The sequence below is a fragment of the Amphiura filiformis genome, chromosome 4 (genome assembly GCF_039555335.1).
Source record: "Amphiura filiformis chromosome 4, Afil_fr2py, whole genome shotgun sequence".
NCBI classification, from domain to species: Eukaryota; Metazoa; Echinodermata; class Ophiuroidea; order Amphilepidida; family Amphiuridae; genus Amphiura; species Amphiura filiformis.
The window spans coordinates 42,445,843-42,517,931 of NC_092631.1; the positions used below are offsets into that span (position 1 = coordinate 42,445,843).

The 72,089-nt window shown below is 34.2% G+C and overlaps 2 long non-coding RNA genes across 2 annotated transcripts; one reads left to right on the forward strand and one right to left on the reverse strand.

Annotated features, from left to right (window-relative positions):
- Window positions 1-21,673: 21,673 nt before the first annotated feature.
- Window positions 21,674-25,016, forward strand: LOC140150905 (uncharacterized). The gene is made up of 3 exons (XR_011858865.1): window positions 21,674-21,913; window positions 22,744-22,869; window positions 24,145-25,016. It is a non-coding gene; the product is annotated as an uncharacterized lncRNA (long non-coding RNA).
- A 5,345-nt stretch (window positions 25,017-30,361) lies between these two features.
- On the reverse strand, window positions 30,362-44,507 carry LOC140150910 (uncharacterized). The gene is made up of 4 exons (XR_011858867.1): window positions 44,375-44,507; window positions 41,638-41,859; window positions 37,779-37,868; window positions 30,362-32,976 (listed from the first exon to the last, which is right to left on the reverse strand). It is a non-coding gene; the product is annotated as an uncharacterized lncRNA (long non-coding RNA).
- Between the last annotated feature and the right edge of the window lie 27,582 nt (window positions 44,508-72,089).

The window sequence follows — 72,089 nt, forward strand, 5'->3', positions numbered from 1 at the left end:
CAAAGTTTGAATTTCTTATTTATGGTTTTGACAATCGACCCAATCGTACTATCAGTATAAATATTTTGTGATAAAGCATTTAATTGCAAATTTAAAATGGAGACTGCTCATTTTATTATACTACAGCACGACAAAATGGAAAAAAAACGGGGTAACTCGGCAAGTCTATTACTACTACATTAATATTGCATAGTAGTATTTAGTGCGGAACGATACATGATGTATAAAGCTATTTATCATACAAATGACTGCATCATCCTCAACTTACACCAAATAATTTTGTTTTATTAACAAAATAACAATTGATTCCACCACCCGTATTTTAAGGCAATGCCAATGTTCTCTATACGCAAAAGAAAAAGAATCGTAGCTTAAAAATACTAATACTATATCACCACATGAATTGCATGTATTGGCCAATCACCGCATACCAACCGGGTATATTTTGTTGCAAATTAATGACTTGTATACAAATCTGAAATCTCAAACAGTAGGCCTACTTGTCAGCAAAATGAGTGCGATCTTCGGAGATAATTTTATTTTGATCATACGAGACATCTTATTTTTAATGAATTATCACTTGTGTGTAGAAGACGTGTCCTGCTGCTATATGTTGCACATGATCTCACATAATATATCTATATTATTATATAATTATAATAACAAATAGTCAGGAGCTTCTTTTCTGGACACTAGGATAGCCCATTTTCTACTAAATTCAAATCGAGATGTAAGCGTTCATTCAATTTCGCGCGAAAAGGAATGACACTTATACTAAACTGAACGATCAAAGTTTGAAATTGGACGGGAAGACATATATTACAGGCTTACTATTACTCAGAAACTCTAAATGGATTTTCAAGAGCATACAACATTACCTGTATTATTTTTTTAATCAATTTCTTTTTGATAACATCTTTCTCGTGATAAACTGGTGGTAAATTTGTTGTTGTTAATGAGTTATGCACGTTTTACAAAAGTGTTGTTGTTTCAGTCCTCTTTACAACATAACTCAACATAACCACAAGACCTGCAAAAGTATATCTGTGATATTTTAATTCTTTTACACGGTCGCTGTGAAATGATCATGCAATTTTGCCAAAGCTCACTACCATTCGCAAGATGATGTGAACTACCAAATTGCAATAGTTTAAAATAATTGCTAAACTTTACATGCTTTGATTATGGTCACAAGAGGGCGGACGCATTACAGAAACATTTTCAGTGAGCAACAATATGTTTGCGGTGTTCTGGTATGATTGACACAGGATTCGTCATGAGTGAAATGTGGAACGAGAGTGAACTTAATCCGTGTTCACCACTCTCATTATATGAATAGAACTTTTTATGAGTGGAGGTAGAGAAGTTTCAGGGGTGAGCTAGTGATGTTCACCACCTTTTATTTTGGGATTAATTTCATGAGTCCACCCCTGATATATCACGAGCTCACCCCTGAAAATGACAATAGAATCTAGTGAAACCATGAACTGGCCGTAAAATTGGTCGTAAAAAGGGTGAAATTAATGAGTTTCACCCCCGTTTTACCACCATTTTCCTTAGCAACAGTCGTGAAAGTGGTGAATGTTTCCGAAATTTGTCTGATATTTTTTTGCCTGGGTGATATGGTATATTATAATGGTATTAAAACCTGGATTCAAGTATTCTATATATAATATGTCTTTTTATATTATACATATAATATATAATATGTCTTTTTATATTATTAATATAATGTGTTTTTGCCCTGTGTCTTGGTGTCATTGGTGACAAAACCTGGATTCAAGTATTCTATATATAATATGTCTTTTTATATTATAAATATAATGTGTTTTTGCTCTGTGTCTTGGTGTCATTGGTGACAAAACCTGGATTCAAGTATTCTATATATAATATGTCTTTTTATATTATAAATATAATATGTTTTTGCCCTGTGTCTTGGTGTCATTGGTGACAAAACCTGGATTCAAGTATTCTTTATATAATATGTCTTTTTATATTATAAATATAATGTGTTTTTGCTCTGTGTCTTGGTGTCATTGGTGACAAAACCTGGATTCAAGTATTCTATATATAATATGTCTTTTTATATTATAAATATAATGTGTTTTTGCCCTGTGTCTTGGTGTCATTGGTGACAAAACCTGGATTCAAGTATTCTATATATAATATGTATTTTTATATTATAAATATAATGTGTTTTTGCCCTGTGTCTTGGTGTCATTGGTGACAAAACCTGGATTCAAGTATTCTATATATAATATGTCTTTTTATTAGATACTGCACGATTTAGGGACCAAAAAAAAATCGGACCTGTTTTTAAAAATATCACGCACATTTCCTCACTTTTTTAAAGTAGGGAAAAGAAACATTATTAGTGGACAGATTTGGGGTTAAACAAGCATCATCAAGAAAGGCAGACAGAAAATCCAAGATGTCAAGACATCAAAGAAATCAAACAAAGTTAAGACATCTCGAGAAAAAGACGAAAACGTCAATTTCAATTCTTTCCGACGCGACACTCCCGCTACGTAAGGTACCAAAAGTGGAAGGCTAAGAAGCTGAAGAAAGACCTCCTGAGATAATAAGGGTACACAATTTTTCAATACAATACATAAGAAATTCTGAATTCATCAAAGTGATGAAAACGATCCTAACAAATTTCCTAACTTTTCAATGGAATACAAAAGAAATAGACAATTCAATAGAATACATAAGAAATCCTGAATTTAGCAAAGTGATGAAAACGATCCTCACAAATTTCCTAACTTTTCAATAGAATACAAAAGAAATAGACAATTCAATAGAATACATAAGAAATCCTGAATTTGGCAAAGTGATGAAAACGATCCTCACAAATTTCCTAATTTTTCAATAGAATACAAAAGAAATAGACAATTCAATAGAATACATAAGAAATACTGAATTTTGCAAAGTGATGAAACCGATCGTCACAAATTTCCTAACTTTTCAATGGAATACAAAAGAAATAGACAATTCAATAGAATACATAAGAAATACTGAATTTAGCAAAGTGATGAAAACGATCCTCACAAATTTCCTAACTTTTCAATAGAATACAAAAGAAATAGACAATTCAATAGAATACAAAAGAAATAGACAATTCAATAGAATACAAAAGAAATAGACAATTCAATAGAATACAAAAGAAATAGACAATTCAATAGAATACATAAGAAATTCTGAATTTATCAAAGTGATGAAAACGATCCTCACAAATTTCCTAACTTTTCAATAGAATACAAAAGATATAGACAATTCAATAGAATACAAAAGAAATAGACAATTCAATAGAATACAAAAGAAATAGACAATTCAATAGAATACATAAGAAATAGACAATTCAATAGAATACAAAAGAAATAGACAATTCAATAGAATACAAAAGAAATAGACAATTCAATAGAATACATAAGAAATTCTGAATTTATCAAAGTGATGAAAACGATCCTCACAAATTTCCTAACTTTTCAATAGAATACAAAAGATATAGACAATTCAATAGAATACAAAAGAAATAGACAATTCAATAGAATACAAAAGAAATAGACAATTCAATAGAATACAAAAGAAATAGACAATTCAATAGAATACATAAGAAATAGACAATTCAATAGAATACATAAGAAATAGACAATTCAATAGAATACAAAAGAAATAGATAATTCAATGGAATACATAAGAAATTCTGAATTTATCAAAGTGATGAAAACGATCCTCACAAATTTCCTAACTTTTCAATAGAATACAAAAGAAATAGACAATTCAATAGAATACATAAGAAATTCTGAATTTATCAAAGTGATGAAAACGATCCTCACAAATTTCCTAACTTTTCAATAGAATACAAAAGAAATAGACAATTCAATAGAATACAAAAGAAATAGATAATTCAATGGAATACAAAAGAAATAGACAATTCAATAGAATACAAAAGAAATAGACAATTCAATAGAATACATAAGAAATCCTGAATTTAGCAAAGTGATGAAAACGATCCTCACAAATTTCCTAACTTTTCAATAGAATACAAAAGAAATAGACAATTCAATAGAATACATAAGAAATCCTGAATTTGGCAAAGTGATGAAAACGATCCTCACAAATTTCCTAATTTTTCAATAGAATACAAAAGAAATAGACAATTCAATAGAATACATAAGAAATAGACAATTCAATAGAATACATAAGAAATAGACAATTCAATAAAATACATAAGAAATTCTGAATTTAGCAAAGTGATGAAAACGATCCTCACAAATTTCCTAATTTTTCAATAGAATACAAAAGAAATAGACAATTCAATAGAATACATAAGAAATACTGAATTTTGCAAAGTGATGAAACCGATCCTCACAAATTTCCTAACTTTTCAATGGAATACAAAAGAAATAGACAATTCAATAGAATACATAAGAAATACTGAATTTAGCAAAGTGATGAAAACGATCCTCACAAATTTCCTAACTCATAGAATACAAAAGAAATAGACAATCCAATAGAATACAAAAGAAATAGACAATTCAATAGAATACAAAAGAAATAGACAATTCAATAGAATACATAAGAAATCCTGAATTTAGCAAAGTGATGAAAACGATCCTCACAAATTTCCTAACTTTTCAATAGAATACAAAAGATATAGACAATTCAATAGAATACATAAGAAATCTTGAATTTAGCAAAGTGATGAAAACGATCCTCACAAATTTCCTAACTTTTCAATAGAATACAAAAGAAATAGACAATTCAATAGAATACATAAGAAATCCTGAATTTGGCAAAGTGATGAAAACGATCCTCACAAATTTCCTAATTTTTCAATAGAATACAAAAGAAATAGACAATTCAATAGAATACATAAGAAATACTGAATTTTGCAAAGTGATGAAACCGATCCTCACAAATTTCCTAACTTTTCAATGGAATACAAAAGAAATAGACAATTCAATAGACTACATAAGAAATCCTGAATTTAGCAAAGTGATGAAAACGATCCTCACAAATTTCCTAACTTTTCAATAGAATACAAAAGAAATAGACAATTCAATAGAATACATAAGAAATACTGAATTTTGCAAAAGTGATGAAACCGATCATCACAAATTTCCTAACTTTTCAATGGAATACAAAAGAAATAGACAATTCAATAGAATACATAAGAAATCCTGAATTTAGCAAAGTGATGAAAACGATCCTCACAAATTTCCTAACTTTTCAATAGAATACAAAAGATATAGACAATTCAATAGAATACAAAAGAAATAGACAATTCAATAGAATACAAAAGAAATAGACAATTCAATAGAATACATAAGAAATAGACAATTCAATAGAATACAAAAGAAATAGACAATTCAATAGAATACAAAAGAAATAGACAATTCAATAGAATACATAAGAAATTCTGAATTTATCAAAGTGATGAAAACGATCCTCACAAATTTCCTAACTTTTCAATAGAATACAAAAGATATAGACAATTCAATAGAATACAAAAGAAATAGACAATTCAATAGAATACAAAAGAAATAGACAATTCAATAGAATACAAAAGAAATAGACAATTCAATAGAATACATAAGAAATAGACAATTCAATAGAATACATAAGAAATAGACAATTCAATAGAATACAAAAGAAATAGATAATTCAATGGAATACATAAGAAATTCTGAATTTATCAAAGTGATGAAAACGATCCTCACAAATTTCCTAACTTTTCAATAGAATACAAAAGAAATAGACAATTCAATAGAATACATAAGAAATTCTGAATTTATCAAAGTGATGAAAACGATCCTCACAAATTTCCTAACTTTTCAATAGAATACAAAAGAAATAGACAATTCAATAGAATACAAAAGAAATAGATAATTCAATGGAATACAAAAGAAATAGACAATTCAATAGAATACAAAAGAAATAGACAATTCAATAGAATACATAAGAAATCCTGAATTTAGCAAAGTGATGAAAACGATCCTCACAAATTTCCTAACTTTTCAATAGAATACAAAAGAAATAGACAATTCAATAGAATACATAAGAAATCCTGAATTTAGCAAAGTGATGAAAACGATCCTCACAAATTTCCTAATTTTTCAATAGAATACAAAAGAAATAGACAATTCAATAGAATACATAAGAAATAGACAATTCAATAGAATACATAAGAAATAGACAATTCAATAAAATACATAAGAAATTCTGAATTTAGCAAAGTGATGAAAACGATCCTCACAAATTTCCTAACTTTTCAATAGAATACAAAAGAAATAGACAATTCAATAGAATACATAAGAAATCCTGAATTTGGCAAAGTGATGAAAACGATCCTCACAAATTTCCTAATTTTTCAATAGAATACAAAAGAAATAGACAATTCAATAGAATACATAAGAAATACTGAATTTTGCAAAGTGATGAAACCGATCCTCACAAATTTCCTAACTTTTCAATGGAATACAAAAGAAATAGACAATTCAATAGAATACATAAGAAATACTGAATTTAGCAAAGTGATGAAAACGATCCTCACAAATTTCCTAACTCATAGAATACAAAAGAAATAGACAATTCAATAGAATACAAAAGAAATAGACAATTCAATAGAATACAAAAGAAATAGACAATTCAATAGAATACATAAGAAATCCTGAATTTAGCAAAGTGATGAAAACGATCCTCACAAATTTCCTAACTTTTCAATAGAATACAAAAGATATAGACAATTCAATAGAATACATAAGAAATCTTGAATTTAGCAAAGTGATGAAAACGATCCTCACAAATTTCCTAACTTTTCAATAGAATACAAAAGAAATAGACAATTCAATAGAATACATAAGAAATCCTGAATTTGGCAAAGTGATGAAAACGATCCTCACAAATTTCCTAATTTTTCAATAGAATACAAAAGAAATAGACAATTCAATAGAATACATAAGAAATACTGAATTTTGCAAAGTGATGAAACCGATCCTCACAAATTTCCTAACTTTTCAATGGAATACAAAAGAAATAGACAATTCAATAGACTACATAAGAAATCCTGAATTTAGCAAAGTGATGAAAACGATCCTCACAAATTTCCTAACTTTTCAATAGAATACAAAAGAAATAGACAATTCAATAGAATACATAAGAAATACTGAATTTTGCAAAGTGATGAAACCGATCATCACAAATTTCCTAACTTTTCAATGGAATACAAAAGAAATAGACAATTCAATAGAATACATAAGAAATCCTGAATTTAGCAAAGTGATGAAAACGATCCTCACAAATTTCCTAACTTTTCAATAGAATACAAAAGAAATAGACAATTCAATAGAATACAAAAGAAATAGACAATTCAATAGAATACAAAAGAAATAGACAATTCAATAGAATACAAAAGAAATAGACAATTCAATAGAATACATAAGAAATCTTGAATTTAGCAAAGTGATGAAAACGATCCTCACAAATTTCCTAACTTTTCAATAGAATACAAAAGAAATAGACAATTCAATAGAATACATAAGAAATCCTGAATTTAGCAAAGTGATGAAAACGATCCTCACAAATTTCCTAACTTTTCAATAGAATACAAAAGAAATAGACAATTCAATAGAATACATAAGAAATCCTGAATTTAGCAAAGTGATGAAAACGATCCTCACAAATTTCCTAATTTTTCAATAGAATACAAAAGAAATAGACAATTCAATAGAATACATAAGAAATACTGAATTTTGCAAAGTGATGAAACCGATCCTCACAAATTTCCTAACTTTTCAATGGAATACAAAAGAAATAGACAATTCAATAGAATACATAAGAAATCCTGAATTTAGCAAAGTGATGAAAACGATCCTGACAAATTTCCTAACTTTTCAATAGAATACAAAAGAAATAGACAATTCAATAGAATACAAAAGAAATAGACAATTCAATAGAATACAAAAGAAATCCTGAATTTAGCAAAGTGATGAAAACGATCCTCACAAATTTCCTAATTTTTCAATAGAATACAAAAGAAATAGACAATTCAATAGAATACATAAGAAATACTGAATTTTGCAAAGTGATGAAACCGATCCTCACAAATTTCCTAACTTTTCAATGGAATACAAAAGAAATAGACAATTCAATAGAATACATAAGAAATTCTGAATTTAGCAAAGTGATGAAAACGATCCTCACAAATGTCCTAACTTTTCAATAGAATACAAAAGAAATAGACAATTCAATAGAATACATAAGAAATCCTGAATTTAGCAAAGTGATGAAAACGATCCTCACAAATTTCCTAACTTTTCAATAGAATACAAAAGAAATAGACAATTCAATAGAATACATAAGAAATCCTGAATTTAGCAAAGTGATGAAAACGATCCTCACAAATTTCCTAATTTTTCAATAGAATACAAAAGAAATAGACAATTCAATAGAATACATAAGAAATACTGAATTTTGCAAAGTGATGAAACCGATCCTCACAAATTTCCTAACTTTTCAATGGAATACAAAAGAAATAGACAATTCAATAGAATACAAAAGAAATAGACAATTCAATAGAATACAAAAGAAATAGACAATTCAATAGAATACATAAGAAATCCTGAATTTAGCAAAGTGATGAAAACGATCCTCACAAATTTCCTAATTTTTCAATAGAATACAAAAGAAATAGACAATTCAATAGAATACATAAGAAATACTGAATTTTGCAAAGTGATGAAACCGATCCTCACAAATTTCCTAACTTTTCAATGGAATACAAAAGAAATAGACAATTCAATAGAATACATAAGAAATCCTGAATTTAGCAAAGTGATGAAAACGATCCTCACAAATTTCCTAACTTTTCAATAGAATACAAAAGAAATAGACAATTCAATAGAATACAAAAGAAATAGACAATTCAATAGAATACAAAAGAAATAGACAATTCAATAGAATACATAAGAAATCCAGAATTTAGCAAAGTGATGAAAACGATCCTCACAAATTTCCTAACTTTTCAATAGAATACAAAAGAAATAGACAATTCAATAGAATACAAAAGAAATAGACAATTCAATAGAATACATAAGAAATAGACAATTCAATAGAATACATAAGAAATTCTTAATTTAGCAAAGTGATGAAAACGATCCTCACAAATTTCCTAACTTTTCAATAGAATACAAAAGAAATAGACAATTCAATAGAATACAAAAGAAATAGATAATTCAATGGAATACAAAAGAAATAGACAATTCAATAGAATACAAAAGAAATAGACAATTCAATAGAATACATAAGAAATAGACAATTCAATAGAATACATAAGAAATTCTGAATTTATCAAAGTGATGAAAACGATCCTCACAAATTTCCTAACTTTTCAATAGAATACAAAAGATATAGACATTTCAATAGAATACATAAGAAATCTTGAATTTAGCAAAGTGACTAAAACGATCCTCACAAATTTCCTAACTTTTCAATAGAATACAAAAGAAATAGACAATTCAATAGAATTCATAAGAAATAGACAATTCAATAGAATACATAAGAAATTCTTAATTTAGCAAAGTGATGAAAACGATCCACACAAATTTCCTAACTTTTCAATAGAATACAAAAGAAATAGACAATTCAATAGAATACAAAAGAAATAGACAATTCAATAGAATACAAAAGAAATAGACAATTCAATAGAATACAAAAGAAATAGACAATTCAATAGAATACATAAGAAATAGACAATTCAATATAATACATAAGAAATTCTGAATTTATCAAAGTGATGAAAACGATCCTCACAAATTTCCTAACTTTTCAATAGAATACAAAAGATATAGACAATTCAATAGAATACATAAGAAATCTTTGAATTTAGCAAAGTGATGAAAACGAGAAAACGATCCTCACAAATTTCCTAACTTTTCAATGGAATACAAAAGAAATAGACAATTCAATAGAATACATAAGAAATACTGAATTTGGCAAAGTGATGAAAACGATCCTCACAAATTTCCTAATTTTTCAATAGAATACAAAAGAAATAGACAATTCAATAGAATACATAAGAAATACAGAATTTTGCAAAGTGATGAAACCGATCCTCACAAATTTCCTAACTTTTCAATGGAATACAAAAGAAATAGACAATTCAATAGAATACATAAGAAATACTGAATTTAGCAAAGTGATGAAAACGATCCTCACAAATTTCCTAACTTTTCAATAGAATACAAAAGAAATAGACAATTCAATAAAATACAAAAGAAATAGACAATTCAATAGAATACAAAAGAAATAGACAATTCAATAGAATACATAAGAAATTCTGAATTTATCAAAGTGATGAAAACGATCCTCACAAATTTCCTAACTTTTCAATAGAATACAAAAGATATAGACAATTCAATAGAATACATAAGAAATCTTGAATTTAGCAAAGTGATGAAAACGATCCTCACAAATTTCCTAACTTTTCAATAGAATACAAAAGAAATAGACAATTCAATAGACTACATAAGAAATCCTGAATTTAGCAAAGTGATGAAAACGATCCTCACAAATTTCCTAACTTTTCAATAGAATACAAAAGAAATAGACAATTCAATAGAATACATAAGAAATACTGAATTTTGCAAAGTGATGAAACCGATCATCACAAATTTCCTAACTTTTCAATGGAATACAAAAGAAATAGACAATTCAATAGAATACATAAGAAATCCTGAATTTAGCAAAGTGATGAAAACGATCCTCACAAATTTCCTAACTTTTCAATAGAATACAAAAGAAATAGACAATTCAATAGAATACAAAAGAAATAGACAATTCAATAGAATACATAAGAAATCCAGAATTTAGCAAAGTGATGAAAACGATCCTCACAAATTTCCTAACTTTTCAATAGAATACAAAAGAAATAGACAATTCAATAGAATACAAAAGAAATAGACAATTCAATAGAATACATAAGAAATAGACAATTCAATAAAATACATAAGAAATTCTGAATTTAGCAAAGTGATGAAAACGATCCTCACAAATTTCCTAACTTTTCCATAGAATACAAAAGAAATAGACAATTCAATAGAATACATAAGAAATCCTGAATTTGGCAAAGTGATGAAAACGATCCACACAAATTTCCTAATTTTTCAATAGAATACAAAAGAAATAGACAATTCAATAGAATACAAAAGAAATAGACAATTCAATAGAATACAAAAGAAATAGACAATTCAATAGAATACATAAGAAATCCTGAATTTAGCAAAGTGATGAAAACGATCCTCACAAATTTCCTAATTTTTCAATAGAATACAAAAGAAATAGACAATTCAATAGAATACATAAGAAATACTGAATTTTGCAAAGTGATGAAACCGATCCTCACAAATTTCCTAACTTTTCAATGGAATACAAAAGAAATAGACAATTCAATAGAATACATAAGTAATCCTGAATTTAGCAAAGTGATGAAAACGATCCTCACAAATTTCCTAACTTTTCAATAGAATACAAAAGAAATAGACAATTCAATAGAATAGAAAAGAAATAGACAATTCAATAGAATACAAAAGAAATAGACAATTCAATAGAATACAAAAGAAATAGACAATTCAATAGAATACATAAGAAATAGACAATTCAATAGAATACATAAGAAATTCTGAATTTATCAAAGTGATGAAAACGATCCTCACAAATTTCCTAACTTTTCAATAGAATACAAAAGATATAGACATTTCAATAGAATACATAAGAAATCTTGAATTTAGCAAAGTGATGAAAACGATCCTCACAAATTTCCTAACTTTTCAATAGAATACAAAAGAAATAGACAATTCAATAGAATTCATAAGAAATAGACAATTCAATAGAATACATAAGAAATTCTTAATTTAGCAAAGTGATGAAAACGATCCTCACAAATTTCCTAACTTTTCAATAGAATACAAAAGAAATAGACAATTCAATAGAATACATAAGAAATCTTTGAATTTAGCAAAGTGATGAAAACGATCCTCACAAATTTCCTAACTTTTCAATAGAATACAAAAGAAATAGATAATTCAATAGAATACAAAAGAAATAGACAATTCAATAGCATACAAAAGAAATAGACAATTCAATAGAATACATAAGAAATAGACAATTCAATAGAATACATAAGAAATTCTGAATTTATCAAAGTGATGAAAACGATCCTCACAAATTTCCTAACTTTTCAATAGAATACAAAAGATATAGACAATTCAATAGAATACATAAGAAATCTGAATTTAGCAAAGTGATGAAAACGATCCTCACAAATTTCCTAACTTTTCAATAGAATACAAAAGAAATAGACAATTCAATAGAATACATAAGAAATCCTAAATTTAGCAAAGTGATGAAAACGATCCTCACAAATTTCCTAACTTTTCAATAGAATACAAAAGAAATAGACAATTCAATAGAATACATAAGAAATCCTGAATTTAGCAAAGTGATGAAAACGATCCTCACAAATTTCCTAATTTTCAATAGAATACAAAAGAAATAGACAATTCAATAGAATACATAAGAAATACTGAATTTTGCAAAGTGATGAAACCGACCTCACAAATTTCCTAACTTTTCAATGGAATACAAAAGAAATAGACAATTCAATAGAATACATAAGAAATCCTGAATTTAGCAAAGTGATGAAAACGATCCTCACAAATTTCCTAACTTTTCAATAGAATACAAAAGAAATAGACAATTCAATAGAATACAAAAGAAATAGACAATTCAATATAATACAAAAGAAATAGACAATTCAATAGAATACATAAGAAATCCTGAATTTAGCAAAGTGATGAAAACGATCCTCACTAATTTCCTAATTTTTCAATAGAATACAAAAGAAATAGACAATTCAATAGAATACATAAGAAATACTGAATTTTGCAAAGTGATGAAACCGATCCTCACAAGTTTCCTAACTTTTCAATGGAATACAAAAGAAATAGACAATTCAATAGAATACATAAGAAATCCTGAATTTAGCAAAGTGATGAAAACGATCCTCACAAATTTCCTAACTTTTCAATAGAATACAAAAGAAATAGACAATTCAATAGAATACAAAAGAAATAGACAATTCAATAGAATACATAAGAAATCCTGAATTTAGCAAAGTGATGAAAACGATCCTCACAACTTTCCTAACTTTTCAATAGAATACAAAAGAAATAGTCAATTCAATGGAATACATAAGAAATTCTGAATTTAGCAAAGTGATGAAAACGATCCTCACAAATTTCTCTCCCCTTCACAAGGGGGAGAGTAAAATTCAACGCGCCCAACGAGGCCGTGAAGCGGCCGAGAGGGTGCGCGGAGCGCGCCCAGCGAGGCCCCGAAGAGCTCCGAAGCGTGGCTTCGCCACTTCACAGCACTACTTTCAGCGGGTACTGGTCACGGCACTGGGTCCAGGGCTATGATGGACAAGCAAACAATCTTTGTCAAATGAGCTATATTTTTTCTCTTTGCAGTACATTTAATAGACACACATCGGATCTCTTTCTTTGTTTCTGTATTCGTTTCTTTCTGAATGTCATTGCAATGACAAATTGCAAATTGTTTATTTTTATTCCATGTTGTCATGATTGTGAGTACCAAAATAGGCCTACGCGTGACCTGACATTTGGCGCAAAGCTTAGAGTTGTCTTTACTGTCATGTTGTATGTTTTCCAAAAGATCAAACAAAAACAAAGAATCAAATCGACTTGGACCTGACCAACAAGTATCACGATCTAATTAACTTTATAATAACATTTATGATGCATGGCCATTGGTATATGGCTTAGGCATAGATATTAGGTTCATATGCAGTCTAGGTCAAACCAGAGTCTCACACATCAGGGTCTATGCTTCATGTCCACCCGGGATTGGATCATTATGTGCGCCCCTAAAGAACCCCCTGTGTGGTTTTTTTTTTTTTTCTGTTTACCCCACCGTAGACCTCATACTAGTGCCCGCCCCCCCACACCATCATATTTTACTTGTTCTCCTCCGTTGCTCACTATAAATAAGTCTAGGCCTACATGAGGTCCATGCAGTCTATTATGTCATATTTTTCAATCCCCGGTCCAATAATTCCTTGTCATTCCTCCCAAAAATGCAAATTTTTGCACCCATACAATCCCCTTCTGCCCGGGGTAGGGGGCACTTCAATATGAAATGGATATAGGTGCAGGGCTGGTATTTCGCAGTAAGGGGCATTATAGGTCACGTCTATTCTGTCCCGTAATAAACTTTTTAGGCTGCGTCTTAAATGCAGCGCCTCAAGCGGTGACCTGTTTTTAATTTAAAATCGTAGCGGCTCTGTCATTGGTTATTATCAAACAAAGCTATCGCCTCAATTCTCGCTATTCGCAATAAGGGCGCCGCCAGCGGTTTGCGATGATCGTGATGTATCATGGGATGTAATCGTGATGTATCATGGGAAAAGGTCGACATCCAAGTCCGCGCAATACGAATAGTACCATGCTATTACATAGGAACACGTGACAATATTTTTTTAGTTTGTTAAAATAAAGGTGTTACACGCGAATCGATACTCCATAATACTTAATAATGTGATTTGAAATGTGCACAATTAATTTTTTCTCTATCGATTTGCGTGTAATACCGTTATATTGACAAACTAAACAAGTATTCCTGAAAAAAATTGGTGTCAGTTCCAATTTACAATGTAACTATTATTTTAATGTAATGTTAAAGAGAAGTTTTGCACTGCAGCATTGACAAGAACATTTAGTGGTAGTTCATTTTATCATTAAATAGGCCTAATTATACACTTACATAGGCGTGCGTGTTTTGGCGCAATGTCAGCCTTCTATTCTTCAATTTTTTTTCACAGGAGGAAGATGGCGAATTTCATCATTCGATATCAGCAAAGTATCAGGCCCTTGCAACTCCTATACCAGCGCAATACAAAAAGATTTTTGTTTAATTAATAACACTGGACATGCTGGATGTTTTTATAAAAATATTGTATGTGATGAAGAAGGGGGCTGGTGGTTTATTTGTGTAAAGGTCAAAATAGGATTCGGATAGGGTCAGGACTCTGTTTTGTCATCTTCCTTCTGTGGGTCTTTGAACCTGCTCATTGTCTGGTGTTTTTTTTTTTTTTTTTAATTTTGATTTTGAAATGGAGCCTACATCTTTGGTTCGAGTTGTATTTTTTCCTGAATGTATTTTAATGCTTTCTCTCCCCCACCAGCTCCAAGTAATGATAAAATACAAAAAACTGAAAAAGAAAGAAAAAAAAAAGAAAAGATGTGGACACCGTCGGTTCCCCCCGTGTATTATCCGCCGGTGCCATCATCACGTGACTGTAGGAAAATGCTGCTGCCACCAGATATAGGCTAAGTAAAACAGCGTATTACTATCAAGACTTTATGTCGATATTATCAAGACACCCATAGTGGGTAGGAGAACATGAAAACTAATATGAGATACTGTATTAGGATCACATATTAAGTATCATGTGAGAGTATACTCTTGTACTCCAGAAGACAGGATCACATATTAAAGAAAAAGCGCCCTCTGTTGTTATTAATCGGTTTTAATGCGTATTTACAACGTTGTGAATAAATATTTGACACCATAGAATATAAAAACTAGTAATTTGATAAGTTAAAATAAGATTTTTAACGGAATAAATCTAAATAATATGATTATGCAGTTTATTCCGTTAAATATTTACCCCATAATTTCCCTCATTCTTCAGACCCTGCCCTCTATCGGGTGCTAATTTAAAGTTTAAGCTTGATTGCTATTGTTTCTTTGAAAGCCTGCGGCGCAACCTTGAACAATATTGTCCTTGAGATAATATGATTATGCAGTTTATTCCGTTAAATATTTACCCCATAATTTCCCTCATTCTTCAGACCCTGCCCTCTATCGGGTGCTAATTTAAAGTTTAAGCTTGATTGCTATTGTTTCTTTGTAAGCCTGCGGCGCAACCTTGAACAATATTGTCCTTGAGATAACGATATCCAGAAGTAAAAAAAAGAGGGTTAAGTGCACAACGTACAACAAAGTGACTATATCTCATTAACCGATGATCCTACAGATATGCGACCACTGACTTTTTTTCCCTTATGACCAGAGAAAAAATTTGACATATGGCACGACTCTCTAGGATATTTGGTTTAAAAAAAAAAAAAAGTGAATATATCTTATTTTAAACCAATGATCCTACAGATATGCGACCACTGACTTTTTTGTTCCTTATGACCAAGGGAAAAGTTTGACATATCTCACGACTCTATATAGGAAACATCATCATCATCATACATCATCATTTTATTTTCATTCAAATCAACATACAAAATATAAAAGACACAACATTTGAATGAGGAGATGCTCAAAAGGCCCAAAGGCCTGAAGCGAGCACCCCTTACACTGCCTTAAGTTACAACATACAATTACACAAAGTTAACAAATAAAAGAAAAAGAAAGAGGAGAAGAACATGCAAAGAAAGACTCCAATATAAATATTTATAACATTTCAAATAGATATTCCACAGTCCACACAAGAAATTGATAGTTGGAGTGGAGATGGGGGGGGTGAGGTCATTAAATAATCCCTAAATATTAGATGTAATTTTTATTAGACTTTTCTTTATTTGTAACTTAAAGTGGTTTACTGATTTTGCCATCTCTATATATTTATCGGTAATATTCCATTTCCTAGGACCGGAAGCCCGTGTTGTGAGGGCCACAAACTGCGGCTACGTACAGATACGCGAACGCTGACTTTTTTTTCTTTCTTTATGACCAGAGGAAAAGTTCGACATCGCACGACTCTTTAGGATATTTGGTTTAAAAGATAGATGGTTATTGCACAAAGTACAACGAATTGGTTTGTGACCGAATGCAAGACATCAATTCATCTAAATATACAGATTTGGTGTAAAAACAACGGTTATGGAGAAAATCACGAAATAGTTAAATTTGGCCAACTTTTTTGTACATCAATATACAGGGTTCGAATTGGCATGTGGGCGATTTGGTTTGGGGCTGAATTGACGAATAGTATCGATATCGATATTGATATTTTTACAGAGCACGTGATATTTCGATATGATGATTCGAATTGTCACGTGATCGTCAAACCTGTACTAAAGGTGTCAGTTCTGCAGGAACTGACACAAAAATATTGTCACATGTTCCTATGTAATAGCATGGTAATATTCGTATTGCGCGGACTTGGATGTCGACCTTTTCCCATGATACATCACGATTACATCGCAAACCGCTGGCGGCGCCCTTATTGCGAATAGCGAGAATTCTATACAAACCACGATTAGGGGCACACTTAGAAACTTGCTTGACAAAACTTCGAAATTCTTTTGATATGGTAATCTACAGAAGATTTTATCTGATAACACATAGGCCTACATGATTCTACTATACTATGTTAATTATAAGACGGATTCAATTATTATTTCTTCTTCACGAAAGAAAAGGAAAACTATCTGAATTAAAATTCTGACGGGGTTCGAACCCACAACCTCCGGTTTCACAGTCGAGCGCTTACACTACTGTGCTAGCAGTTCTGTCAGGAATGAATTTGTTCATTAGCTCTTATTGCATGTATTGATTACGAAATTAAGCGCATACACTTGAAATGCTATTACCGCACTTGTCTCTTTATAGCCTACTGAATCTCCAATCAATAATGAACCGTTGCCTCTGACTATGCGGTTCATATGCAAATGCTTATCAGTAAAAAAAATGGCAGAAGTGGCAAATGCATTATACTCACGGGGGGAAGGGCACTAATAACACAAATGACCATACGGGTATGCTCCCCCGGAAAGACCCCCCTTTTTGGATTTCGCAGCTCCGAAAGACCCCCTATATTTGACCAAAATAGAACTCCGAAAGACCCTTGATTTTGATAAATTTAGCTCTAAAAGACCCCAAAATTGTTCATTCCTCATATTTCTGGGATTTTCAAGCAAAAAGCCAAGAAAGACCCTTGATTTTGACTGTTCGCAGCTCCAAAAGTCCCCATATTTTACTTGTTCGCAGCTCCAAAAGACCCCCTTTTACTGGTACGCCCGCATCTCCCAAAGAACCACCACCTAAAAATTCCGGGGGAACATACCCACCAAATATTGTTGATTTGCCTAGGCTACTGCTGACATTTTATCAATATAGGCCTACTATTGACTTGGTGATAGTAATACTAGTAAATTCAGTACTTATAATATATCAACAACAAAATAATAGTCAATCTTTCTAATAACAGATGATATTAATATATAAAGAGTTTTGTTGCAAAAGCCCTTTATACATCTAATTTTTGACTTTTTGAAAAAACAGCTTTTTCGAAAATTGTTCATTTATTACTAGTTCGATTTGATTCATTTTGGTTTTGAATAAAGTGTTGATAAATAGAAACTAAAAGAATAGGTTTGGTACAATTTTCAAGCCTTCCTATTTATTTTATTATTTCGTTTATATCGTGCCTTTTGTGGATGTAAGGGCTTTTGCAACAAAATAAATTTACCCCTTTTCTAGAAACCATCTTTGCAATCAAATTCGAACCCATATTTTGCACTACTTTATGTAACTTGACTAACGTTTTCAAGAGAAAAAATGAAATATCTCATTTACTTTGATTAAATTCGGCAAAATGTCATTTTTTTAGTATTTCCGAAGCTAAAACTTTTGTTAATCAAAACGATTTTTTTCAAACATAGTGACCCAAAGACAGTTTCTTTTTGGTTTTAATAGGTAAAGATTATCATGGCTAGGCCTATACATTAAAATATTTTGACATGCCAAAAATATTCCCCTTTATAGGCCTACCATTTGAATTTAGGCCTATCCTGACATGTTTCTACATCACATTCGCAATATCGAAACGGTGCAAATACCTATACCTGTGCCAATATTGGCTCCCCCCTTGTCCCGCCAAAAAAGCTTCCCCCTATAATTCAACACCCTGGGATAAGTATTGCATCACATCACCCCCTCCCCTGCACCTCATCCTGGTGCGGCACTCTTTTGGTGACAGATCGAATGGAACAATAGGGTGTCTTCGGGTGACAGAGCATGTGCTCGTAAAAAATATAGGGTCTGTGGGTGACAGCGACGCTGAAAAGGGGGGTCTTAACAGCCCTACATACTAGTACGCGTCACCTCCAAAGTGGGAGTGTCCCCCCCCCCCAATCAGTCTGACTAAACTTCTTTGATTGATGCAACGACCGGCCGTGACCCAAGTTATGTAATCGCTTCGATGTCGAATAAACAAAATGCAACACTGTATTGTATATGTATAAACCTATATACGCACCATTAGATATCAAGGTGGGGGAGGGGCTTGGTAGTTTTTTGGAAAAGAAATTGTCACGCCATCTGATAAAAAAAATTGCTTCACCTCAGAGCCCCCCCAAAAAAACCCAAAACAAACCAAACAAAACATTGCACCACCTCGGACCTGAAAAAAAAATTGGTGGCAAGGGTGCTCCAGTTTTCATCAGGTATATTAATTTTATTTTAGCTTCAAACTGGCAAGTATTTTGTTCGCATTTGTTTGTGAAAGGTTATTCTGTGAGTGAATACACTTGATTCACTCCACTTCAAAGATTTTCCCCAGAGTCCACCCCAAAGTCAAAAAGAAATCTATGCCACGTGATGATGGGAGCCATATGTGGGTCAGTGGATGGATCAGAGTATGGTTTTGGTGAGATATCCTCACATGAACCTATATTTTGAAGAAAATAATCACAAGACATGGATCTCCTTTGAAAACATTCATGAAAAAAACATGCTAAAACTCACCATTTGAACCAGAAGCGTACCGGTACTAACCAGTGGGGGCAGAGTGCTCCCTGAAAAGAGTGCCCGCATAACAAAAATGAAAGAAATCGGAAGGCATAGGAAAAGAAAGGGCAAGGAGCCTGTTTCCCACCAAAATTACCCCGATCATGCACCAAAATGAATGTAAAATACCAAATTTTTGCGCGCGCGCCCGCATTGTCTCAATAAAAACATTTTGGCCCGGTTTTTGGAGGCTCGAAAACTTAACAGTTTATATGTAGGCCCTACAGTCTCGCTAAAAAAACCCCAGTGTATGTACATATCGCATTAATAATACCGGTTCAAATTGATGATTATTTTTGTATTTTCCCCCAAAACCTTTATTTTTCCCCTCTGATCACGAAAGCTGACTACGCTCCTGATATGAACTCATTTTAACATTTCGTGCTACGCGAAATTTAGGTGCTACAAAATGTAAACTGTTTGCTTCATCGAGGCACTAAAAATTGCTTCACCGAGGTAGGCCTACTAAAAATTGTCACGACTCAGCCCCCCCACCTTGATATCAAATGGTGCGTCCCTATATTGTACCATACCTGCCATGTATGCATGCATGCAGGGACCGTCTTTAAAATAAATTATATCAAGTTGGCAAGTTACTATTTTTGGTGAATATTTTGTATTGAACCATGATCTTTCTGACATAAACATTTAGAGAACACCTCAAGGAAATATGAAATGTCCCATATATATCTTTACTTTAAAGTCGAAGCTGCAAGATAGCCTGAATAAAATTTAAATTTGCCGGCCAAAAATGTGATATTTTTGAACTTTTTCTTGACCACTTTCATGGAAACAAAACTTACAAGAAACCTCGGTAAAACTGACGATTTACAAGGAATTTCAAGTCTCAAAAGAAAATCTATCCGTGTTATCTTGCACACAAAATAGTTCTTGTCTCAAAAATCCAAAAGAAGAATGCGTTTTATCTGTACTTTTTAGAATAAAGCTTCGGGACTTTAGGTCTCGAATTTCGTACCACGACAAAAGAAGTACAGTACATACATCTGACACAAAGCATACATCCTTTTGGCCTGATATGGAAACGTAATTAGAAGGTAGCTATTGTATTCTAACAATAAGATCGGGGTCAAATAGCTTACAAAAGGCTCCTCCGATTTATAGTGATCTACAATCAATCGGCAAGCTGCGAGTTATTGATTCTTAATCAATCACGTATTGCACTCCCCCACGGTCACAGAAGGGTTTAGCCCAGGTTGAAATCTCATCTCCTCCCAGTCGTCATAAGCGAATTATAAGTATGAATTGAAACCCTCTAGAAGTTACCAAAGTATACCGCACATGGCGCTATTTATAAACCTGAAAGATTTCTGGCACAGGTCGAATGCGAAAAGGACGGATACAACCCAGGAGCACCAGGTGATGTTAGAGTTTAAAAATATGATTTTTTGCTATTTTTAGTTGATAGTATTTTTTGGATACCTTATTACCTCTAGAATGTCCCCTGAAAGGGAGACCATTAAAAAAATACACACAGCTCATGTTACAGGGGGGGGTCAAATTAGGGTTTGTACAGTAAAGTATATGGAAATCAAAGCTGTTTTTGATTTTGACTGCATTTATTTATTATGCAGTTTACTATGACAAATTTGGTTTTAAAAGAAAGATATTCATGTAAATTAATTTTTTCAAAAATAAAAACTTAAAATTTGTGCATGGTTTTCATGTAATTAATCACATAAAATTGATTAGTCGAACACTGCCCTCGTAGGCTCATTGCTGCCAATGAGCTATACGCAGCCTGTCATCATGACATGCTGCATATAGCTATTATCACACGGTGGTGGGCAAATTTGCCAAATTATATGGCACTGGTTAAATTGCATGATTTGAATGTTCTAGTTGGAGTAGATCTGCCGTTGATAGACACGTCAAGCATGATAACATGATTATTACAACCTGACGGTGTGGTGTTTGTGACTGCTTGTATCAACTGTCATGACTAAGCTTAGGCTTGTTCCAGTGCCAGTGGTTCTGTCTTCTGAGACTGAAGGTATATGAATTCTTGGTAAGTTGCATTTTATCTATGAAGTTTTGACTTTCACTTTAGAAAGCATATCATGGTACATGAATGTAAATTCCACTTTACTATGAGCATATACCTGTACGGTACCGTACATGATATTTTAATGGTACCGGTAATATAAATAATTTATGTGATATTGATATTTATTGTCATGATTGTTATTATCATGTATCAAATGACTGGTTTGATCAGTTGAGTTACTGGTACCATTCATGCATTAATACGTAATCAATTTTGCTTCAAGACAAGTTGCACAGGCAAATATTCAAGCTGACCAGTGTTAAATATTAAATTCGGGATTAAATTATTCTTTATCACTTAGGCCCTATCAGTCAATGTGTTTACGTTAGCGTCGGTCGACTCAGCAGGATCCATAAGTTTGGACGTAATGCTAAGTGTAAAAGGCCTGTATAAAAATCTGCAAAAAAAGTGCAATATTGTCACAGAGATCTGCAGGAATATCTAGGTCTATGTCCCAAGTCTATTCTAGACTCTCTATTGTCTTTTTTCCCAATTGATGTATTTTATTGGGAATTTCGACTTGTATACATGACATGTGAAATGTGGTCATTTATGGGCATTTCCACGGTAACACGTGTTACACTTTAGCGCATCCACGTTTACTTTCCATCCTCTGGTTGTAATATAGTAAAATTTAATAATACAACAATGGTGCGAAAGCCGTAACCAACCAAAACAAAATCATAGCAACCGCATTGACCCTCTTTATTTCTGGCGGCAAAAAAGTTTATTGCTGAACAATAAACTCAATAAACGTTATTTAAACTTAAACACAATTTTGAAAATTTCAGACGTATATCACCAAGATTATCAAAAGCCGCTGCAAGGTCAAGGGAGTGAAAATATCACCAAGTTTATCAAAAGCCGCTGCAAAGTCAAGGAGTCGCCATGCAGAAATATAGATTTGCAAGATAAGCGTAAGCAATTGTACTTTTTTTTGCCAGTTCACATGAATTTCTAACAAGTTTTCTATTCCCTGTTTCTAACTTTATACTTTAATACAGAGATGTGATTTTCAGAAATTTTCCTGATTTCATGAAATTTTATTAAAAATTTATTGTTTTCAGGAAATTTTGCCCTGCACGATAGAAATTAGAATGAGACAGCTCATTTTTTCAGGAAATTTCAAAGCATATCAGGAAATTTTGACCATGTACTGTATCACATCTCTGTATTTATTTTATTTTACAATTTTACAATAATTAATCCAAGTCATGATAAAAAATGATATGTTGATAAAAATGATATTCATAAATTATGACCACATTTGCATGAATTGCCAATATCAGTTGCGTTTGTCTGCAACTCAACCCAATTCATCACATTTTCAAGTTTAATTAAGGAAAAAAATAAACTTTATTGAGACACTGCATGATATTAATTATTTTCATATTTTGTTACAATTAATCTGATTATAAATAATAAACTGATAACCATTAATGTGTTACAATTAACATGATTATAACCTTATTTCCATTGATTTGTTACAATTAACATGATTATAACCTTATGACCATTCATTTGTTACAATTAACATGATTCTATTTATAACCATTCATTTGTTTTGAGTCCTTCCTATCATTTTGTAGTTCTACACACTAAAAAGTATATAGATTGATGGATATCGTGCACTAGAGTTTATCACCAGATGTCTGCCGATGCTCCTATTTCACAACAACTTTGCGTGGTAATATCTGTACGCAGCACGCGCGTAGCATAGCAAAACACTGGCATCAGCAGACATCCAGGGATAAAGTCTGAACATATCAAAAGTTGATTTTTTGACAAATTCATTGTTTATGTTGTAGCAATTATTTTGAAGTTGAAGTACTTTTGCTCCTATAGGGCCTAAACCACTTTAGTTTCCTCAGTGGGAATTCACAGGGGTGATTTTCCCACAGAAACATTTAAAAGTACTTTTGCTCCTATAGGGCCTAAACCACTTCAGTTTCCTCAGTGGGAATTCACACTAATATTATTATATTATTTGATTTGTAAATTATAAGATGTTTGTAGCAAAGACAAACCTATAATATTTCAGGTCATTTCATCATGGCAGTTGGCAATGGTAGGCTAATGTCTTGCATGATACAGTTGTGCACACATTGTTTTTTCACTTGTCCATTTCACTGCCAAGATTAAATGAAATGGAGTATAACATGAGTAAAACTATATTGTTTGTGTCTTTTCAGATCAATGAAATGGCTCTACGAATGAATGCATTGATGAACAGATTATATCGACTACTACTAGCAAGTGTCATTTTGGAAATAATAATTTAAAAGTAATTCAAGATTAAGAACTTGCAGAATGTATGTTACATTAAGGGAAAGGGGATAATAGATAAGGTGACAGGTGACATCATGCGCACACATCATGGCAATTTCCACTGTTCTTTGCCCAGCATTATGCGTATGCATCATACTTTGATCAAGGTCCATTCCATATCTAGTACAAAAATGTAGGCATACAAGAAAGCCATTTTAAACATCAATATTATTCCAATTGCCCTGGTTGATATACACTGACTGATGTCACCTCATCTATACATTTATGACCATTAATTGTTATTGGGCTGTTAAAATGTAGTAAAGCTAGTCTTAGAGATACTGTCCAATAGTTCTTACAAAACAATGGGACAGCATTGATTTAGTATATTTAGTAAGACCACACTAAGGCATTTAATTTTTCCAACTTGTCAAAGCGATATATGTAGTATACCATTTGATATGTTAAATACAAAATTATACATTGCTAAGGAGCAACTTAAAATGTGTGTTGAACAGCACTTTCACTTTTCAGTAAAGTTATTATGGTTCAACATAATTAAGCCATACTTTAAATAAGATTCTTAAACACTTGAGAACGTTCCTGCAATCTTATTGGTTCTTACCTGTGTGATATGACACGATATCACACGGGTCAGCGCGTGTGCATTGACGCGATACGCGTACTCGCTATTTGAACCAATCGGAGGCGCATAACAACAACGGGACTGATCGATTTTAAGCCCTAGGTAATTCCTTGCAAAATGTAGGATTTAATTTCATTAATATTTGTAATAGGGGCCTACTTGTAATGATATTTTATTTGAATTGAAGTGTTTAAGAATGAGAATAAAAGTATTGTTTTTAACCGCTGGAGTGCATCTATCGTCTCATATAACACGGGCGACATCATTATTTTTGGCGTAAAACAACTCGGCTTCGCCTCGTTGTTTTACTTAAAATAATGATGTCGCCCGTGTTATATGAGACGATAGATGCACTCAGGGCTAAAAACAATACCCTTATTCTCTAATTCACACCTGTGGCTGAGATCAATCCTGTGGTAAGCAGACTCAAAGCAGATACAAAATAATTAATAAAAAACATGTTGACAATGCATATCGTGTAAGATTGCCAAGTAGAATGATAATGCAAGATTTTTCAATATATGTCAATCAAGTCGCAAAGACTCTCAATGTAATACACAGTGGCTGCCTGTGCTTGTGGCTCAAAGTGAAGCAGGTGCATATGGTGGGATCATTTTAGACTGAAAATAAGGGTAATGTGCAAGTCTGGGGTGCCCTGCAGTTTCACTCACCCTGAGCCTATAGGAGTTACGCCATTGTAATACGCTCATGTACAAATAACGCATCCATTGACACATATTTTATGCTATATATGGTGTTTTTGAAAAAAAAAAAAAAACGATTTGTTTAAACAAGATATAATTGTGATATTTGAATTTCTTGTGTGATTTCCTTTCATTTGATACCCATATTGACATACTTTCGATGAAATTCAGATTTGACCCCCCCTGGGGGGGGGGTCCGTGTGAATATTTTGGGGGGTCTCCCGGTCGGTGCTTAAAATACTTGCCATGGACCATCCAAATTGATGGTGCAACTAAAAATAGCATTAAGAATTCAAAAAAAGTACTCTGTGCTCCCTGGTCTAGATAGAGTATAGGGCGTCCATACGTCCATACACCATAGGTTCTCGAATGTAAAGATTCAGGCTAATTAAAACTCGATATTGGTTGGTTATGTATATCATATTATACTTGAGATGCAGGTGTTTTAATCAGTCCATTTTAAAGGCAGTATATACAATAAAATACTGTGCGTGGTTGTATTTAGTAGGTAATTGGTATATGAATGTTTTGCAATCAGTTTGCTGCCAAGGTAAAACGTAGTTTCTACCTTTAATTAGCAAAGTATATGTTGCTTTTTGCCTTGGAGACCAGACTAGACAATTAGTTGCGTGCCGATTTATGCATGACCCTGAGATTGAACTTAAACCTACTCTGAGACAATCGCGTGACGTTATTGACATGAATAGAAATAATTACGGTGACTTTTTCGACTCTAGTGCGTCTTATTAATAGGCAAAACATTCCTGAAGTTTATCCTTCCGTTGGCTTGCAAACAATGTCTTTTGAATCTGTAAAGCCCATCGAGCGTAAAAAATTGGAAAAACTAAGAATCACATGTCTGGCGATGCCGACATAATTATTCCAGGCAATCTAGCTGTTTTTCAGTCTCTCTACTTCAAACTAATTGCAATACGTACATTTTTATGATGTCCATAGAACACAATACTAAAAGTCTTCAAATATTCCAGCAGGGGAAAGGGGTATACTTTGCATAAAACCAAAATGAGAACCCGGGCTTCTGACTTGGTAATATGGCAGCTAGCAGTAACTACCCATTTCGCAAAATTGCCGTGCAAAATTGTTGATTTTCTGATGGATAATCAGGCTGCTGCACGTATTCCTATGTTTAGAGCTCAAAGGACATTCGAAAGGTCGCATTAGACCCAATGGGCTGTACAATTTTCTCTACAAGCAGATTTTTGTGTAGGGTGCCATATTTCCCCAAGGTGTCATATTACCCCAAGTGACCCTATACATTATATGTATATAATTAATGCTCCCAATACCATTGCTACATAGGATTTAGTACACCATTACATCTTCTTTCTTAAAAAGGACATTCAGAGATCTGTTAAATTCAAACTACATTATCCCCACACATGTCTAGAATATTTACATATCATAATTTATATAAAATATTTAGATATAAACTGTTTATGTACACATTATTTGGCCAACTATTAACAAATGAATACCCAAATATACTCCAGAGTCCAGAATGACTTGGATGTTGCAGATTACAGTAAAAATGTTAAATTATGCCATACAAAATTATACAGCGTGTCATTAAAAAGTAACAAAACATATAATTTCTATGTATCATCCCATGAAGCAATTCCTTATTAGGCCTAATTATTTTTAAAAGGAATGGATATTAGCCGTGTTTATACACTTCACCATACTTTTATAGGGTGTAACATAAAATTCCATGATTTGATATTTTAACAATTGTAAGTGATCTTTAACTTCAGACATACGTCGTACCTTGTTCCTTACAAAATGTTTCATACAGTGTAATTCCAGTGTACTTGGTAATGCTTAAGCATGTCAATAACTAGGCATGATAATTGAAATGTGTACAATTTGCCCAATATACATAGGCCTATTAGAATTTGGAAGTTCAAAAAATAAAAATATATATTTAGAAAAGATTAGGGCCTATTTTGTGATACATTATACTGTTTATACAAGTGATTCTATATTCCTAGAGTCAGCAGGTTTCCAAAAATGTATACCCTTACTATTCTAGGGTGATTGGCTCACAAGATGACAAAAATGTGTATGCAATGAAATTGCGCAACTTTACACTTCAAATTACTGAGTCTTGCATAACGACAAATGGTCATGTGACGTGCATTTTCCCAGGTCTCGGAGGTTTGTAATTTCGCTGCCAACTAGGCATCAACTAGGCTGGTTATCCCGAACCTGTCACAAACCTATCCACATGTAGATGGTAGCATCCACCAATTATCTGTGCAGCTCCCCAAATTCCATTGGGTGAAGGAAGTTTTTGATAACCAAACAACTAATAACTGATTTTTGAAAGCAGGAGGAAACCGGAGATCCCGGAGAAAACCTGCGAGAGCGAGCATGGACCAAGTGCACATGAGTCCTTGAGCCGTGCCGGGTCTTTAACCCAGGACCTCGGTGGTGCAAGGCGAGGTAACAACTGCTGCTCTCCCTAGGGGTTTTGTTATAATAAAATCAATTTAATAATATCTAACTGCAACATTTTCCCTTTAAAATGAGACCAAATATTATTTTTTCAATTAAGGTTTGCTAACAAAAATTAACAAAATTACAAATGATATAGTGAAAAAGTGTGATTCTGCATAGACTTTATACAGTCCCTCCCCTAATCCTCCCCCTAATCCTCAACCACCCTTGGCACATTTCATTTAAAATGTCATGAAAAAATAATGAAAGATGATTTGAAAACAGCACTTTACATGAGTAATAAAGAATAAATTAGCTTAAATTTAAGGCCTTAATGCGCCTTCTGGGTGAAGAAATACTCAGGAGACAATGTTTTGTAATTCATACTGCACGTCAAAATGTAACAAAACCACCTTTTTTGATACCCCAGTATATTGCGCAGGACCATATGCCCTGTGCATGGTCAGGTTGTAGACTGTACATGTATAATAGCATCCATTTCTTAGAAAAGATCTTTGGAATGAATTTCTGTCTCTAAATTAAAAATAAAATATGTTTCTTTCTTGTATGTTTTCTCTTTCAGCGTCTTTTCTTTCAATTTTATTCTACATTATTTAACAAAACATTGGTTTGTCTATTTTGGCCTGTATTTTAGATGTATAGGCCATATTAACCAGTTTTGAACTGATTTTCTTTACTTTTTTTTTTTTTTTTTTCTTTTCATCATACATCGGGCTAATTGTCCGTTTGAATGGCAGAATGGACAGGAAACCCATGTTTGTTTGTTTCTTCCTTCATTCTTAGGGCTATAAACATTATCCCTCATGCATGTTCCCCACTAGTTCCACTTCTACTAGCAAACACCACATCTACACTGTAAATTCAAACGTTTAGGTTTTAAACACGTATATTTAAATACCTCCAGATAAGTAGTTTTTAAACACAAATGTGTTTATTTCCTACAGGGTGTGTTTACAACCTACTCTGCGTAATGGATAAACACATTTAGTGTTGCTATATTAAATGTTTAATGTTGTATTAAACATAATGTTTCATATAATATACACTGTACTCAGACACAAATAAACACTAAACTAAATATTCTGTTTAAGTGGTCAACACTTTGTTTATTGAAATAAACACAAACTGAATTTATTAATTAAACACATGCAAGTGTTTATCAGGCTGTAACACTTTTTAAACACAGCAAGGCATTTACTTAACGTTACCAATTCTAAACACAATGTTTAAATCACAATTGAAATTCAACACATGTACAAAGTTTTTTTTTTTTAAAGATTCATCAGGAATACAATATTCAGATTACAAAGTTTTTCATCGTATAATTCCAAGAAAAAAACTCACTTTTTTCCATACAGTTTCGGCAATCCACTCTGTTGCCTTTCTCAATGGTGTCTGCCAATAGATCCTTTGTTGGATGGTATGACGTCCATGTAACATGTAGCCTACAAAGTATATACAATGCAGCGTGCACGACATCGACACAAGCCATGTGGCGCTTAAAAAAAAAAAATAATAATACAAAAATCCGAAAACGAGCTTGATTCAGTGACAGCCCGATCAGGGAAATGTAACTTCAGTCATGGTGGCAAGTTCATTTTTGTTTATTATTTTCCATTCATCATTAACTATAATTTTTACATACATGTAACTGTTTAATGCTAAAAATGTTTGTAAAAACAAGAAACATCCTAGGCCATAAAACTCATGAACTTCAGGGGCGATCCCCGCCGGGGCTGGATGCTGTGACGCTACGCTCGCTAGGATAGTGAAGCTTGAGTAATTCTATTTTCTAAAAGGGGAGCTTCAGATACTTAACTTACTTAACCCCTACTCTAAACACTTTAATAACTAAATGTTTTGCTATTTCAGTGTTAAACTTCATTGAAAAAAATGTTTAGGACTTAAACACTTATTTAAACACATTTTTTCTATATGACTTATTTTAAACATTAAAATACATAAACATGTTTAGCAATTTTCCACAATGTTTACCTTCTAAACATGTTACAAGGTGATAAATGAATGTGTTTATTTTGCTAAACAGTTTTTTATAATGTTTTTGCCAGTCTAACTCTCAGCACAGAAATACATGTACTATAATTGTGAGTTGCCAAAACTTCTTAATTATTCATGCAAGCTACAATAAATGTATACATTTGTTACTGTAAATGGAGAAGTCAGCCAAAATTACTAGGGTGGGGTGGTGGGGGGGGGGGGGGGGGTGGATAAAACATCTATTTTGAGATTATCAAAAAAATCAACCTTTTATTGTTTATAAATTAAAGGCTCAATTACATGTATACATATAGTTTTCAGAACCACTGGAAACTCAACATTTGTTTTTGGTACACTTTTTGAAATTAAGAAACTTTGAAGAAAAATATATCCGCGGGGGTTGTATTGGATGCCCTGCTTTTGAAGGCCGAGACTTGGCCGGAGATTTCCTTAAGATTCATGCCCCGCCCACTGGGGGCTTGCCGAGGAGTGGGAACATTTTAATTAAAGCTCCGGCCATCCCCAGGTACCAAGGGGCCGGGGCTGCATTTGACTGGTGCATTTTAAATAATACCTATAGAATACTTGACCCGAGATCATATCATCACTAGACTTGTAAAATTCCATCACATTTGAAATTGAGACCTGATTTTCTGGGGCACCCTGTTCTTACCACAAAAAAGTGAAAATTCATAAAAATGGAAAAATCATCACTAAATTATTACTTCCTCTAAATTGAAAGGGTCAATGCAATAACGTGGTAACCCTCACCCCTCCACATGTTACCGGTTTTATGTAAATTTAATGAAAACGTTCTATATTGGAAATACATAATTTGAAAGTGGACTGTTAGTAGGGTATGATTAAGGAAATAATGTGTGGGTTAGCACTGTACTGCAGCAAGTTTTTACAATACAGTTGTGTATTGAATTTGCTTGCAAAGAAAGATTGTTTCCAACAGAGTGTGATGTGCCTAAGATATAATGGCTTGCCAAAAAGACCCATCGTTTCCAGCATTGGGTCAGTTAGGTACAACTCTTTGAGATTCTTGGCTGACATTCTTAGTTCGGTTGTTGGAAAAACACCTCGCCACATTAAATACACTACTTTAGCAATTTGTGGATGTTTTCATCTTTCTACTTCCAAGTTCTTAAAGGGTTATGAGATCATCTAGAAACCCTGAACTGCTGAAGCTGAATTGACATTTTCGGCAAATCCCATAAGCCTTTGCCAGTAGACCTGAGGTGTCGTCAATTGACGTCACGCCGATGCGCACATCGTTACTGCATCCTTCACGGTTTTGAAATGTGCATGACTTCGCGATGTTCACTAAACGATGTGTGCATCGGCGTGACATCAAATGACAATATCTCCGGTCTACTCGCAAAGGCTTACGGGATTTACTGAATAGGTTGATATACAAAAATATTGGATATTGACACACCTCATTCATCAATTTTGTATCTAATCAGGTATAATTCTAGTTGATCTAATCAACCTTCAAAAATGTCTGGGCAATACACCACTAGTATTACCCACATTCACACAAAAATGGTTGGTTTGGTACTGACATGAGTAGATTCCAAATAGCACAACATTCAGGTTGTTCATGTATACATCGACCAAATAAGATACATGCATTCTTGAAACCAATAACATCTCAGACGATGGTTAACATGTTATTGCACTAATTACAATTTACAGCTTTACATACAAATATGCCATTTATCTTCCAATGCAACATATGTTACACAACTGACAGATCTTAAGAGTTCCAAAAGGGTTCCACATGTAATTACAACATCATACCCCGATCATACCCAGATTAAGCCTCAAAATAAACAGATCTGGACCCGAAGCCACACATTTGGAAAAAGCCGCCCCTGGTCCTGATGAGATTACCTAGTGAATCAGGTGCCATTTTTAAAGAGCTAAGAGTCATTTAAATTTAAATTACACATTAAATAAAAAACCTGCTTTAACTGCCAGGCTCTATTCAAAAAAAATTGCAGAGCCTGGTTCATATGATTTTGGTGTGGACCAGGAGCCAAAATGTTATTACCATTGGGTAAATGGCTCCTGGGTGCCTGGTTATTTTGAAGCTTGAGTCCCCGATCATACCCCAAAAGTTCTTATTGAAATGCCTGACATGAAATTACGAAACCATTTCAAAAACTGTTCTGTAATTACAAACTTCAGAAGGGAACATTTTCATAGGAGGGTTGAAAATTAATTGGTAATTGTCACTAAATTCAGCTATTGGTGGGATGAATGTTAGACAGTCAGGTACATGTGGGGACGCAATCGCCCCATTAAAAAAGTTGACATTGTTCAATTTGTTCTTCTATAGCCCAGTGCAATTTTTGCCTGCAATACTGTGAAATACCACATGGTTTGTATGCAATTGACTAATAAAAATTGAAAATTGTATCTTGATTTAGGACTATAAATGAGAACCCATTTATTTTTGTTGATGGATTTATCATCACATCCCATTTTTTTTTTTTTTTATTATACCCCTAAATCATCAGTGATGTTTACTTAGTTGACACGAAGCATGCAAAATGTGTATACATTTGTGTATTTTACACTATTTCAGGCAAAAATGCACAAGGCTATTCAAGTTCAATGTTGATTTTTTTCAGAGGGTTATCACTCCCCTGTCCCCAGCAGTATGCTACAGGTGGCAGATACTTGGTAGACCCCTTGCCTACATGTACATACGGCTCAGGTGTAAGAAGTGTTTGGGGGAGCGAGTAAATGTGTGGGTACTCAAAAACAAGGCAATCAGTTGGAGAAAGGCACCTGCAGAGCTAGCCACACACTGTATGTTCACACCATCTCCTACAATGTAGTTTGTTTCCTTGAATATTACAAGATGAGGCGGCTTGTTTTTCACTCTTCAGTGCAGTGTTGATATCTGAAACATCCTGTCATAAAAACACAAAAGGAATCATTTTTAATTCATGTAGCCTAAACATTTTGCAAAACCAGGTTACAGGATTTTTTATATCTTGCAACACATATTTTAAAAGGGCATTTCGTGATCCACAGCCTCATCCGACCACTTTTCTCAAAAAAAGTTGCAATTTTTATACCACTGGAAACCTCTGGCTACATATTGTTTATGTAGCAAACAAAAATTTCTTGCAGATTAATTCGTTTAGCAAAAATATTGTCAATACCAGAACGAAATTACAACAGTGGCCTATGGAGCAGTGTAATACACATTATCATGCATAACTCGCAAACGCAAAATTGGAATCAACTGAAATTTTGGAAATAAGCTTTTTTCATGGATATCTACTGAAAATGTAATAAAAAGAGGATGCTAGGATAACAAAATCCTCCTTTAAATACACCGAGTTTTAAGTCTTAAAAGACTTTAGAGCAAAATATATTAACTTGTATAGTGAGAGGATAGAGGGATAAGGGAGAGGAGAGCAGAGGACACCTGATTCACAGCTTGGTCCATGTCCAAGAGGTCAAAAATCTCCAAGTCTCTTTCTGATTTGACATGTGCAGAGATAGTTTTTGTTTTGTTTGTTTTTTTCTTCTTTTGCCTGGGTTATCATTGAGTGGATATTTCAAGGTATCCTCTGTTCTGCCATGAGACCCAGAGGTCACATTGAAATAGTAACACTTTAGTGGAGAATTTTATAGTAACATTTAGTAAAGAAATATTGCATAGCAAATAACTAAAAAAACCTTAATATATGGCATTAATTTGAAGGATTTTACCCATTTTATAATATTGTTTAAAACAAATTCTTGGACAAGCTGTGTACAGCATCCTGCCTGATTGTCGGAAGTTCAGGGTGCTCTATGTGGATTCAGCTTGAATGATGCAACACATACATGCACATTTATTGTGCTTATTTTACAGTATCACACAAAATTGCATTTAACTGTACATGCACTGTTTGAGATTTTTTGTTTCAATAGTACAAGAAAATACACACAATACAAAAGTTCAGTTGAAAAAATTAATAGGGAATTCAAGGCTTATTATATTCAGCGAAACGAAACGAAACGAAACGAAACGAAACGAAACGAAACGAAACGAAACGAAACGAAACGAAACGAAACGAAATGAAGTTCTCACGGCTATTGGACATTATGCAGATTGTCACAGCTCATCTTGTGATACCAGTTGTTCCTCACGGGTGCGCATTGTTGATTAAGAAACACATTTCTCACGGCTATTTCTGAATGAATTATGAATTGATTTTGATTGCAAATTATGCAGATAGTCACAGCGGATGTTTTGATACTCATTTCAAAGTTGTCATTCATTCCTAGCAGGTGCAGTGCTCCCGTTTCGTTGATTATCACTTTTGGCAAAAAGTGATAATCAACGAAACGGGCTCACTGCACCTGCTAGGAATTGATTTTGATTGCAAATTATGCAGATAGTCACAGCGGATGTTTTGATACCCATTTCAAAGTTGTCATTCATTCCTAGCAGGTGCAGTGAGCCCGTTTCGTTGATTATCACTTTTTGCCAAAAGTGATAAGCAACGAAACAAAGTTCTCACGGCTACTTCTGAATGAATTATGAATTGATTTTGATTGCAAATTATGCAGATAGTCACAGCGGATGTTTTGATACTCATTTCAAAGTTGTCATTCATTCCTAGCAGGTGCAGTGAGCCCGTTTCGTTGATTATCACTTTTGCCAAAAGTGATAATCAACGAAACAATTCTCACAACTACTTCTGAATGAATTATGAATTGATTTTGATTGCAAATTATGCAGATAGTCACAGCGGATGTTTTGATACTCATTTCAAAGTTGTCATTCATTCCTAGCAGGTGCAGTGAGCCCGTTTCGTTGATTATCACTTTTTGCCAAAAGTGATAATCAACGAAACAATTCTCACGGCTACTTCTGAATGAATTATGAATTGATTTTGATTGCAAATTATGCAGATAGTCACAGCGGATGTTTTGATACCCATTTCAAAGTTGTCATTCATTCCTAGCAGGTGCAGTGAGCCCGTTTCGTTGATTATCACTTTTTGCCAAAAGTGATAATCAACGAAACAAAAAAGTTCTCACAGGCTACTTCTGAATGAATTATGAATTGATTTTGATTGCAAATTATGCAGATAGTCACAGCGGATGTTTTGATACTCATTTCAAAGTTGTCATTCATTCCTAGCAGGTGCAGTGAATGTTTCGTTGATGACACTTTTTGAAATGAGTAATCAAAACATCAGCTGTGACTATTCTGCATAATTATGAATTGAAATTGATTCATAATTCATGCAGAAATCAGCCGTTTGATACTGTGTTTCAAAGTTGTCATTCATTCCGCAGGTGCAGTGCACCCGTTTCGTTGATTATCACTTTTTGCCAAATTGATAATCAACGAAACAATGCGCTGTTCTGAATGCAATTATGAATTGATTTTGATTACTTGCAAATTATGCAGATAGTCACATGTTTGATACTCATTTCAAAGTCATTCATTCCTAGCAGGTGCAGTGAGCCCGTTTCGTTGATTATCACTTTTTGCAAAAGTGATAATCAACGAAACGGGCTCACTGCTACTTCTGAATGAATTATGAATTGATTTGATTCAAATTATGCAGATAGTCACTATCTGCATAATTTGCATATCAAAATCAAAGTTCATAATTCATTCAGAAGTAGCAGTGAGAATCCGTTTCGTTGATTATCACTTTTTGCAAAAAGTGATAATCAACGAAACGGGCTCACTGCACCTGCTAGAATGAATTACAACTTGAAATGGGTTCAAAACATCCAGATAGTCTATCTGATGTTTTTTGAATCAAAATCAATTGTAATTCATTCAGAAGGTAGCAGTGAGAACTTCGTTTCGTTGATTATCACTTTTGACAAAAGTGATAATCAACGAAACGGGCTCACTGCACCTGCTAGGAATGAATGACAACTTTGAAATGAGTATCAAAAGTTGTCATCCGCTGTGACTATCTGCATAATTTGCAATCAAAATAAATTCATAATTCATTCAGAAATAGCCGTGAGAACTGTGTTTCTAAATCAACATTCCGGGCTCATTGCACCTGATGGGAGTGAGTGACAACCTTGAAATTGGTATCAAAAGATGCGCTGTGGCAATCTGCATAATTTCCACTCTAAATAGATTCCATAATTGGCTTAAAAAAGCCATGAGAACTTCGTTTCGTTGATTATCACTTTTGGCAAAAGTGATAATCAACGAAACGGGCTCACTGCACCTGCTAGGAATGAATGACAACTTTGAAATGGGTATCAAAACATCCGCTGTGACTATCTGCATAATTTGCAATCAAAATCAATTCATAATTCATTCAGAAGTAGCCGTGAGAATTCGTTTCGTTGATTATCACTTTTGGCAAAAAGTGATAATCAACGAAACGGGCTCACTGCACCTGCTAGGAATGAATGACAACTTTGAAATGGGTATCAAAACATCCGCTGTGACTATCTGCATAATTTGCAATCAAAATCAATTCATAATTCATTCAGAAGTAGCCGTGAGAACTTCGTTTCGTTGATTATCACTTTTGGCAAAAGTGATAATCAACGAAACGGGCTCACTGCACCTGCTAGGAATGAATGACAACTTTGAAATGGGTATCAAAACATCCGCTGTGACTATCTGCATAATTTGCAATCAAAATCAATTCATAATTCATTCAGAAGTAGCGTGAGAACTTCGTTTCGTTGATTATCACTTTTGGCAAAAAGTGATAATCAACGAAACGGGCTCACTGCACCTGCTAGGAATGAATGACAACTTTGAAATGAGTATCAAAACATCCGCTGTGACTATCTGCATAATTTGCAATCAAAATAAATTCATAATTCATTCAGAAATAGCCGTGAGAACTGTGTTTCTAAATCAACATTCCGGGCTCATTGCACCTGATGGGAGTGAGTGACAACCTTGAAATTGGTATCAAAAGATGCGCTGTGGCAATCTGCATAATTTCCACTCTAAATAGATTCCATAATTGGCTTAAAAAAGCCATGAGAACTTCGTTTCGTTGATTATCACTTTTGGCAAAAGTGATAATCAACGAAACGGGCTCACTGCACCTGCTAGGAATGAATGACAACTTTGAAATGGGTATCAAAACATCCGCTGTGACTATCTGCATAATTTGCAATCAAAATCAATTCATAATTCATTCAGAAGTAGCCGTGAGAACTTCGTTTCGTTGATTATCACTTTTGGCAAAAAGTGATAATCAACGAAACGAGCTCACTGCATCTGCTAGGAATGAATGACAACTTTGAAATGGGTATCAAAACATTCGCTGTGACTATCTGCATAATTTGCAATCAAAATCAATTCATAATTCATTCAGAAGTAGCCGTGAGAACTTCGTTTCGTTGATTATCACTTTTGGCAAAAAGTGATAATCAACGAAACGGGCTCACTGCACCTGCTAGGAATGAATGACAACTTTGAAATGAGTATCAAAACATCCGCTGTGACTATCTGCATAATTTGCAATCAAAATCAATTCATAATTCATTCAGAAATAGCCGTGAGAAATGTGTTTCTTAATCAACAATGCGCACCCGTGAGGAACAACTGGTATCACAAGATGAGCTGTGACAATCTGCATAATGTCCAATAGCCGTGAGAACTTCATTTCGTTTCGTTTCGTTTCGTTTCGTTTCGTTTCGTTTCGTTTCGTTTCGTTTCGCTGAATATAATAAGCCGAATTCAAATGTTCCCAGGTGTACTAACCTCTTTGACGCTGATAATAGACTTTGTCTTGTCTCCCTTTCCCCTATCCAATGCGGAATGCTTCTCCATAGCTTGTATGGCACTGATCATCTGTCATTAAAAAACAAAGAAATTTAGAAAGTTTACCTTTAATTTTAGTCTGCTAAAATTTAATAACTATGAATACAATTATCAACCAATTGAAGACATGGGTGCAAAATCTGCAAATGCTCAATTTTGCTGCCAAATTGAGTTAGGCATGGTTTTATTAAAAGTTGGCGAGTGGAATACGCAAGAAATAACTGAGTCAAAAATCAATAGATAACAAGTAGACCACCTAACGGATCTTACGCCAATTGCGGAGGTTGGTATTGTGTGGAGATATCTGGCTTGCCAATGCAATGTTGTGCAGTTTGTATTGGAAGGAGATTGGTGGCTTGAGAGAGTATCTTGAGGAATGGAAGTGTTTTTAGTTTTTTTAATTTTGATTTTGAAGCCATTTTTTTAAACAGCCTAGATAACAGCCTTGAAGAATATTTATTATACTATTCTTCAAGGCTGTTATCTTGGCTTATTTTCTCAAAATTATACCGTAAAATATGCAAATTGGGTACCTAGGCTCATGAGATTTTAGCAGATTTAACAATAAGCACCTCAAAAGAGACCATTTTTGACATAAAAACCTGTTTTACATTTTTTTGAAAAAAATGCTCCCTTCACCCTAAAAATGGGGTTTTAAATGTTCAGTTTCCTATACTTTAGTACATGAGAGACATTCTTCAAAGTTTTTTTTGCCTGATAACATGGCCTACATGACTGAATTTGATATATAATGCGCAATATAAAAACGATGATTCATCAAATTCCCACCCTTCGGGTATGTGGGAGGGGGCCCACATGGGGAGTGGGTAATTGCATTTCAAAGCTCCTGGCTTGTTTTATACTTTTAATAAAAAGTGATTCCTTCTTCCATAAAACATGCTAGCTTTTAAAGTTGTGAGTTTCCTATACTTTATGAGAGACATTCTTTTGCCTAATAACATATGGCCTACACGACTGAAATTGATATATGGTCAATTCCAGCCAAAGCGGGCCAAAATTCTCTCTGGGGGCCATTTTGAAAATGTTTTCCTTTTCAATTCTAGACTTATCAAATGAGACGATCATGTCTAGTGAATCCTCAGGTGGAAGTGCCATCGGATTGAAAAATAACTTTTCTTGCTAGACCAAATAAAGTGTTAAATGCGCATATGCATGTTACCCACGAATTCAAGCATTTTTCACCTGTTGTACGCCATAAAATTTCACTTTCTTTAATATCTTTCAATATTTTATGTGTGACTCATATACACTAGAAACCGGTGAAGACTTTGAACGTAAAATAGAATTTTATTACATATATCTACACAGAAATATTTTGGTTATTACAAATTTTAAGAAAGAACCAGGTGTACAGTTAAGATTGTGTCAATTCTTCGAACTCTTTCTAAAGTGGCTGTCATTTAACATTACTGTATTATTTCGAAAGATTAGAATAAATGCTTCATATAAATATAAAGTTAGATTTTGTATCTCGTCGCAGGATGAGGATCTCGGATGGATTCGTGGGTAACAGCGTCTGGAAAATAGCAATTCCTACTTATTTTTTTTTAATAAAAATAAAAATACTTTTCCGTATGTCAATAATTCAGGCTGCAATGGCACTAAAATGAATTTTAATCAAAATACAGACTACATGGAATATTTAGAATGGATCATTATGGCATTTTGGGTATAAAAGTTTTAAGAATAATGAAGTTGCCAAATTCAAATAGACAGAGCAAACAGTTTTATATTATTATTTTAGTAAAATCATTCCATATTTTCATGCAGCAATATTCTATTAACTCGTGTTTGACAGTTCCTATGAACTAAAACACTATCAATACATTGTTAACTATAATTTAAGTAGGGATTCGTGGGTAACCAAAATGTTTGTGGGTAACACATATTTGAAGGTATGTATTGGTAAGCGGCAAAATAGAAACTATTACAGAAGGTTGGAAACCACCATGCGGTTATTTTTCCATTGTGTTTCAATGATTCCCGTTTCTCTAACTAATTGCATTTAAAAAAAAAATGGTAATTTAGGATATTCAATCAAAACTTCATGATGCAGCTTCAGTATACCTTCAAGAGGACGCTATTAAACAGGACTGTTTTGGAACCTATTTCGCATGTTTTCAAAATGTTAAGATGCATAAGAAACATATAATTTACGAGTAAATCCTTGGATTCGTGGGTAACGCCGAATTCGTGGGTAAAGCTACATGTACCGTTTGGGGTTTGCGTTTCTTAGGTGTATAAACTGTAAGTACTGTCAAAATTATAGCATACCCATGGCTTGAATATGTGCTGATTTAAACTTAAAATAAACAATCTCCTTATTTTTCAAGGTTAGCATCTATTCGGGATTCGTGGGTAACAAAAGTTTAAACCGTCGTAGATTCTTTTTAAAGCGGTGAACGTATTTTTACGATTTACAATTTTAAGCGCTTGTCAAACTAAATTCAGTGTCCAAAGTCATTAAATGTCAATTTAAGTTATGGCGATTATATTTGCTGGACTCGTGGGTAACAGTTGATATGTGGGTAACGTCAAATTTGATTTTATGGAATTTTATGGGTAAAACGTAAAATAATCACTTGGACCTCAGAATTATAGAACGAAACTTCGTTTCATGATATAGTCATTTATGGCATATTCACTTAACATTTTTCAGAACGATCATTTTATTTTTGATACGCGGGTAACAAAATTATTAGCCAAATTGACTTAAGGTAATACACTATTTTAAAGTGTTGCGATTTGGTAGTTGCGAATGGTAATGCGCTTTGGCAAAAATTGCATTGCTCATTTCCTTGCGAGCGTGTAGAAGAATTCAAATATCACAGAAATAATTTTGTAGATCCTGTGGTTCTTAAGTTATGTTGTAAAGAGGGCTGAAACAACAACACTTTTGTAAAATGTACATAACTCATTAACAACAATAAATTAAGCAAGTTTTCAAATTATATAATTTGTAGAATGAACTTTTGCAAAACATCAAGGTGTTATTTGTCAATAATGTATTGATCTAGCGAATGAAAATCGATTTTTTTTGGTTGCTTCGACCAATAATACCTCGTCTACCCTTAATGGCCTCTAGAGTCCACAAACTTTGGTGGAATTCAATCGTTTTACATATGATGAGAGAGCATGCAAACGTCTTTCTAACGGTAATAATTTCATTTTGATTGAAGGACATTCAATGACATATATGGTGCTTTATCTTTGAATTCGTGGGTAACGCCAAATCATTTAAGCTATCATAACTTGTCCCCTGGTATGACTTGCTAGTAAAGGCCTACATGCACAAAGAGAGCACATTGGACGTGACATGATATGCTCCATCAATAACGTGATTTCCTTTATTAATGACATTTTAAAGTGGAAAGTTAACATAGAGAGAATTTTGTCCCGCTTTCGCTGGAATTGACCATATACAAATGTAATGCGCAATATAAAGACGATGATTCATCACATTTTTGACCACCCAACTCTTCGGGTATGTGGGAGGGGGCCCACATGAGGGTACTAATGTGCATGAAGAATACATTGTATGATAAGAATAATTTGTAAAATTCTGTATGTTTAAAACATACAGAGTGATGTCACTACAAATTGGGACTAAAATAGTAGGCCTATCCCAAGGAAAATACATACAAATGAGGTACCTCAACCCATGCGATTTGAGCAGATTTAACAATAAGCACCCCAAAAGAGACCATTTTTGACATAAAAACCTGTTTTAGACTTTTAAAAAGAAGAAAAACACCAAAGTACTGGTATACGTATTTACCATGGTCACACAAGCATGTAACTCCTTGGTTGCCTCATGTTGGATTCTTGAAGTGAAGCTTCAGATTCACAATAACATATAGTTGCTGACCAGGTGTGAAGAATCACAGTCTGCGACAACACAATAAGTAGGCCCCATCCAATAGTAGCGTTTTGAATGCTGTAGATGCATCATAGGCCTATATTTAGGTATTTAGGACTTATTACTGGACCGTTATTAAGTCTGCAAAGACAACAAAACAAGAATACATTTAGTACTGATATCTTCTTGCAAAGAAAACTGATGTGTACATGTGATTGTAACACCACTGAACAATAAATAAATTTAATTTAAGCAAACACCGACTTAGGTGCTTTGACATTAAAGCCATATTGTAACATTTGCTGAGGAAGATGCCCTCATTTCTTTTTTAATTCTGTTGTTTTTAGATGATTGTAATCAGTTGGGACAGTATTTTTGTGGGACATGAGAGCACATCAGACATATTGAATTGCATTCTGAATACAAAGAATGTAATTTTGAGTGTGATACCGTAATCAATTTCCAATAATCAATATTTGACCAAAAATCAGGATACACCTTCCCAATAAGTCAATTTTGTCTGATCGATCAATTTGAATAATCAATTTCCAATAATCAATATTTGACCAATTTATCAAGACAACCTTTAGAATAAATCAATCGATCTGATGATTCTGATCGGTCAATTTCAATCAATCAGCAAATCCATACCATTTCAAAATTTGAAGAAAGTTTAGTTGACATTGAAAATTTGAGTGTGGTACCGTTGATCAATTTCCAATAATCAATATTTGGCCAATTAATTAGGATACACATTCCCAATAAGTCAAGTTAGTCTGATTGATCAATTTGAATAATAAATTTCCAATAATCAATATTTGACCAATTTATCAGAATACACCTTTTGAATAACTCAATCGATCTGATGATTCTGATCGGTCAATTTCAATCGATCAGCAATACCGTACCATTTCAAAATTTGAAGAAAGTTTGACATTGAGAATTTTGAGTGCGGCGCCGTAATCAATTTCCAATAATCAATATTTGACCAATTAATCAGGATACATACATGTACACCTTCCCAAAGTCAATTTAGTCTGATCAATCAATTTGAATTTCATTTCCAATAATCATTATTTGACCAATTTATCAGGATACACCTTTCGAATAAATCAATCGATCTGATGATTCTGACTGGTCAATTTCAATCGATCAGCAATTCCATACCATTTCAAAATTTGAAGAAAGTTTGACATTGAAAATTTTGAGTGTGGTACCATAATCAATTTCCAATAATCAATATTTGACCAATTAATCAGGATACATGTACTTCCCAAGAAGTCAATTTAGTCTGATCAATCAATTTGAATAATCAATTTCATACTGTAGGGATACACCTTTCGACAATCAATCTGATTCTGATCGGTCAATACCATACCATTTCAAAATTTGAAGAAAGTTTAATTTGACATTGAACATTTTGAGTGCTGTACGGTACGTAAAAACGGGGCACCGTGAACTCATGTCGCGGTGATGACGTTCGTCACACTGACGGCATCTATTTATAGGAAGAATTCAAAACACGGCGACGATAACAGTGACAAGTCTGGTCTTTTACATCCTCAAATGTGCTCAAAATTTACGAACATGCATGCACCAAATATGTTTTGTTTTTCATACATGTGAGGAATGGTAGGAAGTGGTATTTATGGGATAAAATAGTGGTATTTTATGTGTACCCTGGACCAGATACAATGTATGCTCATTGTCTCAGACCTTCGTACGGAGAAGGACAGTGTAAATCGTAGTGACGGACAGTGGAAATCGTAGTGACGGAGGTGTGAGTAGGCTCCCTCGGGCTAGTCATGATCGTGATCGGATGTGTTTAGTGTTTACCTGAACTTCCATAGCTTCATGATCTTGCTTTACAATAGGCCTACGTTATACTGCCACTGCGTATTGCTGTATGGAACCAGATACTTGCTTTACACGGTGTCATGCTTCACACTTCTCGAGCAACCTAAAAACATGCACATACTATGTACATGTAGGTATGCTAGGTGAATTCAAATTGACCATCAAACTGCATCATTTTATATATAAAATTAAAGCAAGAGTAAACAAAGCCAAAACTGAAAACCTTTTTTTCATAGCACTTTCCGTAGCAAAGTTACATCTTGTCAAAAATTTACTTTCATCAAACAATGTCAAAAAGATTCAGCTAGCAAAATTCCCCAAAACGTCATTTCGGGGGTGTTTCTAGATCTTAGTCTCATTATGATAGCAGCTTTTTTAATGGAACTGCTATCAAAATCCTCTAAAATTCCAAGTGCGATTGTCTTATCACCATAAAAAATCATATATGGGTAAAGTGAAGTATAGAAAACATATTTATGTAGGTTTCTTTCTTCGGCCAGTTGTTTTAAATTTCTATGTAAAAATGCATTGACATTGTCGGCGAATTTGGCTGACTAGCTGATGGCATACCTATACTTAGTCCGAATAATCAGACCCAGAACAAAATATTAATTTCTGACATGATCTTGTACTGGACCTATACTATGATACTATGCATGGATCATGGTATGTAAAACTTTAAGCTTACCGGTATCTTATGCATGTGACATGTCATTTATGAAAGTAACATATAGTTTAAGGATGTACAAGAAACTAGCTGATCGGATTACTTAAAAACTTCGTAATAAAAGTTCCTTACCTTCTGGTAACTATTTAGTAGTATTAGCAGCACAAAACCAACCGGGAAATTTGAAAACTAATCATTGTTGACCGACACACGGTACACGTACTTGAAATACAGCAGACACAGTGAGACACTAATGGACCTAGCATACAACCATAGAGGGCAGGCTAATGATGTTTTCAAGTGAGATTCCTGGTGAGGATGAAACCTCACTGTTTTTATTTGGTCCCTATATCGGGCAGTAGTTGCTTTTTATATTATAAATATAATGTGTTTTTGCCCTGTGTCTTGGTGTTATTGGTGACAAAACCTGGATTCAAGTATTCTATATATAATATGTCTTTTTATATTATAAATATAATGTGTTTTTGCCCTGTGTCTTGGTGTCATTGGTGACAAAACCTGGATTCAAGTATTCTATATATAATATGTCTTTTTATTATAAATATAATGTGTTTTTGCTCTGTGTCTTGGTGTCATTGGTGACACAACCTGGATTCAAGTATTCTATATATAATATGTCTTTTTATATTATAAATATAATGTGTTTTTGCCCTGTGTCTTGGTGTCATTGGTGACAAAACCTGGATTCAAGTATTCTATATATTATATGTCTTTTTATATTATAAATATAATGTGTTTTTGCTCTGTGTCTTGGTGTCATTGGTGACAAAACCTGGATTCAAGTATTATATATATAATATGTCTTTTTATATTATAAATATAATGTGTTTTTGCCCTGTGTCTTGGTGTCATTGGTGACAAAACCTGGATTCAAGTATTCTATATATAATATGTCTTTTTATATTATAAATATAATGTGTTTTTGCCCTGTGTCTTGGTGTCATTGGTGACAAAACCTGGATTCAAGTATTCTATATATAATATGTCTTTTTATATTATAAATATAATGTGTTTTTACCCTGTGTCTTGGTGTCATTGGTGACAAAACCTGGATTCAAGTATTCTATATATAATATGTCTTTTTATATTATAAATATAATGTGTTTTTGCGCTGTGTCTTGGTGTCATTGGTGACAAAACCTGGATTCAAGCATTCTATATATAATATGTCTTTTCATATTATAAATATAATGTATTTTTATATTGTGTCTTGGTGTCACTGGTGACACCAAGACCTGGATTCAATTATATTCTATATATAAAATGTCTTTTATATATATAAATATAATGTGTTTTTTGCCAGGTCTTGGTGTCATTGACACAGAGCAAAAGTTGGATTATATTTATAATATAAAATGTCTTTTATATATAGGATATTGAATGGTTTTGTCACCAATGTGTCTTGGTGTCATTGGTGACAAACCTGGATTCAAGTATTCTATATATAAAATGACATATTATATATAGGTCTTTTTATATTATAAAATATAATGTCATGATGATTTCAAATCCAGGTTTTGTCACCAATGACACCAAGACACTGAGCAAAACCTGCATTATATTTATAATATAAAATGACATTTTATATAAAATGATTGAATCCAGGTTTTGTCACTGTGTCTTGACACAGAGCAAAACACTGGATTATATTTATATATAAAATGACTTTTTATATATAAATATAATGCTTTTTTTGAATCCAGTGTCTTGGTGTCACCAATGACACCTGGACACAGATTCAAAATAATATGTCACATTATATTTATAATATAAAAGACATATTATATATAAGATGATTGAATCCAGGTTTTGTCACCAATGACACCAAGACACAGAGCAAAAGCAGATTATATTTATAATATAAAAAGACATATTATATATAAGATGATTGAATCCAGGTTTTGTCACCAATGACACCAAGACACAGAGACAAAAGCTGGATTATATTTATATATAAAATGACATATTATATAAAGGATGATTGAATTTTGCCAGGTTTTGTCACCAATGACACCAAGACACAGAGCAAAAACACATTATATTTATAATATAAAATGACATATTATATTATAGAATACTTGTGTTCCAGGTTGGTGTCACCAATGACACCAAGACAGAGCAAAACACATTATATTTATAATATAAAATGACATATTATATATAGAATACTTGAATCCAGGTTGTGTCACCAATGACACCAAGACACAGAGCAAAAGCACATTATATTTATAATATAAAATGACATATTATATATAGACTACTTAATCCAGGTTTTGTCACCAATGACACCAAGGCACAGGGCAAAAACACATTATATTTATAATATAAAAAGACGTAATATATATAGAATACTTGAATCCAGCTTGTGTCACCAATGACACCAAGACACAGGGCAAAAACACATTATATTTAAAATATAAAAAGACATATTATATATAGAATACTTGAATCCAGGTTTTGTCACCAATGACACCAAGACACAGAGCAAAAGCACATTATATTTATAATATAAAATGACATATTATATTTAGGATGATTGAATCCAGGTTTTGTCACCAATGACACCAAGACACAGAGCAAAAACACATTATATTTATGATATAAAAAGACATAATATATATAGAATACTTGAATCCAGGTTTTGTCACCAATGACACCAAGACACAGAGCAAAAGCACATTATATTTATAATATAAAAAGACATATTATATATAGGATGATTGAATCCAGGTTTTGTCACCAATGACACCAAGACACAGAGCAAAAGCACATTATATTTATAATATAAAAAGACATATTATATATAGGATGATTGAATCCAGGTTTTGTCACCAATGACACCAAGACACAGAGCAAAAAGCACATTATATTTATAATATAAAAAGACATATTATATATAGAATACTTGAATCCAGGTTTTGTCACCAATGACACCAAGACACAGAGCAAAAACACATTATATTTATAATATAAAAAGACATATTATATATAGAATACTTGAATCCAGATTTTGTCACCAATGACACCAAGACACAGGGCAAAAACACATTATATTTATAATATAAAAAGACATATTATATATAGAATACTTGAATCCAGGTTTTGTCACCAATGACACCAAGACACAGAGCAAAAGCACATTATATTTATAATATAAAAAGACATATTATATATAAGATGATTGAATCCAGGTTTTGTCACCAATGACACCAAGACACAGAGCAAAAGCACATTATATTTATAATATAAAAAGACATATTATATATAAGATGATTGAATCCAGGTTTTGTCACCAATGACACCAAGACAGAGAGCAAAAACACATTATATTTATAATATAAAAAGACATATTATATAAAGGATGATTGAATCCAGGTTTTGTCACCAATGACACCAAGACACAGGGAAAAAACACATTATATTTATAATATAAAAAGACATATTATATATAGAATACTTGAATCCAGGTTTTGTCACCAATGACACCAAGACACAGAGCAAAAGCACATTATATTTATAATATAAAAATACATATTATATATAGAATACTTGAATCCAGGTTTTGTCACCAATGACACCAAGACACAGGGCAAAAACACATTATATTTATAATATAAAAAGACATATTATATATAGAATACTTGAATCCAGGTTTTGTCACCAATGACACCAAGACACAGAGCAAAAGCACATTATATTTATAATATAAAAAGACATATTATATTTAGGATGATTGAATCCAGGTTTTGTCACCAATGACACCAAGACACAGAGCAAAAACACATTATATTTATGATATAAAAAGACATAATATAATTATATAGAATACTTGAATCCAGGTTTTGTCACCAATGACACCAAGACACAGAGCAAAAGCACATTATATTTATAATATAAAAAGACATATTATATATAGGATGATTGAATCCAGGTTTTGTCACCAATGACACCAAGACACAGAGCAAAAGCACATTATATTTATAATATAAAAAGACATATTATATATAGGATGATTGAATCCAGGTTTTGTCACCAATGACACCAAGACACAGAGCAAAAGCACATTATATTTATAATATAAAAAGACATATTATATATAGGATGATTGAATCCAGGTTTTGTCACCAATGACACCAAGACACAGAGCAAAAGCACATTATATTTATAATATAAAAAGACATATTATATAAAGGATGATTGAATCCAGGTTTTGTCACCAATGACACCAAGACACAGAGCAAAAACACATTATATTTATAATATAAAAAGACATAATATATATAGAATGCTTGAATCCAGGTTTTGTCACCAATGACACCAAGACACAGAGCAAAAGCACATTATATTTATAATATAAAAAGACATATTATATATAAGATGATTGAATCCAGGTTTTGTCACCAATGACACCAAGACACAGAGCAAAAGCACATTATATTTATAATATAAAAAGACATATTATATATAGAATACTTGAATCCAGGTTTTGTCACCAATGACACCAAGACACAGGGCAAAAACACATTATATTTATAATATAAAAAGACATATTATATATAGAATACTTGAATCCAGGTTTTGTCACCAATGACACCAAGACACAGAGCAAAAGCACATTATATTTATAATATAAAAAGACATATTATATTTAGGATGATTGAATCCAGGTTTTGTCACCAATGACACCAAGACACAGAGCAAAAACACATTATATTTATGATATAAAAAGACATAATATAATTATATAGAATACTTGAATCCAGGTTTTGTCACCAATGACACCAAGACACAGAGCAAAAGCACATTATATTTATAATATAAAAAGACATATTATATATAGGATGATTGAATCCAGGTTTTGTCACCAATGACACCAAGACACAGAGCAAAAGCACATTATATTTATAATATAAAAAGACATATTATATATAGGATGATTGAATCCAGGTTTTGTCACCAATGACACCAAGACACAGAGCAAAAGCACATTATATTTATAATATAAAAAGACATATTATATAAAGGATGATTGAATCCAGGTTTTGTCACCAATGACACCAAGACACAGAGCAAAAACACATTATATTTATAATATAAAAAGACATAATATATATAGAATGCTTGAATCCAGGTTTTGTCACCAATGACACCAAGACACAGAGCAAAAGCACATTATATTTATAATATAAAAAGACATATTATATATAAGATGATTGAATCCAGGTTTTGTCACCAATGACACCAAGACACAGAGCAAAAGCACATTATATTTATAATATAAAAAAACATATTATATATAAGATGATTGAATCCAGGTTTTGTCACCAATGACACCAAGACACAGAGCAAAAGCACATTATATTTATAATATAAAAAGACATATTATATAAAGGATGATTGAATCCAGGTTTTGTCACCAATGACACCAAGACACAGAGCAAAAACACATTATATTTATAATAGAAAAATACATAATATATATAGAATGCTTGAATCCAGGTTTTGTCACCAATGACACCAAGACACAGAGCAAAAACACATTATATTTATAATATAAAAAGACATATTATATATAAGATGATTGAATCCAGGTTTTGTCACCAATGACACCAAGACACAGAGCAAAAGCACATTATATTTATAATATAAAAAGACATATTATATATAGGATGATTGAATCCAGGTTTTGTCACCAATGACACCAAGACACAGAGCAAAAGCACATTATATTTATAATATAAAAAGACATATTATATATAAGATGATTGAATCCAGGTTTTGTCACCAATGACACCAAGACACAGAGCAAAAGCACATTATATTTATAATATAAAAAGACATATTATATAAAGGATGATTGAATCCAGGTTTTGTCACCAATGACACCAAGACACAGAGCAAAAACACATTATATTTATAATATAAAAAGACATAATATATATAGAATGCTTGAATCCAGGTTTTGTCACCAATGACACCAAGACACAGAGCAAAAACACATTATATTTATAATATAAAAACACATATTATAATATAGAATACTTGAATCCAGGTTTTGTCACCAATGACACCAAGACACAGAGCAAAAACACATTATATTTATAATATAAAAGACATAATATATATAGAATGCTTGAATCCAGGTTTTGTCACCAATGACACCAAGACACAGAGCAAAAGCACATTATATTTATAATATAAAAAGACATATTATATATAAGATGATTGAATCCAGGTTTTGTCACCAATGACACCAAGACACAGAGCAAAAGCACATTATATTTATAATATAAAAAGACATATTATATACAGGATGATTGAATCCAGGTTTTGTCACCAATGACACCAAGACACAGAGCAAAAGCACATTCTATTTATAATATAAAAAGACATATTATATATAAGATGATTGAATCCAGGTTTTGTCACCAATGACACCAAGACACAGAGCAAAAACACATTATATATATAATATAAAAACATATTATATAAAGGATGATTGAATCCAGGTTTTGTCACCAATGACACCAAGACACAGAGCATATGAACATTATATATAAAAAGACTTATTATGTACAGGATGATTGAATCAGGTATGTAGACATTTTATGTATATACGATTGAATGTGGGTTTTGACACATCTGGATTTGGAGACACTATGTATATGGATCTTTTTAAACTCCCTCCTATTCAAATGTTAACTACGGAAAAAAGTTCGCCCCCGGGGTAGGAGCGGCCACGGTACGCCACTGAAGATGGGTGGCAATCATGTTGCGCAGGGGCCAGCAAAGGGTAAATCCGGCCATGATATACCAGCAAAATTTATTTCTCGACAACCCCCCCGAGAAAATCGTCTATAGCGACGGCCCTGATTGAGTGGCGTCTCCTCGGTCACACCCAGCACGGGTCATGTAGCGCTACAGACAAAACTTGAATAGTAGATACTTTTAAAATATTCAACTTTTACATACATTTTGGCAACATGTTCTCAACGGCACATAAACAAATTTTATTCTTGACCATGTTTACCCAGATCAACCAGCGGATAATAACTATTCTACGAGCAGAGTACGAGCTAAAAATCACCAATGGCGTCCTAAAACAACAGAGAGCCCAATTAGATAAAGCCTAATTGATTAGATGATAAGATACTATCTTAAAGTATATATATTTTGATATACGTTAAAAAGATTTGCCCCTCATAGTTTTACATTTGCTTGCAAAAACATGGTAACTCGTGCTAACTTGTCTTGTGCCATAGTTTGTCCACCCTAAAAAATAAAAACGAATTAAGTAATAAATTCATTAAAAAAAACATGCAAATACCTACATTAAACTGAAGCTTAAAGACAGTTAATCATATTATGCTTAAGTCTAAATAGCACGGCGCTAGTCCGAAATTGAAACCCACTGCGCTAGTCCGAATTTGTGAAACACTGCGCTAGTCCGAAATTGAAAACCACTGCGCTAGTCCGAATCTGTGAAACACTGCGCTGTCGGAATATTCGGACTGGCGCAGTGTTCTCTGATTCGGACTAGCGCAGTGGTTTACAGATTCGGACTAGCGCAATGGTTTTCAATTTCTGACTAGCGCATTGCTTTTCAGTTTAGGACTAGCGCTATGGTTTTCAGTTTCGGACTAGAGCCGTGTTTTTCAGATTCGGACTAGCGCAGTGTCGGACTGAAGGAGTATTTTCCAGATTCGGACTAGCGCAGTGTATTTCAGATTCGGACTAGCGGCGTGTCGGACCAACAAAGTGCTTTTCAGATTCGGACTAGCGGCGTGTTTTTAAAATTATAAAACCACGCCGCTAGTCCGAATTTTGTCGGACTAGCGGCGTGGTTTTCATAATTAAATTTCGGACTAGCGGCGTGTCGGACTGTTGCAGTGGTTTTCATTTTCGGACTAGCGCATGCTTTTTTCGGACTAGCGCCGTGCTTTTCATTTTCGGACTGACGCACCTCTAAGTATAGGGAATTTGTGTTGTCGGACTAGCGGCGTGTCGGACTAGCGGCGTGTCGGACTAGCGGCGTGTCGGACTAGCGGTGTGTCGGACTAACGCCCTGTACCCTTAAAAACATGGGTCTACAGTAGAGAATTCATGTGCATTGCTTATGCTTCCCGTATTGGATGTGACCCTTTCCTTTTTTGCATGCTGACGTTGCGAAATCTGCTCCATGGGGGCCAAAGGAGGCATTTTTGACAGTTGAGTTACTTTAATTATTACCTTGTAGTTATGAAATTATTATAATCTGATCTAGTGGACTTACGTTTTTGTGAGTGGCAATATTTCACATCCTATCTTGGATGCTTATCATTCAGGCCAACTGAAGTTAAAGCGGCAAAAGTTCGTTGACCTGTGAAGAGGATGTTACGTCACAGGTCGAAGATGAGCCCAACCTCTGAGGGATCTTCTTTATCGCTGAACAATATGCCCCTGTCAAGTTGTGTCGTAGCCCGCCTCCCTTGTTAAGTGAAGGCTCCTCCCGTTTAACATAAATCGCTTCCTTGACTCCTCTCTCAAACCATCTGCTTTCGCGATCTAATATCTTGACGTCCGTGTTGTCAAATGAATGATTAGTGCTATCTAAGTGCGTGTAAACCGCAGAGTCTCCGCAACCAGTGCTAGCTCTCCTATGCTGGTACATGCGCTTCGCTAGAGTCTGTTTGGTCTCCCCTATGTAAAGGTCATCGCATCCACTGTCCTTGCACTGAATTGCGTACACAATGTTGCTTTGTTTGTCCTTTGGTTGTTTGTCCTTGGGATGGACCAGCGCTTGCCACAAAGTGTTCTTAGGTTTGAATGACACTGGGATTCCTTGATCTTTGAAAATTCTGCGAAGTTTCTCCGACAGTCCAGATACGTATGGAATAGTCACGTTCCTGCCGCGTTTAGATTCACCGTCACCTTGTGTAGCTTGTGCGGTGGCCACTTTATCAGCTGATTTGGTTTGAGAGAGAGCCTTGTGAAAAGTCCAATCGCGATATCCGCAAAGATTCAAGGCCTTCTGAAGGTGTTCGCGTTCCTTTTCCTTTGCCTTCTCGCTTGACGGAATCGTGTCCGCTCTATGAAATAGTGTCCGTATTACTCCGAGCTTATGAATCAGTGGATGGTGGGAATCAAATAGCAAGTACTGATCTGTGTGTGTGTCCTTTCTGTACACAGAAGTTTCTAAGCGACCATCACTTTCCACTGTAACTAAACAGTCCAAAGAGGCAAGTTTGCCTTCCTTGAGTTCTTCCTGGGTGAACTTAATATGTTCGTTGACACTATTAATGTGATCAAAGAAGGGGGGTTAATTGATCCTTACGAATCTTCACCCACGTGTCGTCGACATATCGAAACCAGTGCGTAGGGGGGGTGCCGGTATACGATGCAAGAGCCAACCGTTCAAACTGTTCCATAAACAGGTTTACAACAATCGGTGAAACCGGCGATCCCTTCGCGCATCCATGGCGTTGTCTGTAATATTTTCCATCGTAGACGAAACAGGTGGTATTAAGACAAAGTTCCAGAAGTTCACAAACTTGGTCTGGACTAAGTTTCGTGCGCTCATTCAAGGTGTTATCCTTCCTTAGAAATTCGCTAACACAGTCTATCGCTTCCTTCGGTGGTACACAGGTGAACAACGCTGACACATCATAAGAGGTAATAGTCTCATTATCATCCAATCGAATATCGCGAACTTTGTTGACGAAGTCCTGGGAGTTAATAATATGGTGTTGTGATTTCCCAACCAGCGGTCCAATAATGTAAGCGATGTGTTTAGCTACATTGTACGTGACCGAGTCCACACTGCTAACAATAGGTCTCAATGGAGCATGGGGTTTATGGATCTTAGGTAGACCATAAAATTTGGGTACCGACTCACCAGGGTATATTTTATGATACAAGATACGGTCGATAACGTCAGATTTCTCAAGTTGTTGGAGAGAGTCAATAACCTTCTTCCTATAACCACTAGTTGCTATTGTTCAGCGATAAAGAAGATCCCTCAGAGGTTGGGCTCATCTTCGACCTGTGACGTAACATCCTCTTCACAGGTCAACGAACTTTTGCCGCTTTAACATCAGTTGGCCTGATGATGCATCCAAGATAGGATGTGAAATATTGCCACTCACAAAAACGTAAGTCCAGTAGATCAGATTATAATAATTTCATAGTTATTTTTACCTGGATGAATGATAATCTTCATAATCGTATTACCTTGTAGTAATAATACAGCCATATATGTAGATTGTTTATGACGAAACCCATATTGCCTATTGTACAGTAATTCTTTGGCATTTAAAAAGTTACTACATCTTTCATGAACAATTCTTTCAAGAATTTTTGAAAAACAAGGCAACACAGATACTGGTCTATAATTACCAAATAACTGTGGAGAATCTTTCGTATATATAGGTACAGCCTTTGCTATTTTCAGAGCATCAGGAACAATTCCTTCTGTTAGTGACTTGTTGAAAATGATTTTCAATGGATATAAAATTTCAGTGGCAACCAATTTTACCACGTCAGACTTTATTATATCATAACATGGACTTGTTCTATTACCTAAGTTGTTAATAATCTTCAGGATTTCATTTTCGTCTGTCGGTTTGAAAAAACAACCAGAGTTGCAACTATTAGTTAGATACTCATCAAAATTTTTACCTTGGTGTTTTATAGGTTAAATACTACCAATTATGTATTACACGGGTTTCAATGGCAAAATGCCTAATTCCGGGTGGAATTTTCTCATATTCAGAACTCTCACAGTTCAATGCCAGTAATATCAGGTGAAACTATATGATTTAGATGCCAAATGATCAAAAATTTAACATAGGTTGACCAGAGACTTTTCTTGTTTTAACGCACTGAACCGTAAACACCTTAAAATGACAGTGCGCCCTCGAAGCTGGAAGTTACAATATGATAGGGCAAATATTTACTAAAAACCGAAGCCGTGCGTATGAATTTTGGTACTATTACAACAAAAATGCCATATAATGAGAGACAAGTTAGGGTTCCGGCTTGAGTTACGATAGAGTGGGGCCATACAGGATGCTGTAGACAACGTGTACACAAAGACTTGGTTTTATTTTACACGTGACTATAGACCTTACATGCGCCTTAAAGCTTAAGCAAAATGTCTAGCCTTTACTGTATTTACACGTACATGCCTATGTACGATATTTAAGGCAATGAAATCACCAACAAAATGTGCATGTGGGTCTAATTAACAAAGTGCAATGTCTATATGATCATCAACATTGACTTTTCATCATCATTAAGCTTTCTATATGTATACGCAGGCAAGCGAAGGTTGTTGAATTTAGAAGCCCTGAACTCACAGAAACCAGTCGTAAACCCAATACTAATGCCACAAGTCCCCCCCCCCCTCAACCTGTTACTACGTTACTACCTTAGCAGGGCTGTCAAGCATTGGCCGTGAGTCTCACGCATTCGGTCACTTTCTCACGGTCTCACGCCAAGGTAGTAAAATCTCACGCCTAGGTAGTAAATCTCACGCAAAGAGCTGAAAAATGACTAAATCTCACGCATCGTCATGAATAATTCCTTGTTCCTACCCCCCCGCATGATTTAGATGCCAAATGATCAACAATTTAACATAGGTTGACTTTTAGGTGAGACTTTTCTTGTTTTAACGCACTGAACCGTAAACACCTTAAAATGACAGTGCGCCCTCGAAGCTGGAAGTTACAATATGATAGGGCGAATATTTACTAAAAACCGAAGCCGTGCGAAGAATTTTGGTACTATTACAACAAAAATGCCATATAATGAGAGAAAATGTACCATTTTGAAGCATCAACCTCTAAAAAGTACTTTTTTGGCTATATAACTTGATCAATTTCAGCGATTTTAATGCAGGCTTTTCAAATGCCATGAAAACAAATAGTTACTCGTCGTACAGGGTGTCCCAATAAAAAGAGACCCCTCATTGCGCCCTCTTTTTTTCCTATTTCAGAAAAGTTGATCAAGTATATGTTGGTATGTAAAGAAGCCTTTACCCGTTAGCTTTAATAAACCGAAACAATTAATTCAATCGGCTCATAACTTTTGAAGATGTGCTGTTTTAAAGAAATGTATCCGTTTTTCACTCTGTCCACGGAGGGGGTTTGGCTACTTCAAAGATTGAAAAATGCATATACCATGCGTGAATATAAAACATTACTCGATGATAACTTTATAAAATAACAACTTTATTTTAGGGAATGGGCTTTACCAGTGGCCTTATGGGTTATGGATTTTGTTAAGTGTCATTAATTTGGGCGAAATTGATGTGGGATGGGACTTTTGCTATACTTGGAATAACTTATATTTTTCTCGATTATTCTATGCCTTTTTGTTTCATTATGTTTTGTTACTTTCTTACTTTATTGTATTTCTTTTTATTGCCAACATAAGTCATTTCTCTTTTTTGGAATAAAAGGTAGCCCTGAAATGGGCTGTTTAGTTTGTCTTTGGTTCTTTTGAGTTTACTGTGCTGCATGCTCTGCCCTCTACCTGGGTGCCTCCTTGACGAAGACAGGTTTCAGCCCTTTCAGCCCCAGTCCTTATTGCAACAATTGCGTTGTGTACCATCCTTGTACGCTGGATACTTTCGAATGCAGCAGTAATACGGGGTTGCGAAGATGTTTGGAGCTTGCTGGTGATCCTCGCTTATAGTGAATGCTTTCCCAAGCCTAATGCTTTTATCTATCCATGTCATTAACCGTGTGTTTCGTTTAAATCTTTGATGTAGCCAAACCTCATCCGTGGACACAGTGAAAAACGGGTACATTTCTCAAAGAGGGCATATCTTCAAAAATTGTGAGCCGATTGAAATAATTGTTTTGGTTTATTAAAGCTAACGATTTAAGGTTTCTTTGCATACCAAAATACATTTGATAAACCTTTCAAAAATAGGAGAAAAAGAGGGCGCAATGAGGGGCCTCCTTTTTGGGACACCCTGTATTTCAATGTATCGCCCAGGCCTATTTGTGGTATTTAACCTATAGAGGCAGCTAGGTCCAATACTGGCAAAGAAGTCATTGAATTTGTTTGCTACTTTTGATGGATCATTATAAGTTTCATTGTCACTTACAAACGTTTGAGAAGATGTATTTTTTGGACATCTGAGTACAGAATTCAGAATTATCCATGTATTTCTCATAATATACCTTTCTTTGTCCAGTTGTGAACTGAAATAATTTTGTTTTGCCCTCCTCAATAAGGAGTTTAACTTGTTACGATACATTTATGCACATATCAAATGCAACCCCGGCCCCTGGGGACCCGGGGATGGTCCGGGACTTGACATCATGTGGCCGGGATTTGACTCAAAACGTGTCCCGGGGGGAGCCGGGTGTTGGCCGGGACTGGTATAAGACTTGACGTCGGCCAAAACCCCGGGAAAGTGGGCCGACTTTACCCGAGCCGGGCCGGGATTATGTCGTAACTTACCCGGGGTTTTCCAACCAGTAACATGGGCCGTGGTTTGCTAGTAAGGATGTCCACATTTATGGGTCAGGGGATCCTATCACTTGGCCGTACTTGAGCCGTGGATGTATGTTAATAATCCACTTAGTCGCCACATTAATAATGTTACTGTTCATATAAATCCATTCCAAAAACAAAATCTTGGCTGTTGTTTCCAAATTTTGCCATAGTAGTTCATGTATCTGCTATTTTATAGCGGGGCTCTAAAGTTAACATGTTTTTTGTTTAACCAGACCACACTGGCTTTTTGACATGCACGTTCAAACGAGAGCCTGCGATACGCTTATTTATGCCAAATGTATTGGTTTTTATTTTTTTAAAGCTTTAACCACCCGCCGAGAGTAAAGTTTTAAATTATTAGGCCTACACTCAAAAACAAAACTGACCGTGATAATAAAACAATATTACCCAAAATGACAACCTCGTGAGCAAACAAAATATTAATAACTAGTGCGCCAAAAATTTGATAGATGGTCATTTGATTTTAAACAAGATACAAGGTAGGCCTAATTGGATGGGGTATGGGCCTTTACATAATAGCCTAATTATAATTATTGAAGTTGCATTTTGGATTGACATAAAAAAAATCATATGTAGGCCTATAATATTATGTGCTTAAAATGTTCATGCAAAGATCGAACATTCGAGACACCCGTATAATCGTGGACAGATGTAAATGCAGTGATCTGTTTCTTTCATATCTTTGATGTTTTAATCCCAGGGTTTTAATCATATAGACCTACATGCATGACATGTATGCCCTATATCAATACGATATTCCTGGGTTATTCCCGGCGTTTTCCGACCCGCCATTCATGCCATGTAATATATTTAGAACAAGCACGCATATTAAATAAAGCACTTGATGGCACACAGGGATCCCCCTCTTGTCCCGTTCCCCTGCCACTGACTGTAAAGGATGAAAAATACACGAAATGACTACGGGAAAGACGGGTGACTGGGGTCCGACATTGATATGTAACGTTAAAAATTCCTTCGACGGTGTGCTCGTCCGAAAAAGGGTCATTAGACATATTTATAGACGTTAGTCCGAAAGTGGAAACAGTAGGCCTATATCTGAGAATTACGCTGCTCTGCACTAGTGACGAGAATCTAGGTAGCCTTAATTTCGTTATCGTTTTTAGATGTTCCGCAACAAGGTGAGTAACTGACGTATTTGCAATGGAACACAGATGTTGTCCTATATTTGAAGCGTTTGAATCCTCCCAGCATGTCCAGAGCTCGGCAGTCCATTTAGTGAAGACATACCTGAATACCGAATTTTGAGCCCGCGATATTAAAACCATATGTAGATCCAGGCCTATATCCGATGCTCAGGGCCGGGAACTTGGGCCGAGGAATTCCCGGGGTTTGCATCGGTTTGCATCGGATATTCGCCTCGGGGGCCGGGGAGTGGCTGATAGTTGTGCCCGGGTGGGTCCGGGACTGGCCAGGTGTTTACCCGGGACTTGAACTTTTAAACCCAAAATCCACGGCCCACGACCCGGCCATCCCCGGGTCCCCAGGGGCCGGGGATGCATTTGATAGGTGCATTATACTTATATTTATGTACACTCGCATCAGTAGGTTTTTGGATATGTTTTTTGAACAACTTGTTCTTTCAACGAATACATTTTAGTAGAGAATAAGTTATCCAAGGTGCCCTAGGCATCCTATTTTTTGTATGAGATTTCTTAACTACCTTTTTTTGGAATACATTCATCAAAAACCGCTTTAAAGTTATTAATAAACTTGTTGTATGATACATTGGCATCATGATTTTCACACACATTGTCCCAGTCAACCTTGCTAAGTTTATCTTTAAGTGCATCAATGTTTTGTACACTCATATCCCTAATTTCGATGACAAAATCTTTGGTATTTTTACCATAAACACTTAAGTTTGTAGACACAAATATAGGAAGATGGTCACTTATATCAGTTAGAATAATGCCAGATGTTTGATTTGCATAATTGTTGGTAAAAAAGTTATCAATCAGAGTTGCTGATTTTCTAGTTATCCGAGTCGGTTTAGTTATACTAGGGTATATAGAGAATATGATGTTATAACATCTACAAATTCACCAGTTGGTTTATGAACATCATCATTGAGTAGGTTTATATTAAAATCACCCATTATATATAGGAGCTTATTTTCCTGACCTGTTATTTTACATAATACAGCATCAATATATTTATTAAATTCATCAATAGTTTGGTCAGGTGGTCTATACACTACACCAACTACAATGTTTTGCGAATTACTTTTTTCAATTTCTATAAACATCGATTTAGTATACTTCAGCTGATTTAGATCATTAATATCATGTCTAATATTAGAAGCAATATTCTCATCAACATACATAGAAACACCACCGCCTCTCTTGTCATTTCTATTACATAATTCAATGTTGATTAGATGATAGTAATCATGAGGCTTTTCTTTCAACCAAGTTTCAACCAGTCCAATGATTTGAAAGTTGACATCAATTTCTGAGAGTAATTCCTTTAATGCATCAAAGTTTTTAGTCAGACTTCTTACATTGCTACAAAGTAATGATAAATTGCTGTTTTTTATACCGGCTGTTTCTTTTATATTGTGTGTTACTTTTACAATCATTTACTTCAAATGAATCATCATTATCAAAATGATTGTATTTCATGCTATCATAATGGGATTTCATATATTCAGTATCAGCTGATATGTCCTCAAAACACCTAAACAATTCAAGTTGGAATTCGCGTTCGTCAGTAAAATGATTAAAAGGCAGTGTCAAATTTTCATTACAGCTGCAGCAATGCCAATATTTTGTATAGTCATTGCTTCTGAATTCCTTTGCAGATAGGTCACTGCAACATTTGTGAACATATTTCTTACATAAATTGCTAATTAACTTTCTGATTTCTTTTTACAAGATGGGAGCATACAACACATAAACAAGACATAAATAAATAAAACAACAAACAAATAAAGTAAAATATATATATAAAGCAATAACCTAGTTATGCTGTAAACACAGCAAAAATATTAGGGTTTCACTTAGATATTAGAGAGATTGCGGAGAGGCGTTCACTGCAAACGCCATACGGGTGACGGATTTCTGCATTTTGCGGTAGAACGCCATGGTCCCGTTCACATCCAAACTAGCCTCCTACACAGCCAGTTTGTGTCGGTCCTAACGCTCGTCGTTCCTAGTATGTTCGTAATAGCCGCATAGAGTCTGAACCAAGACTATGTGTAAACGCAATTGCAATCATGATGGCGCTATGCTGAGACAAATAATCTAAAGGTAATAGGAAGCACCCATTGATTCACCTTGGGTGCATCGAACCAGAGAAGATTATCTTCTTTCATCGAACTAGTTTCCTTGGTATTGATATGCAAATACGACTGGCTGTATCTATAATGTTCTAAGCATTCAGTCCAGATTAGCGATATTTGAGTTTTGCGGGCTATTGGAAAATGAGTATACACCTATCCGACTTCGCCATTACTGCGGTGTCCCCGGTGTAAAACTGCGGTGTCCCGAGGTCGGGGGTTCCATCCATTATTTATTGTGTGATATACAGAATTGTACCCGGGAATTGTACACAACAGTGATATTCAATACACAATCATGCGTATTGAATTACGAATTAAATCTCCCGCTCTGGTACATCTGTGTTGCCGTCAATAGAGGGCCAAATACAGTAAACGCTTCTCGGATTGGTGTATAGGCCTATGTTCACACGTTTATGCTATTTGTCTAAATAATCTAAACAGAGTTTGGTGTTGGATGCCTAGGAAGTCTTGGTGTATATTATTCGAATAACAAGAAACTAACTCCATTATCATATAAATAATACCCTGCTTACTTTCTAAAGCAAAATGAAAATAGATAATCTAATATGCCTTCGATTACTACCCACCAAACACACATATATTACAGAAAACGTTAAATGCTATATGAGGGTCAAGGGCATTAAACGTTTTAATAACATTCAAAAAACCTTTTGTTCAAAACTTGCTGATAAACGTTCTAACACAATAGACACTTATGTTTGCCAAATGATATTTTACTATAGCATTTCGAATTGTGGCTTAAAATGTTGTTGCATTATTTTTTCAGTATAACACGAGTTTTCATGATTTTTATATAAACATACATCGATATGTTATCAAAATGTTTTAACTAAAACCAAAAACACATGCATTATCATGTTTTAAAAACATTTTGCTGAATAGTATCCATAAGCAAAACACTTTGACAGCTGTTTAATGCACGACGAAAAAGCAAGGAGAAAAATAGAGTTGCACGAACTTCTGTTCCCCGTCCTAAACAGACAAGTATACCGCATTTATGCCGTAACACTACACAATCTTGCTTAAAACGCCTCTTCGCAAGCTGATTTTTGGACGGCATTTTCCACACACAAATGAATAGGCAATCTGCCCGTTCGAATTCGCGTCGAAAAAAAATCGAAATTTGTTCACTTCTTTTTGTCTATACGAGATCAAATTTTAACCCCCAAAATGGATTTTATTACATGTCGGACTCTACTTGTTCTATTAGGATACTTTGATTCGCTTCATAGCAAGATAAACATAACATTTTTCTGCATTTTATAATGCGCTTTTTTTTTGTCATTTTGGAACGTCATTTTTCGCTACCAACCGCAACGTAATCGGCTTACGGTAATTCCACGATTGACCAATTCACAATAGATTTCACCCTCTAGAGGCATAATAACCGATTTTCGACTAACGTAGCTTGCCGTTGGCATTCCCGTGTCACGTTTCACGTAAATTTCGCAATCTCTCTATTACTAAGCTTGCATGCCAATATTATAAAGAACATATTTACAAAGAACATATTTATCCAAAACAATTTGCGAATTAAGACACATCGTATCGATGTTGAATGATGCAGTATTAGACTTTAAACATGACCAATTTATAGAATAAACTTACAAGATTCATAAAATCTGTATATTGAGCACATACATGAATTGTATACAAGCATACATGAAATTAAAAAAAAAAACTTTAAAAAGGGATGTACCGGGACAGGAATGATTCCATGGGAAGATTAAATAATCCTTCTGAAAGATGCTTATAATGTGTAATATTTGACAGGCGAGACATGGTTTTAAAATGACAATTGTGATTCAAGGATGTGCATCTAATTGATTGCTCTTGGTTGGATGCTTGCAATTAGACATATAGGGTAATCTCTGATAAGTATGTGATATTGTTGGCTGGCAAAATAGGGAGATTTTGGATGGTGGGAAGTACTGGTTGATTGGTGGTAATCATGGTGAAAAGGATTATTCATAGTTGACGCTAATACACTTGAAATGAAGTTTTATTGATAACATGATATTTATTAATATGACACATGTGTAATATTTGACAGGCGAGACATGGTTTTAAAATGACAATTGTGATTCAAGGATGTGCATCTAATTGATTGGCCTTGGTTGGATGCTTGCAATTAGACATATAGGGTAATCTCTGATAATTATGTGATATTGTTGGCTGGCAAAATAGGGAGATTTTGGATGGTGGGAAGTACTGGTTGATTGGTGGTAATCATGGTGAAAAGGATTATTCCTAGTTGACGCTAATACACTTGAAATGAAGTTTTTATTGATAACATGATATTTATTAAGGTGGTACGAAAGGCAAAATCAAGTTGCTCTGATTGAGATTAAAATAGACTTGTTGCAGAGAGATATGCAAAATAATCTTAATTCTAAAATTTGAGCCAAATCGGACAAACGGTTTTTGAGATATTGCTGTTGAAAGATTCTTTGTATTCTATTGTTTTTGCCAATATATTGATGAAGTTAATGAAGAAAATTGGCAAAATGTGCTCATTAATATTAATTTTTGCCAATATTTTCCCAATATTTTATGAATAAACCTTCATACTACTTTTACCTTTATGTATTTTGACCTGAAACTTTGCCAATGTGTCTCTATGACCTAAACCTTTAACGTGTGATTTTCCCGCAAATCTAATTTGCATATTTGCATAGTTAATTAGCCTTAAGTATAAAGCTAATTAATTATGCAAATATGCAAATTAGATGGGCGGGAAAATCACATGGTAATGTTTTAGGCCATAGAAACACATTGGCAAAGTATCATGTCAAAATCATATAAAATAAAAGTAGTATAAAGGTTTATTCATAAGATATTGGTATAATATTGGCAAACATGAATATTCATGAGCACATTTTGCCAATTTTCCTCATTAACTTCATCAATATATTGGCAAAAACAATAGAATACAAAGAAACTAAAAACATGCATATCTTGACAACCGTATGTCCGATTTCCTTCAAACAAAAACTATTTTGCTCAGTGTATTTAGCTTAACTTATCCAATCTATTCAAATGGTTCTAAATTCAGTTTCTGTTTTCCAGAAACATCGTTTCGAACCCCCTTAATATGACACATATAGATGGCACTTGGTACATTTAAAGTGATAAAAGGTACAAAAGTAATGTACATAAAAAGTTGATACAAAAGTTACAAGAAGATACAGAACTATAAGTTGTATTGTTTGGAGACATGGTATATCATAGTGGCATAGGGTAATTATTACGAAATTCAGTTCTTCATAGCAACGTATAGATGTGTTGACTTCTGCTGACGTCAATCTTTAGCAGTACGTGCATACATCATTGCAATTTGTGTTGTTTGATAGTATTTGCCTATTTTGTTTAGGGCTTGTGTTTGTTATATTCTTGCCACAGCACAATTAGTTGTTGTTGTGTGTAAATGTTTTGAGTATAATAGACATACTGTCAATTATAAAAATATAAGTAACAAACGTAGATCACTATTGGAATGTATAAACATGTTCAATTCTGGAACTCTAGCAATTGCATACAATAAAACAAATATTTCTGGAATGTTATGAAAAGTGTAGGTGAATTGATGGCACCAACTTGGATGAGTTATCGGCAATGGGTACATTGTAAAGGAATCACTGTGATCTACTTTTGTTGAGACATTACTATTTTACACCATGAATAACTGAACATGGTCATTTTTTGGTAATAATTCATTACGTAATGTCCATACCTTCGGGCGGGGTGAATATATTGACCCCCAAATCAGCCAATCAAGTAACTGTCGCTGTGGATGTTACGTAAGCGTGGCAAGGAAAGTATCTCAAGATGTCAGACATGAGAAATATTAGGGACGCATCATTAGACTTCAAAGGAGGGGTTGGGGAATTGGAGTCGGGGAAAAGTTCCAGCGGCAAGTTTTTTGTTAATTTCATGCATTTATACACAATTAAGTGGGGAAAGTTTTTGTTTTGTTTTTAGTGTTGGTGGGGAAAGTTTTTTTGCTCATGGAGTGGGGGAAGGTCTTTTTTAAACTTCCTAAACCCCCACCTTGAAGTCTAATGGTGCGTCCCTTATGACCAACAAATCAGCCAATGAAAGATAGATGTTGCTGTGCAAGATTCAGAAACACACCGCTATCTTGGTGTTCCATGTGGCATTGTTTTCTAGATTTATTATTACCATCATCTTGCACTATACGCAATTCGAATTATACACGGCCGGTATAGGCCTACCACGCAAATTGAACTATTTAGGTTATTAACAATTCTCACAAAATCTCCTCCCAAATGTCTGACTTCAACAATTCCCGCCAGACGCTTCTGCTCAATCTGCTGAATCAATATGAGCTAATGATTCCCTGTATAAGTTCGGCATATAAACTAATTCTGCATGAGAAATTTGACGGATATTTCGCTTCAGTGGTGTGATAATCTCGTCGCTATCCTGACAAAGTGGGATCGTCACAGTACTTAGCGTATCCCAACTATAGTGACCTTTGACTTTATGACAGTCTCTTACCTAGGTAAGCCTACATGCAGCTGAACTACACATGAAACAGCACTTAAGGTGAACGCTGTAACCGAAAAAGCGACTGACTTGTAATAATTCCATCACCTTCCATCAACATTTAATTTGATTTCTAAAAAAGTGACAAAAACCTGTACTTTATCCTTCATCGTATCAACACAAAAATTCCGTTCAACCACAAGTTATATGTTTACACATTACAAACATAAATCATCATCAAAACAACTTGATTCAGGTACGTGCTTTCTTTATGAATTTCTGTTTCATATATAGTCTAGAAACGACAATTTTTTATATCCGACTAATAAGTACCGAGGCCAGCCAGCTTTGCTGGCCCCGGTACAAAAACAACTTAAGAGTTTACAATTTCATACACGCCGCTAGTTCGACACGCCGCTAGTCCGACACGCCGCTAGTCCGACAACACAAATTCCCTATACATTTCAGTAAAACGGTAAACATATATTTGGTAAACGAATGGAAGGAACAAAACGAATGAACATAATTTGAAATGAAACAAACAAACAAAATAGAAAAGCAATACCTGAATTGAAATCACACGTGTTGTGACCCGTGTTGTGACCCCTTAATGACCTTTGACCCCAAAATCTACGAAAACCCCATAGGCATTGGCTTATGTCAATGCATTTGTGCACATAGTATCACTCAGCCATGTTATTTGTGACAAAGGGAAATTTTGAATGTTTTTCGTCTTGGACCGGAAGTGACCCTTAATGACCTTTGACCCCAAATAAAAAACACATATACATTAGGTAAACATAATTCATGTGTGCACATACCGTCACTCTCCTATGTTTTTCTTAGCTTATAAAATTGTTTTAAGATATTTGGTGAACGAATGGAAGGGTACAATAAACAAAACGAATGAACAAAATTTGAAATGAAACAAATAAACAAAATAGAAAAGCAATACCTGAATTGTAATCACACCATGTGCGATGGTAATTATGAAACTTAATTAAGTTTGATGTGATTAAACATATGTACCACGGATGGAAAACAAATAGTTTTTCAATCATACGAGATTAAAACTGATCATTTCAGCATGGCAGGTGCATGCGATTATCATCATATTAGTGTATTTGTAAAATGTTTCCTGCCAAATGACACGTACACAAAATAAGCATACCAACATCATGATAACTTTGTTGATAGAGTTATTAATATTGGTTTTATATATCAGAAAGAAACTAGCATGGTTTTAGATAACAATCAAGTAGCGAGTAAAGTTAAATAACATATTTGAAATAAAAACTAGACTTAGCGGTGGTCTAAGACAACGCACATAGCCGTGTTGTGACCCGTTAATGACCTTTAACACCAAAATCTACGAAAACCCCATAGGCATTGGCTTATGTCAAAGCATGTGTGCACATAGTATCACTCAGCCATGTTATTTGTGACAAAAGGGAAATTTTGAATGTTTTTCGTCTTGGACCGGAAGTGACCCCTTAATGACCTTTGACCCCAAATAAAAAACACATATACATTAGGTAAACATAATTCATGTGTGCACATACCGTCACTCTCCTATGTTTTTCTTAGCTTATAAAATTGTTTTAAGATATTTGGTGAACGAATGGAAGGGTACAATAAACAAAACGAATGAACAAAATTTGAAATGAAACAAATAAACAAAATAGAAAAGCAATACCTGAATTGTAATCACACCATGTGCGATGGTAATTATGAAACTTAATTAAGTTTGATGTGATTAAACATATGTACCACGGATGGAAAACAAATATTTTTTCAATCATACGAGATTAAAACTGATCATTTCAGCATGGCAGGTGCATGCGATTATCATCATATTAGTGTATTTGTAAAATGTTTCCTGCCAAATGACACGTACACAAAATAAGCATACCAACATCATGATAACTTTGTTGATAGAGTTATTAATATTGGTTTTATATATCAGAAAGAAACTAGCATGGTTTTAGATAACAATCAAGTAGCGAGTAAAGTTAAATAACATATTTGAAATAAAAACTAGACTTAGCGGTGGTCTAAGACAACGAACATAGCCGTGTTGTGACCCGTTAATGACCTTTAACACCAAAATCTACGAAAACCCCATAGGCATTGGCTTATGTCAAAGCATGTGTGCACATAGTATCACTCAGCCATGTTATTTGTGACAGAAGGGACGTTTTGAATGTTTTTCGTCTTGGACCGGAATGACCCCAAATAAAAAAAAACCACATATACATTAGGTAAACATAATTCATGTGTGCACATACCGTCACTCTCCTTTGTTTTTCTTAGCTTATAAAATTGTTTTAAGATATTTGATTTTATACCGGAAGTGACCGGGAGCAAATCAAAATCGATGCATGCATGTAAATGCTAGAGCAAATGTAATGGTCGGCAGAAGAAGAAAGAAGAAAGAAGGAAGAATAAAGAAGAAAGAAGAAAGAAGAAAGACGAAAGAAGAAAGAAGATCCTGTAAAAAAAAGACACAGCCGTATGTCACGGCTCTGTAAGAAGATCTTGTAAGAAAAAGACACGGCAGCCGTGCCACGGCTGTGCAATAAACCATTTATTTTAATCAGAGTCAATGGAAGCATTAAAATTTACGGGGGGTCAGGGGACGAGAATATTTTGTTCTGGTTTTACTGGGACTTTTTGCTGCAGCGAAGCGTGTGAAAATGTCAGTTTTCTTAGTGGGCAAAGAACAAAAATTGCAGTTGCAAATACATACTAGACATGTACATAAATGTGGTCTAAGACCACGAAAACATCCGTTGTGTGACCCTTAATGACCTTTGACCCCAACATCTCTGAACATCCCATTGACATTGGCGACTATCTATATTTGTGACTATGTACTGAAAGGGGATGTTGACATTCTCTTTCTGGTAGAAACCTGGCTTTTCAGTGAAGAATACGCTATAATTCAAGAACTTAAACCAATGGGATACTCATTTCTGAACTTTTCAAGAGGAAGTAAGACAAGGGGTGGAGGAATAGGCATTTTGTATAAATCGACTCTCAATCTTACTATTACAGTAACTGAGTGGGATACTAAATTATTTGAACATTGTTGTGTAACAGACTTACAGTCTGGACTTCGGTTTATATGTATAGACCACCTCCTTCAGTTGTAAATAAATATCGTACATCTGATTTCATCCATGAATTTGACAAATTTGTTAAAGATGTCACCACTATGCCAAACAAGTTGGTGATTTTGGGTGATTTTAACATTCATGTTAATATTCCTACTAAGTCTGAAGTTCGAAATTTCCAAAATTCTCTGTCTACTGCTGGGTTTCAGCAACATATATCTTGTTCTACCCATGAGTCAGGTAATACTCTTGATCTCCTAATATCAAGGGCTGATGATAATATGGTTGTAAACTATAGTGTTAAAGAATCTCTTCTATCTAAACATCATTTTGTTAAATGTACCCTGAGATATACAAAAAAAAAACATCTCCCAAAAAGGTGACCAGTACTCGAAGAGATTTCCGCACACTTGATGATCATGCTTTTAGACAAGATCTTGACAAAGCTTTAAATGATATTCCTGATTCTTTTGATCATGTTGATGACTTGGTTTGTTATTTCTCTAAATCGTGTGCAGTGACTCTTGATCAACATGCTCCATTTAAAACTAAAAGTAGATCCACTGATGAAGACATTTTTAGTGAAAGGCGTCTGCGAAGACAGCTTGAAAGGAAATGGAGAAAATCAATGCACGAGGAAGATCGTGCTAACTACCGTAACCAGCTGCATATTGTTAACACCATGATTGCTCAAGCCAAAACATCTTTCTTCAAGACCAAGGTGGTGGGCGCGAATGCCAAAGATCTTTTTCGTACCATTAGAAATCTTCTCAATGGATCAACCAAACCCCTTCCTGTTCATGATTCTACCGAAGCATTCTGTAACAAGTTTGCATTTTTCTTCAAGGAAAAAATTGACAAAATCCAGGATGAGTTGGAGGTAGTTGGTGCTCCCACTGAGTTAGATAGTAGCTTTTTAGACACAACAACTCATGGATTACACGTTTTTGAGCCTATTTCTATGGATCAGATCGAAACGATGATTAAACGCCTCACAAATAAAACTTGCGCTCTTGATCAGCTACCAACATGGCTACTGAAACAAAATGTGCCTGTTGTTGTGCCTACAATAACTCGCATTGTAAATATGTCTCTTGAATCTGATAATTTCCCTGATTTACTTAAAAGTGCAATGGTTACTCCTATATTAAAGAAGCCTACTCTGGACCAAAACATATTTAAGAACTATAGGCCTGTTTCAATATACCGTGTATTGCCAAAGTGATCGAGAGTGTTGTGGCATCCAAGTTTAAAGACTATTTGAGTTGCCATGGACTGAATGAATCTATGCAGTCTGCCTATCGCAAACGGCATAGCACCGAGACAGCACTGCTGAAAGTTCATGGTGATGTCCTGCGTGAGCTTGATGACAATAAAATGGTGCTCTTAGTTATGCTGGATCTCACAGCAGCGATACGATCGATCACAACACTCTTTTTCACAGACTAGAAACAGCTCTTGGAGTTACAGGTCCACCTCTTGCTTGGTTCCGGTCATACATGTTAAATATATACAGTCGGGTCTCTATTGATGGCCAATGCTCTAGTGACATCCCTTTGGACTGCGGAGTACCTCATAGTTCCATAATGGAGCCTCTGATATTAACAACATACATTCTTCCCCTTGGTAATATATTACGCAGTCAAAATTTATTGGACCATATCTATGCCGATGACACTCAAATCTATATATCGTATGATCCAAGGAACCAAGCAGAATGTCTTAGTTCACTCACTTGTATTGAGAGGTGTATAACAGATATTCAAAATTGGATGACATCAAACAAATTGAAATTAAATATGGAGAAAACTGAGTTTCTGATCATTGGATCACCTCACAATTTAAGATCTCATCCTGATCTCACCCTTAATGTTGACTGCTGAGATTAAACCTACAAATTCCGTCCGCAATATGGGTGTTATCATGGATTCGGATGGGTCAATGACCAGCCAGGTGGGGGGGGGGGAGATTGTGCCGCACTCTTAACTACCAGCTAAGAAACATTGGCCGAATCAGGAAATATTTAGATGCGGACACTTGCCATCATATTATCAGGGCTCTTGTTCTATCTTGCCTTGCAGGCATCACCAACGCGCAATTTGACAAACTTCAGCGTATTCAAAATAAAGCTGTGTGCCTGATTTGCGGAGTTAAGAGACGTGAGCACATATCTCCTTACCTGGCGAGGCTTCGTTGGCTACCTGTCCGCCAACGTGTTAATTTTAAGTTGCTTGTGTATATGTATCGATCTTTGAAAGGCTCACTACCAACATACCTCTCCTCTGATATTACTTTATACAACAGTCAAAGCATTTCACATCATTACCTCCGTTCATCCGTTGATCATACTAGGCTCCATATTCCCAAAACCCATCGTTCAACAGGTGACAGGGCCTTTTCCGTTATTGGACCCCGGCTATGGAACATGCTTCCTCTCTCCATCAGAGAAGCTGTTTCCCTTATTGTTTTCAAAACACTTTTAAAAACACATCTTTTTATGTAAATGTAATTTGTAATTATTTCCTTATGTATTTTTGGGTTTGTTTCTATTCCAGCCTTGGCTGTAGTTTGTAAAGGCGCTTTGACCTATTATACGCGGTATAAATTGTATATGTAAGTATGTATGTAATCTGTGGGAGAAGAAGCATTTTGAGTTAACATTTTTTACCCTATGACCCCTACGTGACCTCTGACCCCACACGTTTCATGTGACATGTAGGGGCATGGTCAATGATAGTTATGACCAAGTTAAATCAAAATCGGTGTAAGCATGTCAGTGTAAGATCCTGTAAGAAAAAAGACACAGCCGTAGTCAACGGCTGTGAAACTAGACTTAGCTGTGGTCTAAGACCACGAACACAGCCGTGTTGTGACCCATTAATGACCTTTGACCCCAAAATCTACGAAAATCCCAAATTGCCTTATGCCAATCCATTTGTGCACATAGTATCACTCTGCCATGTTATTTGTGACAGAAGGAACATTTTTAATGTTTTGTCTTGGACCGGAAGTGATCCCTTAATGAACTTTGACCACAAAAAAAATACCACATATACATTAGATAAACATAACTTGACCTCACGTTCCTAATTATTGAAGAAGAACAAAAGTTTGGATTGGGTCTGAGTTTTTGTTACGTTATGCATTCTGAATGTTACACTGTCGAAAAAGTTCTTTCATCCGCATTTTTTTCAATAATCGACTTGATTTGACCTCCCATTCCTAATTATCGAAGTAAAAAAGGTTGGAGTTGGTTTAAGTTTTTGTTACGTTTTGCGTTCTGGAGGTTACACTGTCGGAAAAGCTCTTTTGTCCGGATTTTTTTACATGATCGACCTGACTTTACCTCCCGTTCCTAATTATCGAAGAA